The 72089-nt window shown below is 34.0% G+C and overlaps 6 protein-coding genes across 6 annotated transcripts; 3 read left to right on the top strand and 3 right to left on the bottom strand.

The window, feature by feature from the left end:
• Nucleotides 1-4551: 4551 nt before the first annotated feature.
• LOC114338068 (keratin, type I cytoskeletal 9-like) lies at nt 4552-10896 on the bottom strand. Its single transcript, XM_028288654.2, has 4 exons — nt 10649-10896; nt 9464-9648; nt 9080-9377; nt 4552-7957 (listed from the first exon to the last, which is right to left on the bottom strand). The coding sequence occupies exons 1-4, from the start codon at nt 10864-10866 to the stop codon at nt 7822-7824; spliced, it is 837 nt and encodes a 278-aa protein (XP_028144455.2). The 5' UTR covers nt 10867-10896; the 3' UTR covers nt 4552-7821.
• A 3795-nt stretch (nt 10897-14691) lies between these two features.
• Nucleotides 14692-15171, bottom strand: LOC126885604 (uncharacterized). The gene has a single exon (XM_050652207.1). It carries the CDS (start codon nt 15169-15171, stop codon nt 14692-14694), a length of 480 nt encoding a protein of 159 aa, XP_050508164.1.
• Nucleotides 15172-27043: 11872 nt separating this feature from the next.
• Nucleotides 27044-31159, top strand: LOC114338073 (uncharacterized). Its single transcript, XM_028288657.2, has 4 exons — nt 27044-27431; nt 28912-29231; nt 29352-29579; nt 30641-31159. Exons 1-4 carry the CDS (start codon nt 27064-27066, stop codon nt 30844-30846), a joined length of 1122 nt encoding a protein of 373 aa, XP_028144458.2. The 5' UTR covers nt 27044-27063; the 3' UTR covers nt 30847-31159.
• A 2495-nt stretch (nt 31160-33654) lies between these two features.
• On the top strand, nt 33655-39672 carry LOC114338078 (uncharacterized). The gene is made up of 2 exons (XM_050651107.1): nt 33655-34085; nt 39208-39672. Exons 1-2 carry the CDS (start codon nt 33680-33682, stop codon nt 39633-39635), a joined length of 834 nt encoding a protein of 277 aa, XP_050507064.1. The 5' UTR covers nt 33655-33679; the 3' UTR covers nt 39636-39672.
• Nucleotides 39673-45092: 5420 nt separating this feature from the next.
• On the top strand, nt 45093-56524 carry LOC114338074 (PE-PGRS family protein PE_PGRS16-like). The gene is made up of 4 exons (XM_028288659.2): nt 45093-45308; nt 49231-49509; nt 53318-53479; nt 56208-56524. Exons 1-4 carry the CDS (start codon nt 45149-45151, stop codon nt 56462-56464), a joined length of 858 nt encoding a protein of 285 aa, XP_028144460.2. The 5' UTR covers nt 45093-45148; the 3' UTR covers nt 56465-56524.
• A 3315-nt stretch (nt 56525-59839) lies between these two features.
• LOC114338066 (keratin, type I cytoskeletal 9-like) lies at nt 59840-71625 on the bottom strand. The gene is made up of 5 exons (XM_028288652.2): nt 71510-71625; nt 65099-65251; nt 63078-63646; nt 62815-63012; nt 59840-60874 (listed from the first exon to the last, which is right to left on the bottom strand). The coding sequence occupies exons 1-5, from the start codon at nt 71590-71592 to the stop codon at nt 60633-60635; spliced, it is 1245 nt and encodes a 414-aa protein (XP_028144453.1). The 5' UTR covers nt 71593-71625; the 3' UTR covers nt 59840-60632.
• Between the last annotated feature and the right edge of the window lie 464 nt (nt 71626-72089).

The raw sequence follows: 72089 nt of genomic DNA, 5'->3' as shown, positions 1-72089 counted from the left end.
TTATTTGTGTGAAAAATACTAAAGAGAGAATGTATTTATGATAGTGTGTTTGGGTTCAGAAATATAATAGGAATCGGATAGGCGTTATTTGTTTTTAATGTGACATCTCAAAGATACATGTATATGAATGTGGATGTGTACATATGTATACAGATGTTGAACAAGCATTTGGCAAAGTAAGAGATTCAAAATTATTCCAAATTATAAAGACAAAAAACATAGACAAACGGGACTTAAGACTCATAAACCTTTACTGGAATTAAAAAGCACAAATTGTAATAGATATCGAACCCAGTTCAAATTGAAATCAAATGAGGAGTTAGGCAGGGATGTATTATGTCTCCAATAATGTTAAATGTATATAGTGAATTATGGTCATCCAATATTTGTCCCACTATATCATATGTTTTATATATTTTTTTTACAAAATAAGATACACTATAAAATATTAGATCTACTGTTCTATTTCTTACAGGCCTTTAGATTTGTAAAGAAAACTATTGTATGAACTGTATATTTGTGTATTAAATCTGACAATTGGAAAATATATTTTAGTAAATTTCATACTTGTAGGTGTGTACCTATAGTAGTATTTATGGAAAATGTTATTAAATGTGTTAATATAGAAAAAGGCGGTAAGTCAGGAAAACTTGTGTTGTTTAGGATTATAGCCCGAAAATATAGATCTAAAATTGCTTAAATTTTTGTTTTATTTCTCTACTAATGTGCATTCAACAGTAGGGTCGGAATAAAAGACGAAATCTATACTAGACATATAGGGCTATTTGGAGAAATGAACAGAAATAACAATGGAAGGAAATTGCTAGAATTTTGCACTCTAAAACATATTGCAATACCTAATACATTTTTTAAACACAAAGAAATCCACATATATACTAGAGAAGTCAAAAGTGAAAATGAGAAAGCATGGTCAATGAGAAAGAAGAAACCATTCGGATTAATTTCTTAAGTATTGCTGGAATTTGGGGGATTTTAGGTGGAGTTTAGTAAAATTATTGTTATCTATTAAACTCCTGGACAAAATTAACGCACCACTAATATTTTTCTCAATAATCTTTATTTATTAATAATTTACTGTACGACAAGTTGCCTATGGACCTTGTTTGACAGTGACAGTTATTATGTAAGCTAATAATAGTCTTGTTTTAACTATTGTTTGTACTAAACTTCGTTTTAGACTAAAAGTGAGTTAAGCTTTTCATAAAAAGTGACGATTAAAGCAAAGTGCTTGTGAGAAACAAGCTTTTTATTGTGATATTTTTCATCACATGCATGTTTGGAAGTTCATTTGCATAAAAATTAAATAAAAAAATGAACCGCCAAAGAAATTTGTCAATGGATGAGGCAGTGCGAGCATCGACTCTCCTAGATGAAGGATATTCAATGCGATACATTGCAGGTTTGTTAGGAAGACATCATTCCAGCATCAGACGCAAGGTGAGACGATATAATGAAACAGGGTCGTACCATCGAAGACCAGGACAAGGGCGAAAACGTTGCACTAGTCAAATTGATGATCGTTTTTTGAGACAACGTGCTCTCAGAGATAGGAGAGTCAAGAGCAATTTGCTAAAAAATGAACTAGCAGATGTTCGAAATGTCGCGATATCTTCTCGAACAGTTAGAAGACGTTTACATGAAGCAGAATTGAGCAGCAGGAAACCGGCCAAAAAACCCTTGCTTACCAGAGAACACAGGGTTCAGAGATTAAATTTTGCAAGATTGCATCAAAATTGGACCATCGATGATTGGAAACGAGTTCTTTTCTCCGATGAGACTAGAGTAAGCCTAAAAGCTCCAGATGGTCGTGAGCGTGTCTGGCGAAGGCGAGGAGAAAGGTTTGCCAGCTGCAATATCTCTCCTAAAGTACCTTTTGGTGGTGGCTCTAAAATGTTTTGGGGGGAATTTGTTTTGAAGCTCGTAAGGAGTTGGTCCCTATACGTACGAGGTCTATAAATGCCCATTATTACTTAGACAACATTATTGTCGAACATGTAATGCCTTTTGCTCCGTTTCTTGGACCTAATTTTTTATTCATGCAAGACAACGCTCGTCCTCATGTGGCTTGACAGGATATTGGCTAACTAAATGATGTTGATATTCCATTATTAGAGTGGCCACCTAACAGTCCGGACATGAATCCTATAGAGCATCTATGGGATTATCTAAAAAAAAAGATTGGAACTCGTAGACCCCCTATTGCCAATCACAACCAATTCATTGAGGCCGTTACTGAAGAATGGGAGAATATTCCGCAAGCTTTTGTTGAGCATTTGATATCAAGCATGCCTCGACGTATAAATGCAGTCATAAGAAGTAGAGGAGGACCTACACGGTATTAGTGTTGACCCAGATGCATTTTATTGTGTTACTTTACTGATTTTTTTCTTTTTGCAATTTGGAGTTATGCTAGCTTATTTACGCATTTCCGGCAATAATAAATTTTTAAAGAAACAATATGGCAAATTAGGGTCATAATAAAGTCATGTTGGACTTATTTGTAGGTGTTTATTATTATTTCAATGTAACTTAGTTTTATTTTGTGTTCATAGTATAAATATTTAGATTACTTAAAGTGGTGCGTTAATTTTGTCCAGGAGTTTATAATCAGATCGCTGTGGTAAAAGAGAACAACGTCTTTTCAAATGAAATACAGATTGAGAGGGGCCTCAGGCGGGGCTGTGTCCTGTCTCTTACTTTTTTTCTATTTTTTTATTCAGAGGAAATAATCCAGGAAGCACTAGAAGAACTAATTACAGGAATAAAAGTAAATGAAGAGTGGAGATATATAACGGGCCAAGTGACAAAAATACACAATCGAGAAAAATGAGTTTTTATCAGGAAACGGAACACTATACTTAACGGCGGACGCTATCTGTTGAATTTATTTAGAGCTGTTTCCAATGCAAGTGTCACTTGGCCCATAATACAGGTTAACGGCATTGTTGTTTAGACCATTATAATGGAAAAAACAGAAATATTGATTTTTTGTCACTTAACCTATATATATGGCTATATAAATATATCCACTCTTCAAATGGTCGACCAAATGAATAATATACGGTTAGCGGAATGTCTTGATGATTTACAACAAATGGTTGACAGGGTGGTAGAAATCAGCTAAGAAAACGGACTGTTCCTAAACACAAAAAGTCACAATTTATGGTAATTACAAAAGTCAAACAGCGCGAAGAAACCATAACAATACATGGAGAACAAATTAAAAAAGATAAAAAATACAAATATGTGCGTACAATAATAATGAATATAATGAGTACACAGAAGAGATTAAAGCAAGAATACGACAGGCAACAAATGCTTTCAACAAGCTGAAAAAAATATTCTATAGCAGGGGCATTAAAATTTCTTTAAAAACTTCTGGGATGCTACGTGTTCTCCGTATTATTTGTCTCCGTATACAGAAGAATATTAAGAATAAGTTGGATGGATAGAGTCACGAAAGTCGAGATGTTGAGAAGAATAGGGAAAGAAAAAGAGGTTTTAAATACAATTAAAGTTAGAAAACTGCACTATCTGGAACATATCATGAGGGGCGAGTGTTATAACTTGCAATAAATAATAAAAGGGAGAATAGGGAGTAGAAGGAGTCGTGGAAGATGACGTCTCTCCTGGTTAAACAATTTGATAGCTTGGTTTAACTGCACTTCTGGTGATCTATTTAGAGCAGCGGTATCGAAATGCAAATTGACATGACGGTTGCCAACCTTCTTAGAGGAGATGGCATATGAGGAAGATAGTATTATAAATAATTACTAAAGAGTAAAAAAATAGATGGTATATAATTTATTTAAATTTTTTCTAAAATAGGTCCTAGTTAGACTTAAAGTGGGTACATCACTAGTACAATACAAACGTTTTCGAACTAATCAGTCCGTCATCAGGGTAAAGCTCCAGATCCAAAGTAGTTGAAACTAGCGGCATAGGTCGTATGACCTTACCAATATAAAAAATTAGCCATTTCGGCTACATCGAGTGCGACAATAAGTCGATATTACAAGAATAAAGTGTATTTAAACCATAATGGAGTCTTCATCTTGGCTTCAAACTACATGGTTATGTTGAAGACAGTAGGAAACGGACTCTACTGGAGTACTGGAGTAGAGTCCGTTTGTCCTACTGTTTTCAACATAACCCATGTAGTTTGAAGACTCCATTATGGTTTAAATACACTTTATTCTTGTAACATCGACTTATTGTCACACTCGATGTAGCCGAAATGGCTAATTTTTTATATTGGTAAGGTCATTCGACCTACATCAGTAGCTAGTTTCAACTACTTTGGATCTGGAGCTTTAACCTGATGATGGACTGATTAGTCCGAAAACGTTTGTATTGTAGGTACTAGTGATGTACCCACTTTAAGTCCAATTGGATCTATTTTAGAAAAATTTTAAATAAATTATATACCATCTACAAGGGAAGATTTTTACTTCTTTAGTAATTTTTATTATGGTATGCAGCCAATGAGAGGGATTCGTTCCTTTTTATATCATAAACAAAAATATTGAGTTATGCTTAAGAGGTATTTATTAAAATTAAAAGTATACATTAAATTGCCTTACACAATTTGACATCACTAATTAATACTAATATATAAATGATTAATGCTGTTTTAAAAGTTGCAAAAGAAGCTAATTATAACTCCATGTCCATAATGTATGTTATTGTTAGTAATTCATTCACCACATGGAAGTATCACAGGATCTAGTACCAGTTGAACCTGTTACTAAATATATATCTTTGCGGGTAAGAACAAATAAAGAAAATTTTCAAATATTTTCAAGCGTGTAAAGTTGTGTACTTCTAAGTTTATGGCAGTTAAAAGAAAAAAGTCTTTGATATTAAGAAATATAAAAAGAATAAATGATACGAACATTGAATAATAGTCTTACAATGATTCTGTCTAATTTTAAATTATTAAGAAAATATTGTGGAATTAGGGATCCATAGTTCTTAAGTTTAGTTCTACATCCTCTCTCTTTGTCTCGTGCTTTGTCCTCACTTATGTTTTGTCTCTTATTACCTTTATTATCAGATCATCATATCGTCATGGCATCTGCACTCCTAGCGGAGTGATTGCCGCCCTCTTTGGGCTCTTCCGATTCGTTTGTCGCGGTGAATCAATACGCATTAACATTTTGATTTTACAATTGGTTGTGTGACTTAGCATCTTCTGCGATTTTGCTTCATTCGTTCCTGTTTTTGCTTATGGTTACCCATTCTCTGACTCCCATCTTCTTAAGTTCCTCGACTATCTGGTTCTCCCTTCTAGTTTTGGGTCTTCCTCGTGGTTCGAGTGGTACTGGTCTCCATGTGGAGCTTTTTTTAATAACTGATTCTGGATTTTTTCTTTCTATATATCCCATCCATCTGAATCTTTGTGCCTTGATACATCTGACGATGTCTTCTCCTATCAAATGTTTTCTTACTTCGTAGTTCATCAGTTTTCTAAATTCATTATTATCTAAGTTTAGTGGGTCTGCTATTCTCCAAATAATTTTTCTATCTAGGATCCTCAATCTTTCTTCATCTTTCTGTGTCAGGCACATTACATCAGCACCATATGTGGTTACTAGTCGAGTTGCTGCTCCGTAAGATTCAGTTTAGTATTCTGAGTAAGCGTCTTACTTACTTTGAGTAAGTTGTTGTATTTCCAGTAGGTTCTGTTTCCTGCCAGAATTCTTTAATTTATTGGGTACTATGCTTCTATCATTAGTTCCATTAACTGAGACACCAACATATTTATTCCACCTTTTCAAACTTATTCGCCAATATTTAACTTTGTCACATTAACTGTATTTTTCTTGAGCATATTGGGTATTTTGTTTTATTTTGATTTATTGCCAAACCCCTCTTGGATGCTTTCTTGCACAACTTCCTAAATTTTTGCTTTAAACTGTTCAGGTTTCTGCTAATCAATGCTATGTCGTCAGAAATAAGCGTATAGGATCTACAAAAAAATGGTAAGACGGTATCTTAAACAATGATTGGCCTGCCCAAAGTCGTTTTTCAATCTTAAAGAAATTGGAGTTTACGTACCCCTGAAACATATTATATGTCCAGTATCATCATCAATTGTGCTACAGACCTATGAAAGAGCCTCGGCCTTCCCAAGTCTATTACCTATCCATTGCCAACCGTTGCCAGTTTGCTGCGCCTATTTGTCTCCCATCCTCATCTACACCATCCTTCCATCTAAGTTTTGGCCTTCCCCTATTTCTGCTTCCCACAGGTTGTGACATAAGGATTCTTCTAGGAAGGTTGTTATGCTGTGATCTTGCTACGTGTCCTGCCCATCTTAGTCTTCCTATTCTTATAAGAGATACTACGTCTTTACCACCAAATATATGTTTATATCACAATACACTAAACTGCAGAGATTACGGTGGGCAGGGCACGTGGTCCGCATGAATGAGAATAGAATCCCCAGAAAACTGCTGAATGCAAGAATGCAGGGAAAAAGACCTGTTGGAAGACCTAAAAAGAGATGGGAAGACGAAGTCGATGAGGATGCCAGGAACTTCCTGGGAACGCGTTCATGGAAGAGAACAGCGGTAAATCGAAATGATTGGAGAAGCTTGTTGAAGGAGGCCAAGGCTCGATTTGGGCTGTAGTGCCATTGGATGGATGGATATGTTTATATCTGTGGTATACCTCATAGTTGTACCTCCTCCTCCAAATACCATTTTCACAGATGCCACCGAATATTGCTCTCAGGATCCTTCGTTCAAATATAAGCAGAAGGTTTTCATCTGCCTTGGAGATGGTCCATGTCTCCGATCCATATGTCAACACTGGTTGTATAAGGGTTTTGTATATGGTTATTTTTGTTTTTTGGCTAAGTTTCTGCTTCTCATATGTCTACTCAGTCCAAAATAGCATTTGTTCGCTAGGATTATCCTTCGCTTGATTTCTTCCTTCATGATGTTCTCCTTGGTGATCAGGGATCCTAAGTATGTGAATTTGTCCACCACTTCAAAGTAAAGGTAGAGTTATCAACAGTGAATTGGTGACCGATGTTTCTGGCTCTATTGTTGGGTGTTGATGCCATCATCTTAGTTTTCTCCTCGTTTAGTTTCAGGCCCATATTTTTTGAGGCATTTGAGAAGGTGGTATACATTTCTTCTAGTTTGCGTGTTGTGCAGGATTATGTCCAGTATAGGATTTGCCAGTTGGAACTTACAAACTTTTACTGTTTTGCCAACATGGATTATAACACGAACAATTGATGAAATTGTTTCATCAATATATGTGATGGATAGATTTGAGTCCACTGTTTCATAAACAATAAACCAGTATTTATAAGGTAAAATACTGTTCAATCTCGCAAAATGTTTGAAATAAGAGTTTTTTGTCATATTAAACCTTAAATAATGGTTTTAGCACGGTCAACAAATTGAAAGAGATGATTGACGAAAATATTGCTTAGATCATCAAGAAAACAGTATATTGAAGAAGACCTCATTTAAATAAAAATATGTAAAAAATATTGATTTTTTGTTTTCTGATACATACTTTTAGTATTTTTTCAAAATTAGACAGACTCATGACTCATCTATAAAAAATGCTTTGTTCTCACATTTTTTTTATAAAAAATTAAAAGTTCTCACCTGAGTTAGTTTTTACTCTATTATATACGTAGTTCGTTTTTTTGTAAACTTATTTTCAAAATATTTGAAAATAGTTTTATTTTTTAACTTCATCTTATTAAAAAAGTCGTTGTGCCTATTTCGTCACAGTTCTTTTGCCTATTTTATGTTTTCCCAAGGTACCATCCTATTAATAATAGTACTTATAAAAAGGATGATGCTTAAAGAACTTGCTGGAATGGTGATGACCTGCCATGCTGTTAACTCCAGCTCCATTATTGAGTCCGTAAATGTTTCCACTATTTCCGTACTTGGCTTCTCCATATCTGAAATAAAAGGTTGTTTAATGTTAATGTTTCTCTTGAATACAATGTATCGAGGTCGTAAATGGGCTATACCGTTGCGGTACCACAAAAATAAAATTTCCCTAGATCTCCTGAAAAACTGGGCATTTCAAAACATATAGCAACAGCGCCTTTTATAAGAGCCCGTGTATTTGAGTGAGATAGAAAATTAACCTTCCCCAGATTCTAGGGAAATTTTGAAAAACTCTCTGAACGTTTTTTGGGGCTTTTGTAGTGGAGGTAGAACAGCTCGACTGAACGTGACATATGAGGGGTTCTTGGAAAAAGGGTAGCTCAAAAAGTAAATAATGAAGGGTTGAAATCGAATGTGACTTGAGGAAAAAATCAAAGCTAGCGTCATACCAAAGGAACCTTATTCATTTAGTAGCCAAACGATTTAACGTACAGGGACATGCAAGGTGACATAATATGATATAGAAAGAATACAATGTATCGAACTACTGGTTCGATAAACTGGCTCTACTGACCAAAGAGGCTGAAAGAAAAGTTCCCTAAATCTAAAAAACTAGGCATTTCACATCTTGCAACAGCGCCTTCCAAAACAGCCTATGTGCTAAAGCGAAATAGAAAATCAATTTTTCCACGGGTTCTAGGGGAATTTTAAAACAAATCTAAAGTCCATTCTGCTCATTTTTGGCGCTTTTTGTGGTGGAAAGTCATCTGAAACGATAAAAAAAATAAAAAAAAGCATCGGAAAAATCCAGTAAAAGAAAATATAGGCAGTTATCAGAAAGAATAGGAACATATGCAATGCTACGAGTAATAGTGGAAAGGAAATTGCCATAATGATTTCCATGCGATAGAGCGAATAACTTTAAAAAGGAGACATAAAAACTACAGATCTGTAATCTAATCTAAGCTCTAATCGACCTTAAAAAACAGTCGAGGAAAAAACCACAAATGCAGTAGGCAAGGAAACATAAAAAATGCATGCCCGAGGTGGAGGAATCCAGCAAGAATCAAAGAAGAATGGAATACATTAGGGGAGGATTATATCAAATATTAAAGCAAGAACAGCAAACAAAAGTTAAAACGACAAGAACAAACAAAAACTAAAGCACTATAAACTTATATTTGGCATACCTTCCCTGGCCTCCATTAGCCTTATCAAATAGATACTGTTGATTGAAATGCCCCTCCTTCTTCGCTTCTCCGGTAGAGAATTTGCCATCCTCTTTACCTCCTTTGTAGGCATTGCCTGCATTCTCTCCAAAGCTGCCGGCTTGGTTATTGAACATGTAGTTGCCACCTTCGTCGTGATCCTCATCATAGAATTCCTCTGTCTTTCCAGATTCTTGTTTTTGGTGAGAGTTCTTGAATCCCTTAACTTTGTGTCCCTTCTTATGACCTTTCGCCATACTTTGAGCGCCTTCATTTTTACCTAAAAATGATTTAAAATACTTTTGTTTTTTATCTTATCTTTATAAAGATTTTGTAAGTATAAAGACCGATGAAAGATCTTCTTACCTTCTTGATCATATTTCTGTGCTCCGTGGTACATTTTTCCGTCTTCATAAACATTTTTACCGCCATTGGCGCCGCTGTAGTATCCAGAATCTCCCTTCATGTCTTTTGCAGCTACTTCTCCCTGATTATAGCCCCCCTGTCCATTATTGTACTGACCGCCTTGATTACCATGAGCTTGTTCATATCTTAAATATCATAAATAGATCATAAGTCTTATATAATTCCTATAAGTCATATATTTAAAACTATAAAAAGGCTAAACCTACAACGTAGAATGAAGTAAACACTTCTGTTATATGTAGGTATATGAATTTATTAGAAATTCTTTAAAATCTATCCACAAGGTAGTGGAAAATTACAATACACAAAATGTTTTCGGCCAAAACTGACCATCATCAGTGTGAACCTGGAAATAAGTAAATCACTTAAATTTAAAAGCAAAAGGGTGAAATTTTGACAGTTAGCCTCTTCATTAGGTGTAAAAACCTCTAAATTATTGATAGATTTAACATTGTAAAGTAGTCCATGAAATACCATGTAAATATACTTCTTCCTTGCTCGAAAATTGCACGTAGTGCTTAAGTGAGAGTGAGAGGTTAACGACCAACTGACTAGACTAATATGTGCCAAAGATGTATGACAAGATGTCACAGGAAGGTGGTTTTTCATGAATTGACATGATGTCTGTGTCATCCGAAAAGTGAATAATGAAAATTGCTATTGATATTTAATAGATATATTTAATATATGAAAATCGGTCGTTAACCTCTCACTTGAGCACTACGTGCAATTTTCGAACAAGGAAACATCCACATGGTATTCAAATAATCTTAATACATCGACTTAATGTCGACTACTTTACAATGTTAAAACTATCAATAATGTTCTCTAGAGGTTTTTACACCTAATGAACTGGCTAGTTTCAAATACGTGTACACTGAACATAAGTAACCACATTTTCTATTTTTTTTTTCAAAACTGTCAAAATTTCACCTTTTTGCTTTTAAATTTAAGTGGTTTACTTATTTCCATGTTCACACTGGTGATGGTCAGTTTTGATCGAAAACGTTTTGTGCATTGTAATTTTCCACTACCTTGTGGATAAATTTTAAAGAATTTTTAATAAATTCATATACCTAGATACAACAGAAGTGTTTACTTCATTCTACGTAGTCATATATTTACCTTAAATCGTTTAAATTTTGATTTCCTTTACTGTACTGTCCTCCATCGACCTCTGAACCTCCGTATCCGTGGTGCATCCCCATACCACCACCCATCATACCACCTCCCATCATCCCACCGCCTCCCATCATTCCAGCACCAGCTCCCATCATACCAGCACCCATCATTCCAGTACCTCCCATCATTCCAGCTCCCCCCATCATCCCTCCGCCCATCATTCCAGTTCCGACACCAATGTTTGTATGGAGACCTCCTCCGCCCATTCCTGAAAACCATGTTTTTTATAGAAAATCAATTTGTCATTAACAAAAGTAATTATTGTTAAATCTAAATGTTGTGTCTCTTCATGTAGGTAACATCTTGAATTGTATGTATGTTAAACTTTCGTAACCGCTTGTTATGGAAGTTTTTGGTAAGTACCCGACAGGTACTCGTTGAGGATTGAGGTCGTATTCATTGTTGTTATAATCGTTTTTTGGTGTCTTTCCGTCAATCAGTCGATCTGTCAGTGCCATAATCATTGAATGAGAAGTCCTGATTGGAAACTTGGTACATAGGTTTCTCCTAGTGTAACGAAGAACTCTATTAAAGACCAAGAAGTCTTCTTTTGTTCTTATATTCTTCTTCCTTTTATTTTTGTGAAGAAAATGTACTAATGATAGGGGAGCCCAAGCGGGGATTTTTGGGGGAGAAACCTGGTACCCTCCAGATGTACCTCTACCATATATTGACTCTTAACACAGGGGAGTTCGTTAAGGGGGCCCGAAAAAAAAATCTATCCTTAAAGAAACTCGAAATTGTCAGATTACGATAAGGTAAGTTAATTACATGCAAGAGAGTGTATATTTCAAAAATCTGACGATTTGGGCCGGGCGCAGGAAATGGGTGAGTCCCAAAGTTTCACAAGAAAAAAGCGAATATTTCGCGAAATGAATAACAGATCGAAAAACTAAAAAATGTGTGCTCAATATTTTTTAAAAATCTATCGAATGATACCAAACACGACTTCCCACGAAGAGGGGTGGGGGAGGGGGGGAGGGGGGTAAATTTAAAATCTTAAATAGGAGCCCCCATTTTTTATTGCAGATTTGGATTCCTTACGTAAAAATAAGTAACTTTGATTCGAAACATTTTTTCGAATTATGGATAGATGGCGTTATAATCGGAAAAACGATGGTTGGAAATGGAAAATTAAATTAAAAAATGGCAAGCGCCCACTAAAATGTAAAACTTTACTTAACTTTTTTTTGGTTTTAGGACCTACTCTTCACAACCCAATAGGTCCCAATAACGCTCGAGTGACTGCACATTAAGCATACTTTGCTCCCCTACTATAATAGAAAAGGCCTAGTGTTTTCAAACTTAGTATATGGCATATGGGTTCATTTTTTTCCATTTTGTATATTACCATTAAATTTAATCTTGGTCTAATTGTCTTTCCTTTTTCTTAAAAAAATTCCTAGATTAAAGTTGGCTACATGAGCTCCTCTTAAAATAAGAAGGAACCCTATTGAATTTGGTGTCAATAGGTATTTTCATCATATTCTTCTCTTGAAGAAAAAGCTCTAGTTTTAAATCTTGGAACACAGATTCTTCTTGATGTTACGTCCAAGAATTTTGTTGTGATTTTTTATGATTTCTTATGCTTTAGCTTTAGAATAACCAAATAACCAGAAATATTTGTTCCTCTTGTGCATCTATAACTGAATGGAGAATTGCCAACGAAAATATGCGAAGAATATAATATAATGATTAAATATATATCAGCTCCAATACAGGGATCTTAGAAGAAATATTATGAAAAAAGAGGTTTTATGTATTTTTTAAATGTGTTTCATTTGGAAGTAGGCATTCATTCTCAATATTTCTTAAGACTAGATTCCTTATTTGCTCTACATATAAATTGGATATAATGTGGTTATATATGCTGGAGACAGCATACAACCCTGTCGTACACCTTTTTGTATATCTCAAATTAGTTGATCTTCTACTTTAATATTTGTAATTTGTGTATTTTGTTGAAATTTGACATGTGAATCTACCAAAGAATACCTAAAATTTCATGGACATCGCATGCCTCAAACGAAGCGTAGATGAGGCGTAGAAGCCGGAGAACAAGAAGTTTTCAACACAATGAACGTTAGAAAAACATCATACCTAGGCCACATACTGAGAAATAAGTACCAAATGCTCTACAATAAAATAACACTAGTTTACAACCAATTTGCGACTCGAATGCAAAACGCTGTTTTTTGCTAATTTTTGCCCTCTGAATACGAGTATGATGGTAAAAACTTCCTAACACGTAAGATTTTTAAGTTATGATTTTTTCAAAAAAACGAGTTATGATTTTTGAGTTTTTTACTAAAATTTTTAAAAAAGGTCATTTGTAATATATTCGAGCGTGATGTTATCAAACTAACATTTTTCCTAAAAATTGTGCATAATTTGGCAACACTGGGATATCTATAATATCTAATGTCTACGAATAACACATTAACATTTTAACAAATAATAAACCTACCCATTTAAACATATATAAGTTCTAAACCACTTTAACGACTGTTACTTCTGCATGACAAAAGTGTCTGAGTTTTCAAGGAAGAGCAAGCATAAAATTGAATATCCAGATATTACCTCAGCAATAAAACCGGTTGTTCATGGAGAAGATTTACCAGTTCCAGAACCCCCGGGAAATTGGAATGAAGATTTGGAAATGTATAATGATAAAAGTGAACCCGATGATGTATCAGAAAGGAATGATTCTTTATTTTCCCGAAAGCGACGAAAAAGCACCTCATTTCGTCCAGCAAGCCGAATTACATGATTTAATTTGAGACCTTCACTTGTCCAAAGGACATGCTTTACTCTTAGGTTCTAGATTACAATAATGGAATTTACTTGCCAGTACAACTTGTAATATTTAGGAACCGTAACCAGGAGCTATCCTCGTTTTTTATTATGCAGGAGAAAATGTGTATTTGTGTTAATTCAAATAGTATTATGGGAAAATTGGGATATGCAACAATGATGGGAGATTACTGTTGGTTCCTCATGAGAGAAAGTGATACAGAGTATAAAAGGAAATAGGCGTTTGCAAAAAGTTTGTGTACAAAAGACTTACTGTAGTTTTTGTTTCTAGTTATGAACTTACGTACATAACTATATTTCTTATATACATAAATATATAGTATGTATATAAGAATTTTTATAACAAACAGCAATATTTGATGCATTCATATTGAAGGAAAATACTATCGTGGCTAAGAAACATCCGACAATGGACAGGGCTAACTTTTGAACAGCTAATAAGAATAGTTGAAGACAGAGAAGAGTTTGCAATTGTAGTAGCCAACCTCCATTGAGAACAGGGCACTTTAAGAAGAAGATTGTATGTAATAGATGTTATTCATTATGCTAGAAAAGCTTTCTATGATCAATTAGGAGACCTAATGAAGGGTAGAGGAAATTATATAAACAGTGGCAAGAAAATAAGTTGTACGCAGATCTTTAAAACAGCCAAAAAGGAAGAGAAAGTAGCAGTGGCAAAAGCTAAAGCTTTAAAAAAAAAAAATTGAAGATCGGAGGGGACCAGATAGTAAACGACACTTATGGTTGTCTCGTATTATCGAGAGTAATAAGATGAGCACAAGAATGATCCTACGCTTAATACAACCAGCATGAATGCCTATATGCTGTACAACGTACGACAACAGAAAAAAAGATGAAGGAAAAGAAGAAAAAACAAGAATATAGCAACAACAAATAAATACAAATGAATTGGCATACACTAAGAAAAGATCAATCTAATACAGTCAGGCTGAGCAAGCTAGACTCGAGTATCAACCTGATAAACAAAAAAGAAGAATAATATGGTACCAGAGAGGGAGAGGTATGGATTAAGACTTTATTATTATATATTTTTAACACAATTAATAAACCAAGTACGCTATTTTTATCAATCTAAGTTGATGAAAGAGGTAAAATGAGCATTTTAAAACTTCACTATTTCTTATGTTCAATATTGTTTGTCTTTGTAAGTTTTATATTGTTCGTAATATAAAAGGGATGCAGAAGACTTCATTAGTAACAAAACTAACATCTGAACACTCACCAATTCCAGCACCACCCATTCCCATTCCACCTCCCATCATCGCTCCTTTAGTCATCATTCCTTCTCCTCCAGCTCCCATCATACCACCTCCTCCTCCACCCATCATTCCCGCTCCTGCACCCATCATTCCAGCTCCACCTGCACCCATCATTCCAGCTCCACCTGCTCCCATCATTCCAGCTCCACCTGCCCCCATCATAGCTCCTTCGGCGCCCATCATACCCATTTCACCACCCATCATTCCACCACCCATCATCCCGCCACCCATCATCCCTCCACCCATCATTTTACCGCCGCCTCCAACTAAATTGCCTCCGCCGCCCATGCCCATACCAACCGGATAGTAACCGCACAAAACATTTTCGAAAAATAAGACGAAAACTAATCCGAAGATACTAAACGTTGCCATCTTCTTCTGATAATGGATGGAACTCGAATGATTTGGAGACTTGCAGGAGAAAGATTTTATAATGAAGATTTTCTACGGTATTTTTCAGACCTTTGAAAGGTTATTTTTACGGTTTATTGTGATTTGGGTGGTTCTATTGTTGGAATAGTGTTTGTGGAACATTTTTGTTAAGTGAAGACAATGAGAAGGTCGGTATTCGTCGGTCAGGATGTACGGTTTGTATAGGAAATTGGGTTACGAGGATATGTTATTGGTACTCGTGTTCTTATGCTTCCTTTTAAGATAGTCTAGTGCACACACCCAGATACTACTAATTGTGTTTTTTTATATATCTATACATTATAAGTGTCTTGTTGTTTTTGATACAGTTTCAAGCAAAAATAAAGACTTTGTAACTTAACCATTTATTAATTAGAATGTTACAGTATAGAATACATACACTCATCTGCACAATTAATCGCCCACCTTGTATTTTATGAAAGATACGGTGAAAACTTATTTTACTAAAAATTATTTTACTAAAACTTATTTTACTTACATTAGTAAATTGGAAAATTATAGACCCATCAGTAGTGATGTTGATTATAGTTACTTTCGAGTATTCGTTAGAAATCGTTACTTTTGTATAAAGTAATCATTTACATTATTCGTTACTTTGATTACTATGATTACTTTTGTTACTTTTGTATTTGAGTACCGGTAATCACAAACCATACATACTCATAGACGTTTCACGTAAATTGTCAAGGTCAAGACAGCAAATTAGTTACCATTCCAATCAAGAGATGTCGCTGTCAGTCAATTCTCTTGCCATATTTAACAACTGACAGTTGACAATTAAATTAATTTTTATTTACTTTTTATTTTACAGTTTGTGGCTTAATTATTTTATTATAGTGGTGTTACGTTTTTAATTAGATTTAATCACAATTTTAATCAAGTGTATTAACCTCCTCTCCGTTTTTATGAGTAGAATTTTTAGTTTACAGTGATCATCCCGTGTTGTGTTTCTCCACATTAAAAAAACAATATGTATAATAGATCCTGAAACAGTTTATTCCAATAGACAAGTGTGTCATCAACATTTCGGACCTATATATTTTTGGAAGTTTGTAAAATATTATAAGGTAATATTTATCTAACTAAACAATCATCCTACAAGATTCTTTCAAAAATTTTCATTTAAGTCGATACACATCAGTGCTTTCACGTGACACATAGCAGTAGTGTTTAGCATTTTGAAAACAAATTGGAATATTTGAAGTTTTCAGTAAAATATGGAATAAAACATTGAATTGTCTTTCTGTTGTTTTAATTTCCTGCGAAATTTCATCAAAAATCCCGCAAAATTTATAATTTGAAATTCTCACGTAACTAAAATTTGTCATTTTAGTTCCCATTCCAATCAAGAGATGGCGTTAATTCGATCCGATCCGTTAACATGGTCGTGAAACGTCTATAAGTATGTATGGTTTGTGCCGGTAATCATATCGAAAATCGTATTTCTCACTAGGTACAGTCGGAAAAATGAAAGAATATCCCATGAACGATCACATCAATCACTTATTTTGTATTTGCTGTCTTTTTCTATAAATAACACGTTTGTTATAGAAAAAGACAGCAAATACAAAATAAGTGATTGACGTGATCGTTCATGGGTATAGGGCTTTTCATCGATTGTCATTTGTTTCGAGCTTCTGTCATGTGTCACATAATATTAATATATCTACGTCATACGTCTTCGGTTTGTATAATGGTGGATCCCAATAACGTATGACGTAGATATATTAATTTTATGTGACACATTACAGAAGCTCGAAACAAATGACTGTGAATGAAAAGCCCTATTCTTTCATTTTTCCGACTAGGTAATTTGTATAGGTATTCCGATATAACAACGACCTTCACCGATCTGTTTAAGGGATAAAAATTATTTGATTACTATAATTACCTACTTTTGTTACTTTTTTATTTGAGTACCGGTAATCATATAGAGAATCGTATTTCTCAGTAGGTAGGTATTTTGTATAGGTATTCCGATATAACAACGACCTTCACCAATCTGTTTAAGAGATAAAAATGATTTGATTACTATGATTACTTTTGTATTTGAGTACCGGTAATCATATCGAGAATCGTATTTCTCAGTAGGTTGGTATTTTGTATAGGTATTCCGATATAATAACGACCTTCACGAAGTACGAAGTAATCAGAGTAATCAAAGTAGATACAACAGTCGTTACTCGCTCTGATACGATTGGTACGAAGTAACGAAGTAATCAGAGTAATCAAAGTGACGATTTGCCTCTCTGTATAGTAATCGTTACTTTCGGTATTCCTAAGTAACGAGTACTTTGTAACGAATAGTTACTTTTTAAACATCGCTACCAATCAGCCTCTTGATTTCTTCTTCTTCTTCTTCTTCTTCTTCTTCTTCTTCTTCTTCTTCTTCAGGTGCCATCATAGCTATTTTAATTTTTGAGGCAGTAGCTCTAAATAGTTGTTTTTAGCTGCATCCAAACCATTCTCTCAGGTTCTTCAGCCATGAAATTTGTCTTCTTCCGATGCCTCTTCTGACGTCTATCTTTCCTTGCATTATGAGTCGCAGGATGCCATACTTTGCCCCCCATCACATGTCCAAGATACTGTAGCTTTCTTTCTTTAATTGTAAGTTCAACTTCCTTCTCTTTACCTATTCTTCTCAGTACTTCGTTGTTTGTAACTCTATGCATCCAGGAAACCCTCATAATTATTCTGTAGATCCACATTTCAAAGGAGTTAAGTCGTCTCATTTTCTCTACATTTACCGTCCATGATTCCACTCCATTGTATAGTACACTGTATAATGTATATATTTTGTTAGGCGTACTTTAAGAGCTAACGTTAAATCTTTGCTACATAGGACCTTTTTCATTTTCATAAAATTAGAACGTGCTTTTTCGATTCTGACTTTGATTTCTGCATCGTAGTCATTATTTTCTGTTATACCTAAATGTTCCTAGGTAAGTGTACTCTTTCGATCTGCTGAACCTCTACTATCAAGATTTCGTTAGTATTAGGTATGGTTGTTTTTACCAATTTTCATTTTCATGTATCATCTGCATATCTGATGTTGTTAACTAAGACTCCATTTACTCTTATGCCGACTGTTTCATCTTCCAGAGTTTCTCGCATTGCCTCTTCAGAATAAGCGTTAAATAATAGAGGTGATAGTATGCAGCCTTGCCTGACTCCTCTCCTTATTTCCATTTATTCAGATGTTTCTTTTTCAATTCTTACTATTACTCGTTGATTGTAATAGAGGTGTGTTATTAGTCTTAAATTTCTTTCATCTATAGGTTTTTAGTTTTTAGAATTTCCATGGGTCGATCATGTTTTATTTTATCAAACGCTTTATTGTAGTCTATAAAACAGACGTAAAGAGGACGGTTAACATCCAAGCATCTCTGTGTCAGCACGTTGAAGAAGAATAATGCCTCTATGGTACCCATACCATTGCGGAACCCATATTGAGTGTCACTAATATCCAGCTCCAGTTTAGAGTCTATTCTGGCGTGGAAAATTTTCAGCAGAATTTTCAAGGTATGTGACATTAAGCGATAATTGCGTATGTGACATTAAGCGTATGTAACATTAAGGTCGAGGAGTAAGACAAGGAGACAATATTTCACCTAAATTGTTCAGGGCAGCTCTAGAGTCAATATTTAAGAACACTTAATGACAAGATATGGGCATCAATGTAGATGGAGAGAGATTAAAAATCATCTGAGGTTTCCGGATAATGTTGTATTAATCGCTGATAAATTACGGGATATACAGGGTGAAACAAAAATACAGGTCATAAATTAAATCACATATTATGGGACCAAAAATAGATCGATTGGACCTAACTTACCTTAATACAAATGTGCACATAAAAAAAGTTATAGCCCTTTGAAGTTATAAAATGAAAATAGATTTTTTCCAATATATCAAAAACTATTCGAGATTTTTTATTGAAAATGGATGTGTGGCATATAAGGGAAGAACATCTTAAAGAAAAATTATAGTGAAATTTGTGCACCCCATAAAAATTTCATGGGGGTTTTGTTCCCTTAAACCCCCCAAACTTTTGTGTACGTTCCAATTAAATTTTTATTGTGGTACCCTTAGTTAAACTCACTATTTTTAAAACTTTTTTGCCTCTCAATATTTTTTCGATAAGGCAGTTTTTATCGAGTTGCGGCTTCTTTTTTAATATGTTTACACAAAAATTTTATGGGGGTTTTGTTCCTTTACACCCCCCAAATGTTTGTGTACGTTCCAATTAAACTATTACTGCGCACAATGTTTCTAAAACTTTTTTGTCCCTTAGTATTTTTTCGATTAGGCTCCTTTTATCAAGGTGTGGCTTCTTTTTTAATATGGTTCAAAATATGCCTAAAAATGTAAATTATTAATAAATTTTCATACGATTACCAAGTCTCCATAATCGTACTTAAACATTTAAAAATATGTGGTGGATTTGACTAATATTCAAAATATCTCAATAAAAACTGACTTTTCGAAAAAGTACTAAGAGGCAAAAACGTTTTACAAACATTGTGTTTAACTAATGGTACCACAATAATAATTTAATTGGAACGTACACAAAAGTTTGGGGGGGGGGGTTAAAGGAACAAAACCCCCATAAAATTTTTATGGGGTGTCAAAATTTTACTATATTTTTTTTGTAAGATGCGCCTGCCGTAAAAGTACCACATGTCTAGTTTCAATAAAAAATCTCCAGGAATTTTCGATATATTGGAAAAAATTGGTTTTCATTTTGTAACTTCAAAGGGCTGTAACTGTTTTTAGGTGCATATTTATACTAAGGTAAGTTAGGTTCAATCGAACTATTTTTGGTCCCAGAATATGCGATTAAATTTATGACCTTTATTTTTGTTACACCCTGTAGTTTCTCTGTCTGATAATAGGATTAAAAATTAACCTTGAGCAAACTAAACTTATGACAAATCTCGTAATGGCTGAAAATATAACTATCGACAATAATACCATACAACAAACAGACACTTACAAATATCTTTGACACGATATCAAAATAAGCAGAGACAATCAAACACATGAAATACAGAGGCGAATAGGCCTTACAAGGGAAGCATTTGGCAAACTAAGCCATATTCTAAAAAGTTCAATTTCCATGTATCTCAAGTGAAAGGTGTAGCCATAGCCAATGTGTTTTGCCTGTACAAACTTATGAAGCAAAGACTTTAACACTGACGCAAAAATCCGCAAATTAACTCAGAGTTACTCAACGAGCCATGGAACGTGCAATGCTGAACGTGAGCCTTCAAGACCACATAACAAACCAACAAATGAAAAGTTTGCACCAAAACAGTGGCTTACCGAGAAGGGGCAATAATGATTTGGGGAGGTATCTTTTACGAAGTTCGTACTGATCTTGTTGTGTTCGATACTGCCAGTATGAATGCTCAAAGATACGTAGAAGAAGTTATCACCGACCATGGTCATGCACAGTTCGCACAGTTCTTTGTTGAAAACTTTAGATTAATATAAGGCAATGTACGTTGCCATCCCGCAAGATTCATCTGTGAGTAGGTACCTTAATAAGGTCGAGCTTCAAGTTTTACCATTGCCGGCACGCAGTCCCGATCTTAACTCAATTGAATACATTTGGGACAACTTCAAAAAAATGGGCAATTGCAAGAGTACGAGTCCCTACATCATTCAGAGAGCTCAGAACGGCTGCGGTAGGGGAGTGGTATAATATCCCCTAATTTAATATGCTGGATATCATGAATGGATTGCTGAACTGGCAATTAAAGGGGATATTTTTGTGTGTGCCACCTCAAACACAGCAAAGTTATGGAGTCATAAAATGTATACCGTCACAGGTATACATAAAAATATTTACAATTAACTGGGAATATTGTCCGACAAATGTTTAAGGGTACTCCAATTGTCGGACTCCTAGTGAAGCCATTTTTGAAGAAGCATTATTATATCAAAGTGAAGGAATACTAACTAACGGAAGATCTTTTAACAACATAAGATATGCAGATGACACCGTGATTATGGCAAGTTCTGCTGACCAACTCCGATTACTACTAAACAAGACAAACAATTTCTGTGAAAAATATGGACTAACATGAACATAAAAAAGACCAAATACATGATAATAACTAAGAAAACAAACATAAAAACAAACATACTCTTGGGAAATTTACCCATAGAAAGGGTTGATAAATAATACAAATATCTAGGAACCTGGAATTCAGAGAAAAATGACCAAACAACAGAAATAAGGACCAGGATAGAAAACGTTGCTACGTTGGAGTTTTGGTACTTGTTCCAGAGGAAGTCCCATTCTGCCTCGTCGCCATGTTTTAAAACGGTACATTAAACGGCACTTCTTAGATCTTTGGGAATTCTAAAAAAATGACATTAAAAATGTTTTTTTATAAATGTACAACATTTATATATAAACAACAACATCAGCTTAAGAATAACAAGGCATGGACAATCATCTATCTATAGCACATTTATACTCGTATAACGAAAGAATAATGTCTGAAATCCTTGTGAACAAAGCTTTTGACAGGGTCAAAGTGAGAGATGTCATTCATTGATTAAACATAAGAAATATATGGAATCCAAGGAACCTGGATTTCAGACAATAATGATCAAACAACAGAAGTAAGGGCCAGGAAAGAAATAGCAAGAAATGCGTTTGTAAAAATGAAAACCATTCTCTGCAACAAAGACCTTAAATTAGAACTGAGGGTAAGAGCTTTGAGATGCTACGTGTTCTCGATACTGCAATATGACTTGAAAGCTGGACATTGAAACAAGAACACATAAATAGGCTACAGTCATTTGAAATGTGGTGTTACAGTAGGATGCTTAGAATAGCATGGGCACAGAAGAAAACGAACACGAAAGTATTGCGAGAAATGGGCAAAGAATGCGAAATAATAAACACAATAATAAAAAAGTTACAATATCTGGGACAAGTAATGAGAGGACAGCGATATGAAATGCTAAGATTGATAATATGTACATACAGGGAAAGATAAGAGGCGGAAGGAATATAGGAAGAGTGTCATGGTTGAAGAATTTAAGGGACTGGTTTAAATGCAGTTGTATAGAACTCTTCAGAGCAGCGGTAGATAGAGTAAAGATAGTGATGATGATATCCAGCCTCCGATTAGGAGACGGCACTTTAAAGAAGACGCTTTAAAGTTGACGATTTCATGCATTTTTTCTACGCCCCCTTCCAAAAATTTTCCGTATTAGAAAAGTTGTTCGACTCAACATGAATAACTGAATAAACGGGGTCTCATGAGGGAAGTAATCATGATTTTTTTAAAGTGTGGACCCAAAGCCTATTTACAGTAGTTTCATTTTCTTGGGATTGCGTGTTCAAAATTGCTCGTTTTGCGCACGCAAATGCGTGTTCTAAGTTCAACTGTAGAACATATTTTTTAATATATTTTTATGCTACTTTAAACAAGGGTATCAAAATAGGTTAATCTTACATTTGTTTTTCATTTACACCTATTTAAATTACTCTTAACCTCAACATTCCAATAAACTTATTTGTTTAAACAATATTCAGCTTTAATAAAGCGTAAAATTAGTTCTTTTTTTCCCGAAATTTTGCAATACCAAAACCGTATAGTCATCTACCTTTTTCATATCTTAACAACCTTAAAGGTCACAAGAATATATCACGATATTGGGAAGTTTAGATCACCATTAGTATACAGGGTTTTGTTTAAATCTATGAAATATAATAAACTTTGAACATGATATTTCACAAGCTTTTAAATTTGGAAATTAAACAATTCAATAATAGCAAAGAATATTAACAACCCTATAAAAATGTGCCTAGAAGGGGCAGCAACAGAAGCCATTGGACACAGCCATATTAACCCTTGCTGACCACTGACATGCGGTATGCCATACCGCGCCGAAAATGTATTTTGTTGTAAAACTTGTCTTATAAAAGGTTATAGGTGTGTACACCATGTGTGTACCTTTAAGTGCTGTGTAATTGTACCTGCTGCCAACTGATGGTTTAGTTTTTGAGCTACGGTGACGTCAAGATTTCTTGCGGTATCACGTACCGCATGCTAGTTGTTACGTTTCTATCGTTAAAAGCAGTCCATTCAGTATTCTTTCGCTATTAATATGATATGGCAGCAAGTTCATCCAGTTATTCTTCTTTCAAGTGCTTTCAACATTTTTTTACTATTTTTTAGTTATCAATGCTAGTTTTTTTGTAATTCAATTCTATGGGATTTTGTAAGAACCTCCACCATTTTTTAATATTATAGATGCGTTCATAGTTTTCTAGAAAAAATAAAGTTTATTTTATTTGGAGCAGTATTTTCTTCTACAATAGTACCTATGAAGAATCATCCGTAGTTGATGTAAAAACAAATACGGTGATATAAAGACAAATTCATATTGAAAACAAAAGAGACTAGGCAACGGTATGACATACCTCATGTCAGTGTCCACGCTCTGAAACATCCATGTCAGTAGTTAAGAACAACAGAAAAAATTAGCCAACGTTTAAGTTTCTTTTTAATAGCCTAGTACAAAAGCAAAGAATTTGAAAAAAAAATTTCGAATTGAAACTGCAAGGCAAGCATTTATAAAAATAAAGACACTGCTTACAAACAAAGACTCTGACAGTTACCTCTCAGATTGAGGGCTCTAAGATGCTACATATTTTCTATATTGCTATACGGAATGGAAGCTTGGACATTGAAGAGACAACACATAAGAAGAATAGAAGCGTTCGAAATGTGGTGTTACAGAAGAATATTGAAAATTCAGTGGGTTCCAAAGGATTACCAATGTTGAAATGCTACGACGTTTAAATAAGGAGTTAGACATTATGAAATGTATAAAAACTAGAAAACTGGAATATTTGGGTCACATTACCAGAGGAGAAAAATATGAGTTGCTGAGAATTATTATGCAAGGAAGGATCCAAGGAAGAAGAAGCATAGGAAGAAGACGCATCTCCTGGCTGAGGAACCTTAGAGAATGGTTTAACTGTAGTTCATTACAACTATTCAGAGCAGCAGCCAATAAAGTGACCATAGCCATTATGATATCCAACCTCCGATAGGAGAGGGAACTTTAAGAAGAAGACAAGAGGCAACAGGGTATAAGAAAAATGTGCGAAAGCAAAATCCAGAGTGGTGATTAACAGAAATAAAAGTGGGTAAATACTAAAAAGAAAGCCAATTAAACATAACTACAAAGCCAAAAGATAGAAGACTGGAGAACGTACACTTACTGGAATAAGGAAGTTCAGAACATTGTTAGGAAAAGAAAAAACGAAACGTGGGACAAAAAATATAAAGAAATAAGCAGATATATGGGTGGAACTCGAGTATCTCAAACGTGAAAGCTTATAGGAAAGCTCAGAAAAGATCACAAAGGAACAGGGAGATTAGGAAGCAAGATTACATTGCGAGTGTTTACGTTTCTATGGTTAAAAGCAGTCCATTCAGTATTATTTCGCTATTAATATGATATGGCAGCAAGTTCATCCAGTTATTCTTCTTTCAAGTGCTTTCAACATTCTTTTACTATTTTTTAGTTAGCAATACTTGATTTTTTGTAATTCATTAGACCATTGTACTTTAGTACTTTACTTTATACTTTACTTGTTAGAACCTCCACCATTTTTTAAATATGATACATGCGTTCATAATTTTCTTGAAAAAATAAAGTTTACTTTTTTTGGAGCAGTATTTTATTATACAGCAGTGTGAAAAATGATTCCGTAGTTGATGTAAAAAACAAATACAGTGATATAAGACAAATTCATATCGAAAACAAATGAGAATTGGCAACGGTATGACATACCGAATGTCAGGGCCTACGTCCTGAAACATCCACGTCAGTAGTTAAGGGTTAATAAAATTCTATTTAAAAAGTTGCCTTCGGCCTTTGCCTACGTTTCAATAAATGGATAGATCGATAATAGATCGAAATTTTAGAGTCCTAGAGATGGGATTATTATAGCTCAAACGGATGAGAAAGCACAACGCTGTACATCGACGAACAACTATTCGATGATGAAAGAGGTGACCTGAAACACATAGAACTTACTTCAAAAGAAATAGATCCATATATTACAAAAGAAGTAATACACGCATATCGAATTAGTAACAACTATAGGTGAGCAGCATATTGATGTTTTAGTGATACTCTTGAACCAAATTTATAGCTCAGGCGTATTAGCCAAAGGCTGATCAATGTCGATCTTTATTGGTCTCCCCAAAACTAAAAACACAAGAGAATGCGGCGATTACCGCACCATTAGCTTGATGTCCCATATACTAAAGTTGCTACTAAAAGTCATCCATAACCGAATCATAAACTGGACATTAATAATACACTATTTGGGCTTCACAAATGCTTACGAACGCGTAAAGCTTTTTCTTAATATGTATAATGATACAAAGATGCCTGGATGTCAATCAAAATATATATACGCGTGTTTTACTGACTATAATAAAGCATTCGATAAAGTACGACGTGAATAAATGAAGACGAATGTCCTGAAATCAAAGAAGGTCTCAGGATCATGTCACTCAAATGTCAAATCTCAGAATCATGTCAAACTTATACTATAAGCAGCGAGTAAAAATGTAGTTGTTAACAAACAGCTATTAGAGGAAATTGAAATTATAAGTGGAAGAGACAGGGTGTTTGTCGCCAATTATTTAGAATGCTCACTCGGAGCAGATCCTGAAAAATGCTCTTGAGGGTGAAACTGCTGGAATAAAGGTAAATGGAGTTCCCTTTAACAACATTAGATATACGGATGACGCCGTCATCTTAGCCGAAAATATTGAAGATCTTCAGAGACTGATGACCAGAATAGCAAAGTATTGAAAAGAAAACGGTCTAACAATGAACGTCAAGAAGACAAAATTTACGATAATATCGAAAATCAAACAAATAACGAGAATTTTCTAATAAACGAAACTAATGCCGAACATGTGGACAAATATGCATATCTTGGAACAATGATTAAGTTCACAAATGATTTCTTCCAGAAAATCAAAATCAGAATAGAAAAGGCTAGAACAAACTATAACAAAATGAGAAAAGTGCTCTGCACAAGAGATTTGAGGTTGGAGCTAAGAGTTAGATTGGCAAGGTGCTACGTTTTCTCGACTTTGTTTTAGCTAATGGAAGCTTGGACGTTGAAGGCGATAGCAGTAACAAAATTGGAATCATTCGAGTTGTGGGTGTATTGAAGAATTCTGAAAATATCGTGGACAGAACACGTCACAAACAAAGAGGTTTTGAGGAGGATAAATAAAAAAATGGATATCTTAAATACAATCAAAACAAGAGGATTGGAATATCTCGGACATATTAAACGTTGAGAGAGGTACAACTTGCCTAACTGAATATGCAGAAAAGAAACATGGAAAGACGTCATGAAATAAACTTTTCAGAGCAGTCTTGTCTAAAGCCCAAATAGCTATGATGATTGCCGACCTCCATCGCGGAGAGGGCACTTGGAGAAGAATATATTTTTTAATAACATTTTCGACATTATTTTTTATTTTTTTTTTAAAATCTACAGTATTTAAAAAACTATTTTTAGAAATAAACATATACATATAATGACTTTTACTATGGCAAGTGATATAATGAATAAAGAGACAGAAATAGACAGACAGCTACCTATAGAGACAAAAACACGAACAAAAAAAATTCACGTTGTATCCGCTATATTTGAGAATATCCTTGTATACCTATTTTTCCAATCCAAAAATTCATTCAAGCGCGTCTTTATTAATAATATAAATACACACTGTCGAATAATCAAAATCATTCACAATCAAAATGTTCATAGCAAAGTGTACTTTAATCTTCCTCTGCATCCTGCAATCCCAAGCCAAATTCTACGAAACAGATGTAGGTCCATATGGCTACAGCCGTTACAGCACCCACGAATACGACCCTGACGTAGGCTATCCCTATGGTCTTGGCTACAAGAAGTACCCTTACCAGGATACAATAGTTCCAAAAGTTGTTGAATATGAGGGTGAGGTTCCTGGACCAATAGGACTCAAATATGGAGGTGCAGGAGGCTTGGGCTACCCGGCTGGATATGGAAAATTGGGATATGGAGGATATGGAGGATACGGAGGATATGGATACAAACCGTTTGTTGGGGCTCCTGTTGGAATTAGCAAAGGAATAGGTTATGGGTTCGTAAAACAGTTATATCATCCTTATACATATACAATACATTAATGTATATCAGTGTTAGCCGTTGTTTACTAATTTTTATTTTTTAAAAGAAAAATGAACGTTGATACTTTGCCCGATCGTGTTCTCAGTAATACTTTATTATTTATCCTTTTTCTTCTGCTTCTTCTTCTTTCGAAGACCACTTCGTGGTCTGTTTTACTATCCAGGGTATTCGGTGCATTCTTCTATGCAACCACATCTCAAACACCTCTAAGCGATTGATCGTATCAGCCTTCACTCCAAAGATTTGCAAAGCTTTGGTTTCGTATTGCAATGAGGTAAAAATAGTTATTCATTTTTATTTCTATTAGTATTACTCCCATCTGAGTATGTAGGGTTCCATTATTGTTGGAATTTTTCCGCACTGGACAGATGGGAAGTGAATTGCAAATTATAGAATTCCCTCATCTTCCTAGCTCCAGGATCCGATTGGCTTACATTTTAGAAGCCACGGAGATGTAACCAGCAAATGGTCCCAATAAAGTTTTTGATTTAATATTATTTTATATTTTATTAAGTTGAAAAATTTGACTTCTATTTTAGACACTATATTCTTCTATTGTCTGGGTTATATGTTCACGAAATAATTTCCATGTTTTCTTAACATAAAATTCTCTTACTTTTACTGCTATTTTGTACTCTGTTGAATTTATAAAGACAGTTAAACCTTTCTTTTTAATCTTTATTGATTTAATTTTGGATATATCATCTTCCAAACCTTACAATGCTTACAATGTTATGCAATTTTTTCCCTCTACATTCTATTGACTTCTTCTTCTTCAAAGGAGCTAAAACTCTTTGTGAGTCTTGGCCTGCTTAACAATGTTCTTCCATTCTGCCCTATTGAATACTTTTCTTCGCCATTGCCTCATGTTCATGGCTTTAAGATCCTCCTTAACGTCGTCTATCCATCTCTTACGGGGCCTTCCTCTTGTTTTATTTCCTTGTGGCTTCCATCTCTGGATTACTTTTGCAGGTCGATTATCTGGCGTTCTTTCTAAGTGACCAAGCCAGTTCAGTCTTTGAGACTTTACAAATCCAACAATATCTGTACTCTGCACTAGTTCACCCAGCTCGTGGTTCATTTTAATTCTCCACGAACCATCGCTGCACTGGATTGGTGCAAATATCTTCCTTAGTATTTTGCGCTCAAATATTTTCAGTTGATGTTCAGCAGCGGTTGAGAGGGTCCAAGTTTCACATCCATATGTGACCACTGGTCTACATACTGTGTACTTTTATCCTTCGTATTATCCTGCAAACCTCTAGCCGTGTTTTAATATTCGTTTATTCAGATCTTTAGACATTTACTTTTTGTACTATGAGTCCAAATCTAAAATATTTGTAAAATTTAAAATATTTTATAGTATGACATTAGGGTAGGTATATTTTAATTTGATTGAAACATGTATTTGTGAATAATATCTCTTCATTCAGATATGGTCCAGGCATAGGCTATCCTCATATCACTCCCTACGGACCAGGAGTACTTGCTCACCATGGACCTTACGGTATTTCCCAAGTAGACAAAGGAATCTACAGTGATGGAAAACAAAACGTCGTAGGAGAACATTACAATCACGTGAATGGACATAACGGGGAATCCTTGAACCACGGAGATGCTGGATACAGCGCAGGAGAAGTAGCTCTTAAGGACGTCAAGGGAGATTCAGCCCATTTCATAGATTCTGATGGACTTAAGAGAGGACACCATGAAGGAAAGAACTTTTATGGTGCAGAACATTTTGATACTGAAGGTATTTTTACTTTTTCTTCTACTAATTTAAAACCAATAGCTAATTTTCTTTGGAAATTTGTACACTTTGCTTTATATGTTATTTTTATTACAAAAAGGTGCAAATTCTTTTATTTTTAAGGAAAACACGGCAACGAAAGAACATTAAACGCAAATCATAACAAAGGACATAACGTTAAAGGTTTTAAGAAGTCTCATCACTTAGACGAAACGGGTAAAACTGAGGAGTTCTATGATCAAGATCATGATGAAGGCGGCAATTATGCTTTCAATGGTAAATTCGGAAAATTCGGCGAAGGAGGTGGAGAAGCTTTCAAAGGAGGTTTCAATGATGGAAGATTTAAATCAGGTGGGCATGAAAAAATATCGTCTTTAGGCAAAATAGCCTGATAATAAGTTTTAATCATAATTTTCTAAGGTTTTTCTAAATGAAACATACTATAATGCATTTTTTGAACATCAGAAACTATCACGTATAAGTTCCGCAGAGTTGAAATCCCAATGCAGATTTGAAAGATTTCAAATGAGTCCTCTGTAATGGAAATAAATTGTCCCAGTCTCAGTTAGCCTCTTCTTCTTGCCGTGCCTTATCCAGTCAATATTAACTTGTGATGATGTACTGTAACAAATGCCTTTTCCTGGTCAATAAAAACTGCAACCAGCAGATTTCCGTTAATCTAAACATTTCCGTTAAACAAAACATTCAGTGCAAAGAGTTTCTAGTTTCCAATCGATCTCCAAATCCAAACTGCGCTTCATCTTGATCTTCTTCACTTCACTTGTTTCCTTATTCTACTGTGGATGATACGTAAGAATAACTTCAAAGTGTGACTTATAAGATTTAAAGGTCTATAATCGCTACAGTTTACGTGGTTTATTTGGTACAGTTATGAATTCAGACCTCAACCAGTCTTCTGGAATTTGACCAGTTGAGTACATATAAATGAAAACCTTAACCAATATTTTAATATTTTCTTCATCATCTACATAGTTTCAACATATCTGACAGGATGTTATTAGGGCAAAGTCTTATATTTCAATGCATTTTATCATTCATCCACTTTTCTTTCGTGATCTTTATCTTTTGTTTTATTAATTTCTGTTTTTTTCTTGTGTTCCTCCCTGTTCCTCCTCTGTTGTCTTCTCTGCTCCACCAATTCCCGTACTTCTTTGGTCATTCGTTGTAATTTTTTGGCTTTGATTATTTTTAGCACGTTTTTTGCATTTGTGAGATATTTTCTTTATATCTCTATATATTATTCTTAAATCTTTATATCTTTATATATTATCTTTATTTGTGAGATATTATCTGAACGTTTTCCATATTTATACAACATTGTCTTCATGCATTATTTGAACAAGCTGGTCATTTAAATCTTTTTCTACTTATTTTTTTTTTGTTATCCATAGGTGAAGCAACTAAAGAAGGCCATTACGGCAACGAGTACTTCCAAGATAAGACTCAAGGAAACCATGGAAAATTCGGTGGAAACAAATATGCCCAAAACGAACAGGCGTATGGACTTAACAAAGGATTTGGAGAACATGGCTTGACAGGACACCATGAAAATAGCAGATTCTACAAGAATTACCCGGAATATGGTGGATACTACTAGACAATTTAAAGTTTTGAAAAAAATAGTGAAGCAGTTTTTATATTTTATTTTACGAGTAAAGAGCAAAAACAGTATACTAAAGATCTCAGTATTCAATGAATACTTGCCTGTAAATAGTAAAAAAGATATAAGCCTTTTGCTCTTATATAATATAAAACTGTTTTATTACATTTGATGGTCTTTGTACGCTTACCGGTTTATGAAATGCCATGTGATACTTACACTTACCTATTATTTAACAGCACTTAATCTATTGTAATATTTTATCTTTATATATCTATATATTAAGCACGAAATAAATTATGCATTTTTATACTTGACTTCATTATTGGGCAATTCCTGTTCCATTATTTGATTATAGAAAACATAACAAACGAAATATAAGTAATACAGCGTAAGTATTTCAGCCACCGGACTATCCTGAGTTCAAGAGTTTGTTACGAAAAATTAAAATAACCAATTAGTACAAGAATAGCAATAGATTAGTAGTACCAGGATAGCAATAGATTAGTAGTACCAGGATAGCAATAGATTAGTAGTACCAGGATAGCAATAAGTGAAATGGTTATTTATTAATATTCAGTTAATATAATCCCTTTATGCTATAGAAATAATCCAAACAAGCTAGAAGCAAACAAATAAACCATAGAATTTGGAATTAAATCAAATCCTCATCACTGTCATCAATGTCTGAGCCTGAAAATACACCTACGTCATCAGAATATTCACATAAATTAATAATACATGATTCTATGGCAGAATTAAATAATGGCTCCTTTGAAATGAAATCCTTTCCACTGAAAAATGAAATTTTTTCCTCTCTTCTACAGAAAATATTTCAAAGAACTCATCCGACAGTGCTGTCCAAATATGCTCTATCAGGTTTAAATCTAAATGATATAGTGGAAGCCTTAATATACTATGTCCGTTGTTTCTAATAGTGAAATCAACAAAAAAATTTACATATTTCCGCAGAGCACATTAACAGGAAAAGGAATGGCTTTAGCCAATCCATCATTTTACTCATTGTTGATTCAGATGCTGGTGCTTTGTGCTCTTGAATATTATAATAAGGTTCCTCGTCTATTACGATGACAGTGTTGGGAGATAGATTACGTAAAAATTTTCTTCTAACCACTTTTGCAGTTGAAAAAATTCGTATCATCATGTTATCACCCGTTTTTTCTTTTCTACTTCCATCTCACATAAGATCCACCGAGAAAACCTGTTTCGTTCTCTACACCCACAATGATCAAACATTGACCTTAAATTGAATGAAGCTGTGGAAGAATTCTACATTCCCTATAAACTAATACTGCTGGTAAGGGCTACAATGCGTAACGTTGTTTCCAAAGTAGAAATACAGGGTGAACAATCAGAAGCATTTTTGAAACACATGTAGAAAAAGGCAGCCAGATATGCCAGAATAGTCAACAGAGGAAATATCTTTATCAAATCCTTACAAATGATGGCCTAAGCAGATAATCTAGATCTAATTGCTAGCACATTAGGCAGGCTAGATGAAATGTTCACTATACTTTCTCAAATGCCTACAAAATTATGGGCCTCCAAATAAATAAAAAAAAAACCAAGATGATGGCACCAATACTCAACGACAGAACCAGAAAAATCGGTTCCCAATTCACTGTTAATAATCTACCTCAAAAGTGATGGACAAAATCATATACTTAAGCTGCCCGACAGTGCCCTATGACCAATGACAACTCCATAGCGGCAGAAATCTAACAGAGAATAACTCTAGCAAAAAAGTGCTATTTTTGGATGATAACATATGAAAAGTAGAAAATTAAGCCAAAAAATAAAAATAACAATATACAAAACCCTTATACTGCCATTACTGACATACAGACCGAAAAAATGAACCACCTCCAAGACACATGAAAACATCTTGCTCGTATTTAAACGAAGAATGCTGAGAGCAATATTCGGTTGTATCTGTGAACACGATATTTTGGGAGGGAGTACAAATAGATATACTACAAATACAAACCAATATCTGGTGGTAAATATGTGATATCTCTCATAAAAATAGGAATACTACCATGGGCAGGACATCTACATAGCAAGATCGCAGCAGAATAACAGTCCTAAACAAATCCTTATGTCACAGACGGTGTAAAGTAGACGAAGAGGTAGGCCAAAATTAAGATCTAATGATGATGTAAAGGAAGATCATAGAAAAATGGGTGCAGAAAATTGGCAACGGTTGGTAACGGATAATTTTGACTGGCGAAATTGACCGGGGAAGGTCCAGGTGCTACTATAGTACTGTAGTACCAATGCTGGTGATGAGATGAAAAGCACCCCAACTTCTTTTTAAATTGAAATAAGAGTAGTAAAGACCTTCCGATCAATACAGTGTTCCAGACTAAATTTCTAGGCACAATTATGTTTCTCTCTATCTCTCTCGAATATCATATTTTGATCACATCTTTACGAAGGAAAAAAAACTTCTATATTTCCCATATAATTTGAATCTTATCATTGTATTGCTTTATTAAATTTATTATTATTAAATAATTTGCCGATAAATCAAATAATTTTTATAAAAAATTATTATATTATTAAAAAGGAAACGGTAGGTAACTTACGTAAACTAAGTATAATTTCTTTGCTGTTATGAATCATTACAATACTGAAAATCATCGCCTTTCCCTAACCTCAACCTTAACAATTTTTGAAGGTTGTCTCCACTCCAACCCGCAAAGAACCAATTATTACTAGCAATAAATCATACTTACTCAACCAAATCCATATTTCATTAATATAAATAGTATAATCCTTAAATGTCACACTCCAGTTACCAGTAAAGATGTCAACAATGACTCGAATAATAATATCTGTTACTATTATCTCAGTGGTGGCCAATTCGGTTTCCGGATTTGGTCCTTTTGATTTCGATTCACACAGCAACTACCATCCCAAGTATCTAAACGATTATCAGTTTAAAGGCCTCTTCAAACCACATTTTGGCGGTTCATCTGTTGGTGAAGACAGCTTCAGTAAGGGAAGTAAAGGTTTGAGTGGAAACCAGTTCGTTGCGCAGCATGGTGTAGCTGGAGAAGATATTAAACACGGAGATTCCGGTGTTTACAAAGGAGAAGGTGCTTTGAAGGGTTTGAAAGGTGAATCTGAGTATTATTTTGACAGCGATGGCGTAAAGAAGGAACACAACGATGGGAAAGAGTACTATGGAGGACATCATTTTGGAAATGAAGGTAAATCAAAATTTTTTATATTCAGTAAATCAATAAACAGTTGAAACTCATGACTTATTAGTGGATTATTTTTCGAATAGCGAGAATGGAGAAAAGAATTTTTCTTCTTGTTTTTAATATTTTTTTATCAAGTACCTACTATTATTGGTTTATTCTATAATCCTTTATTACTCATTCCTGTATATAGGTTCCTTCTTCTTTCTTATAAACATATTATATTTTTTTAAAAATGTTTACATATTGTTTTTTTTTCTTTATATCCCTCTTATATTATATTCTTTTCTCTGCTCTCTTTATTTAATTTATATGTTTATATCTAGTTTTTTAGCTGTCTTTGTCTAGTACGTTTTTTATTTATTTTTATGGGTTTATACATTTCATTTTCTGGTTGATTCTATCTTCTTCTTTGTGTGTTTCATTCTTTAAGGAGATTGTCGATAATCACGGCCCATTTTACTAAGTTTGCAGCTGTTCTGAAGAGTTATATTGCTGTTTTTATAGCATCAAAATACTCTAGTTCTAATTTGTATTCCCAGTTTTCCATTACATAATACTGCTTTCATCTTATTGAAAGCGCTTCAGGCCATCTTCATTCTTCGTTTTATTTCAATGCTGCGGACTCATTGTTCATTTATTATTCATTTATCTGGGTACTTTCTCTAAAACTTTTCCGTTAACGTATTTAAATCTTGTTCTACTGACAATCATGATTTTTTATTTTTGTATTCATATTCATTCCATGCCTCTCGCAGTACTGAGAGTGCTATCAATAGCCCGATCAAAGAACAATCTGACCCCAAAAAAATAAAGTAAGGATGAAAATTTGGGAATAGGTAGTTGAAATTGTCTATTATTATATAAGAAAAAGTTTACAATTCTACATCCCCTCCATTTTTCAAAAATAGATGGGAATACCCCCTCTCGAAGGTGAAAAATATACATTCAAAATGTCCGGAATTGGATAAAATTACTAATTCTAAGCAACTTTTGTTCTATAGAGTTTTTTCCCTAAGTCAATACTTTTCGAGTTATTTGTAAGTGAATATGTTCATTTTAATGTTCATAACTCAAAAAGTAAGTATTTCAGCGAAAAAAATACTCTTAGCAAAAATATAGCTTATGAAAAACTGAAGAAAATGGTGTATGCTTGAGGTCTGTAGACCCAGCAGAAGCAGATTTGTAGCTAATGAAAAGTAGGTTCTTCTTCATTAAATTCCAAATCGAATATTTCAATGTGAAATAACCCAAAAACGGAGCACTTTTCGGGGAAATTCATTTCAACTTTTTTAAAGTGTTTAAAAAAGGATTATTTTTGTTTTTTAAAAAACTTGTTACATTAAAAGTAAGTGAGTTACTTACGCTCAAAATATTGTTGGTCCCTTTTATTTTTTGGTAAAAAAATCGCGAAAATCACCCCCTAATTAGCATCACAAATAAATTTTATCATTACCACTTCACAAGTTACTTTGCTTATGTATTATTTATATGATCTGTAAGTTTCATCGGTTCAAAGTGCTTATTTTTGAAAAAGCTGTAGTTAAAATGGCTTGAACGAGTAACTAATCACGAGTTTAGGCAAATTTTGAACAGCCACAGCATATTCAATTTTAGTATAACAAGAAAACAGAAAAGGAAAAATATTCAGAAAAGCAAAATGTACATTTTATTACTCTTTAAGATTTTTCCAATTTTCCAACAATTCCATTTTTTTTCAAAATTAAAAAAAGGTTTTATTTTAAACCCTTTTTTTTCAAAACTGAGCACTTTGAACCAATGAAACTTATAGATAGTATAAACAATACATAAGTAAATTAACTTGTGAAGCGGTTACGATTAATTTTATTTAGGAAGCTAATTAGGGGGTGATTTTCGCGATTTTTGTACCAAAAAAATAAAAGGGACCAACAATGTTTTGAGCGTAACTCGCTTATTTTTAATGTTATAAATTTTTTTTTAAAACAAAAATAAATCTTTTTTTAAACACTTTAAAATAGTTGTAATGAATTTTCCCCGAAAAGTGCTCTGTTTTTTTGGTTATTTCACATTGAAATATTCGATTTGGAATTTGACGAAGAAGAAGCTACTTTTCATTAGCTACAACTCTGCTTATACTGGGTCTGCAGACCTCACGCGTACACCATTTTTTTAAATTTTTTATAAGCTATATTTTCACTAAGAATATTTTTTTCGCTAGAGTACTTACTTTTTGAGTTATCTGCGAAAAACCGTCCATAAACATGTTTTTCTTTGTTAAAAATGAACATATTCACTCGCAAATAACTCGAAAAGTATTGACTTAGTGAAAAAACTCTATAGAACAAAAGTTGCTTAGAATTAGCCATTTTATCCAATTCCGGGCCTATTTTGAACGTATATTTTTTCACTCACGAGAAAATATTTTTCACCCCGCATTTCCCAATTTTTGTAAAATGGAGGGGATGTAGAATTGTAAACTTTTTCTCATATAATAATAGACAATTTCAACTACCTATTTCCAAATTTACATCCTTCCTTTATTTTTGTGGAGGTTTTCGTAAAATTTTGTGTTCCCTGAATGGGCACAACCAAAATTTGCAGATCTTCTCTGCTTTCCGCAAGGAGTATTGTATCATCTGCATATTTGAGATTATTAACAACTAATGTTCCGTTAATTGATATGCCTGCATTGATTGTCTTCTGGTCTCTTTAAACATTTCTTCTAGGCACATATTAAAAAGTAGAGGGGATACTAAACATCCTTGTTGTACCCTTCCTATAATAGGTATTTACTTAAATTTTTGTTGGTCTACTCGTATTATGGCTTTTTGATATTATTTGATTCTATATTGAACAGTATTCAATGCAGCTCCCTATTCAACATTTCGTCGTAAATAATTTTGTATCTGTAATTTTTGCCCAGCTCTTCTCGACTCCATCACGTTGGACGATATAATATGTGTTTCTGGAATTTCCAACTATTCTTTTTTTGAGCTCAGAGCCTATTTGACAACAGGTAGACCTAGAAATAGTACTATCGGAGGATGGAGGGAGACATATTTTAATCAAAACGAAACCGTAGATTTTCTTATTTTACTAATGCCATAATCTGTATTAGAGTACACAGACTCGTTTCATACAGGTACTCTGAACTGTAAATTGGAATATTTTCCGAACGGTGCCTTTTGGTATTGTCATACCTGGGTTAAACAGAGAACTTGAATCGAGTCGAAATTCATTTCACTTATTCCCCGTTAGAGGGCGTTCTAGCCATACTGCGATCAGTGGCGTAACTAGTCTGACCTGCGCCCCAATGCAAGTATTCCTCGTGCGCCCCTATTCCCAGACTTATTCTCCACCCCCCCCCCTCCCAACCGCCAACGAAACTAACAACGACATTTCTTTTCAGAGAGAGATTATACAAAGAAATATAACAGTAATTTGACTCCCACATTTGACTTTGACTAACAATCCTGACTCACTTTGAACATTTTTTATGCTTTCAGACCGATGCCCTCTGAAAGCTAGATTACAGCTTGATATTGTTATGATAACATCAAAAATTCTCTTTATTACTTTAACCAGTTTTTCTTCTTTGTCATAAAAAAGCATTTTGATATCTCTGTTATTTTTTTCTCATTCCATAAGCGATACATGCATTAATATGGCACTTACTCAATTCGTGGTCTTTAATGTTTGTTGACAGATTTCTCCGATCATTGATCTTCCCCGTAGTCCATGCATTGTTAAAGTTTTTATCAAGTCTGTTAGCGAACAACCAACATGGTTCACAATACACTCCATTTAAAGACGGAGAGTAGCAAAGCCAAAAACGCTCAATTTTTTGACCAGTCTTTGTTTCGAATAAATAATAGTCTTTTGAAAAAGATCTATTTGTTTGAATGTCTTTAGGGAATGGCCTTGAGGTCTACATGGTTCGGAGTTCAAAATACGAGATTTCAGTTCATCTTTATTCATATCTTCTGAGAAAAAAGCTATGTCTGTATTCTCTACATTGCAGATTATACCTATGTCATCAGTATTTTCTTGTACTGTACTACTTATGCCAGTTGCTGATGTAGAAGGAGCTGTATAATACGTAATATTTAAATCAGCAGACTTACTCACGTTTTGGTGGACTTCTGAATTTTGGTTATCGGCAAGAAAATGCAATGCGACGATCTCTTCTATCGTGGATATTTTGTCCCCACGCTCACATTCACTCTCACCAACACCATCGTCACCTGATTGACTTTTAGAAGTATCAGCAAAATCCTGTTTTTTAAAACATGTCAATCTTTGGTAGTTTTTTCACTTTTTCATCTTCTTGTTTTTTCCTTTTTCGGAACTCAGCACCACTAGGTCTTTTTCTTTTATTTCCGTTCATTTTGTTCACACTAAATCCACTAAAACGCACAAATAAACGGTCCACTTATTTCAATTGTATAACAAATACACCGACAAAATTTGTTTTGTATTTTTATGTAACAAATAAAGCTACTGAACCGTACGATCTTACAACAAGGACTGACACATGACAGGGACACGTAAAATATTTTACCTGAATATCTTTGTAGCTAACAACGATAAATAAACAAAAGCAGTTGTGATGAGAAAGCCATAAACACGATAACTATAATAGTAAACAAAAGAGTCACCAACATTCTGTTGTGTCTGAACGGAAGTGAGTGAACGGAATAACATACCACGAATATTTTTTTACATTTTTTATTTTCGGGAAGCTAAACATTATATTTGCTTCAACATATTTTTTTGCTAAAATTTTTCCAGAATATCAGTTTTTTGCGCCCCCCTACGGCCTGCGCCCCAATGCACCGCATTGGTTGCATTGGCGTTAGTTACGCCACTGACTGCGATATAAATAGTTTTAATTTATATCGAGAAACTACGGTCGTGTTGGTGTAAATTTGTTTTCCTCAGAGCCTCCTTGACAACAGGTAGACCTAGAAATAGTACTATCGGAGGATGGTGGTAGACAGATTTGAATCAAAACGAAACCGTAGATTTTCTTATTTTATTCTTTTTTTGTATAAATACCTTCTTATGTTTATGATTTACTAGTTCTTTCAAAATTTTAGTTGTAAGTTTCATAATAAATTTTACTAAACTTATATACAATTTTTAGCTAAATCAGAAGACGAAAAGGCTATTAAACAAGGTCACCGAAAGGGCCATAAAGTTACAGGATTCTCGACCTCTCACCATAACGACGAAACGGGAAAAACTGAAGAATATTACGACGAAGCCCATGATGAAGCAGGCAGTGAAGCTTTCGAAGGAAAATCTGGGGGTTTCGGAGAAGCTGGAAAGTCTGCTTTCAAAGGAGAACACCACGATGGGGGATTTAAAGGGGAAGAGGTGAAGAAGGGAGTACATTTCGATAAAGGATCTGGTGTTCATGAAGTCAGTAAAGATGAAAAGCATTTTGGAGAGGCTAAGTTTGGAGGAAACGATAAGACTTTTTCTGAACATAAAGTACTTGACAATGGAGGGCTCAGTGAATATAGTGAATCTGATAAATATGTAAGACATCATCCAGAATTTTATATTTAATGTACTATAGTAAATAAATTTATTAATTACGATTGTATTATTTTTTGTTATTATTTTTTTATTCCTTCTTTCTTATCTTTCTCAATGCTCTTTGTTTACTATTTACTATTATATTTTCTTGAACTCCCAAGTGGAGCACAGAGCTTCAGTGAAAACGCGCCATCGGGTTCTATTTTGAGCTAAGGTCTTCACCTCATTCCAGGGGCGTCATTTGATAGGAGCAGGGGGGGCATTTGCCTCCCCTGACCCTGAAAATTACTGAAATTTACAAAAAATAGATCAATTTTGTATTATGTTTGCATATAAATGTATTGTATATATTATAATTCTTGCCCCCCCCCCTATCAAAATTTCAAATGACGCTCCTGCCTCATTCTAAGACTTTCCTTGACCTCTTCTCTCGTCCATGATGGATCTTCTCCAAGTTTGTGCTGGGCGACCTCTTTTTCTTTTTCCTTGGGGATTCCACTCTAGGGCAGTCTTTGCAATACTGGAACTATCTTTTCGGAGTGTGTGACCGATGCAACCCAACTTTCTGGACTTTGTTTCATTTTCTGCCCTCTTTTGTTGGGTCAGGTGTAGAATATCTTGGTTTCTGATGATGTTTGGCCAGAAAATACGGACAATTATTCGTAGACATTTGTTAACAAAGACCTGCAATTTGTATGTAAGGGTTTTTGTCACTTTCCAGGTTTTACATCCATAGAGTAGAACAGACATGACATTTGACTGGAATATTCGGATCTTACTACTACATATTTACTATTACGATTTACTAATTTAATACTGCCTAAAGATTGTGGAGTAGATATAGAGTAGCTCTGCGGTTACCACAGCCCAGGGGCGTAACAGAGGCCCCCGCAGCATGAAGCTTGCTTGGGGGCCCCAATCGGTCAAGGGCCCCAATCGATCATGGGCCCCATCTTGTCGTCTGATATTAGGTAAACATCTGTTATTGTTATATTATTTTACGTTGTGTATTTGAATTTAAGAACGTAAATTTCTCAATAGGCCTGCTCGGCAAGTGAATAATCTCACATCTATAAACTTAATCCTTTCCGGTTTTCCGAAACTTTTATGGTGACGGCAATAAACTATAGTGCTTTGTAAGTGACCATTGAAAAATTTGAGAATTGCAATTTGCCGAATTTTGGAACAATATTTCTAAATCTAGAAACGGGCTTTCTCTAGGCTAAATTTTAGTATTTCGATACAATTATTATCGGTAGTAGTCTACAGAGGCGTAACAGAGGCCCCCGCAGCATGGTCTATCAATATTGCGTCGTCTGCATAACAGAGTATTTTTACTTCTTTGTTTCCCACTCTGTATCCTCTTCCTTTGTTGATGCTGTTGGCGATTTCATTCATGATTAAATTGAAGAGAATTGGGCTCAATGAGTCCCCTGCCTTATTCAATTGCGCATGTCTATAGGTTCTGTAAGTTGTCCATGTATTCTACAGGAACTTCTCTATTACCTAATCTATTATACAGGAGATGGATTACATATTTAAGTCTTGAAGCTTGCGGGGGGGGGGGGGGCATCTTGTCGTCTAAGATATGTAAAAATTTGTCATTTTTATATTAATTTACGCATACATACGCAAAGTTTTTTTAAGCAGTGTAGTATTGAAAATAAAGTTGTCGATCAGATAGATATGTATTAATAAAATTGTAGATATATTCGCTGATAGTAGTGCACGAAGAAAGTTGTTCCTCTCATCAATAATACTCTGCAATAATGTAATAATTTATTAATTTTTGTTCTATTTTATTCTATACGCTGTGAGCTCGTACGTAGAAGGGATATTTACAAATTCGCGAGCGCCAGTAGTGGCAAGTCTGTAAACGTTTACCGGAAATTTGACATAAATGTCAAAGTGATTAATTTAAAATTAAAATTAAAAACATTAATTATAAACAATATTAGTTGGTCAAAGCTGTGGTATATATTTTTACCTTAAATATACTTACGTTTTAAATACTGAATTTAAGTTTTTTTAATGTTCCGTAATATCTAATTATAAATAATCTATTATAATCTTAGCGCCATCTACACGATTATTGTCAAAGTATCCGAAGTAAGAAATTGATATTTTATCAATAGAACGTCAAAATGATTAGAAAAATCTTAAAAAAATCGATTACAATTTAATTACTTTTTTGCGTTGTAAATATTAAGCGATAACAATTAAATAATAAATTTAAAAATTACCAGTAAAAGTTGAATTAGTAACCGCTAGGAGCGACACCAGCGAAGCTCACAGCGTATACGCTGTGAGCTCGTACGTAGAGGGGATATTTACAAATTCGCGAACGCCAGTAGTGACAAGTTTGTAAACGTTTACTGGAAATTTGACATAAATGACGAAAGTGATTAATTTAAAATTAAAATTAAAAATATTAATTATAAACAATATTAGTTGGTCAAAGCCGTGGTATATATTTTTACCTTAAATATACTTACGTTTTAAATACTGAATTTAAGTTTTTTTAATGTTCCGTAATATCTAATTATAAATAATCTATTATAATCTTAACGCCATTTACACGATTATTGTCAAAGTATCCGAAGTAAGAAATTGATATTTTATCAATAGAACGTCAAAATGATTAGAAAAATCTTAAAAAAATCGATTACAATTTAATTACTTTTTTGCGTTGTAAATATTAAGCGATAACAATTAAATAATAAATTTAAAAATTACCGGTAAAAGTTGAATTAGTAACCGCTAGGAGCGACACCAGCGAAGCTCAGAGCGTATACCAATAATGATGAAAAATGTATGTAAGTTGTCATAAATAGTACATGTATACACCGATAGCCCAGTAACAACTGTTGGACTACAACTTTTGTTCAATATTTTTCGAGTGTTTGCGAGTGAAATTGTTTATTTTTCAACAAAAAAACTCAAAAATTTTTCTCGATTAAATATTATTAAAAAATATTTTAAACAAAAATGTAGCTTATAAAAAAATGTTCTATTCATGAAGTCAATCGATACACAGTAAAAGCAATGTTAAAGCTCATGAAAAATTGTTCTTATTCGTCAAAATAACCAAGAAATAAAGCACTTTTCGGGGAAAACTCATTAAATTTTTTTAAGTGTTAAAAAAAAGCTATATTTTTATTTTTTATAAACGTTTCTAGGATCAAAATTAAGCGAGTTGCGCTCAAAATAAAGTTGGCCCGTGTTTTTGGTAAAAAAATCGTGAAAATCTCCCCTTGTTTAGCACCTCAAATAAAATTTATCGTTAGCGCTTTACCATTTACTTTGTATATAATGTATTGTTTTTATGAGTTTGACCGGTTTGCACACAAGTCGTATATTTAGTAACTTTTTAAAGGGGGTCCCATTTCCAATCCTGCGGGGGGGGGGGGGGCCGACGGAGTTTGTTACGCCACTGCCACAGCCGGTCTCAAGCTCTGATAAAATGTGGAGGGTGATCCTCAAAGTTAGCAACCTACCAATCGTAAAATCGAATACTGCTCAAAAGCTGAAAGAAACAATGTGAAGCCTCGGAACTGAATACAAATAACTACTAAACTTAACAATTTTTTATATGGCTTATATTCAATTAATAGCTGTGTTATAAATATATATGTAACCACCTCTCTGGCTCATTGGTAAGAGCGCCTACCTTTGGATCGAAAGGTCTGTATGGTGGTCATTATAGTCCAAGAGGCAGCGCTGCAAAATTGCTCTGAATTTACTAAAGCTAGTTATTTCACAGTTAATTACTGTGATTGTGTAGAGAAACATACTGCGGTTGGTCAAGTAAAACGTAGAACAGGTGGTACTGACAGCTTGTCAAAATTGCTTACCTGCGGAGGTAATTAAATCCATTTACTAAAGCTGAAAATCAGTACACACATTCTAAATTGAATATAAATAAAAGTTATTATAGTTGGTCAGCTGTATGAAGGGACACAGCCGGTCGGTCGGCCCCAATAAATGTACAGGGTTATTCACTATATTTTGACACTCCTCTAAACTGCTTTATTTACAGAATTAGAAAAAAATGTAAATTACAAAAGTTAATCTATTTTTAATTATGATTTTTTGACATATATATCGTACTGGTGACGTCATCCATCTGGGCGTGATGACGTAATCGACTATTTTTTTTAATAAGAATAGGGGTCGTGTGCTAGCTCATTTGAAAGGTTATTCAATTCCCTATTCAGTAATATAAAAATTAACATGATTGTTTATACAGGGTGTCCAAAAAAATTTTTAATTAAATTAATTGTTTAATTAATAATTCAAAAATTTTTTTTGGACACCCTGTATAAATAATGATCTTAATGTTTACATTACTGCATATACAATTGAATAACCTTTCAAATGAGCTAGCACATGACCCCTATTCTAATTTAAAAAAATAGTCGATTACGTCATCACGCCCAGATGGATGACGTCACTAGTACGATATATATGTCAAAAAATCATAATTAAAAAATAAAATAACTTTTGTATTTTACATTTTTTTCTATTTCTGGAAATAAAGCAGTTTACAAGGGGGTCAAGATATAGTGAATAACCCTGTACATTCATTGGGGCTCACCAACCGGCTCTGTCCCGTCATACAGCTGACCGACTATAATAACTTTTATTTATATTCAATTTAGAATTTGTGTACTGATTTTCGGCCGTAGTAAATGAATTTATCGATCGGATAGCTCAGTGCGACTAGCGGCTGACCCGCACTTCACTTCGCCGGGAGGTACGAGAGTTCAAGCCCAGCCCAGGCCATCGGAAAACAAAAAGGCTAACGCGTCAGTATAAAATTCTAAATATGAATCTGGCGCTTAGACCTGAATATGCGGGCATCTGATCGACCTATGAGGGAGCAGTACGGCAAGGGATAAGGGCTTGCGTCTCGGTGATACTCCCCCATAGATCCCTACCGAAGGACGCCTAAGAATGGTGTATATAGTAAATGAATTTAATTACCTCCGCAGGTAAGCAACTTTAACAAGCTGTCAGTACCACCTGTTTTACGTTTCGCATGACCGACCGCAGTATGTTTCTCTACACAATCACGGTAATCAACTGTGAAAAAACTAGCTTTAGTAAATTCAGAGAGATTTTTCGGCGGTGCCTCTCCGTCTATTAGTTGTCGAGGCATTAGCTAAATAAAAAAAATATGTACGTACTTTCAGTATTATGTAAACTTATCAAACAGTTAATATAATATGTATGATACAGATACTTCTGAAATTCATAACAATTTTTTGTATTGCCACGTATTTTTTAACAATCAAATAAATGCCAATAAACTGTTAATGTCCACGAAGGTTCAAAGATTCAGTTTCATTCTACCAATTTTCCAAAAAAATCAAATTCGATCCATCATTGTGTCTCTCTGCTCAACCAGAAAATGGTACTTTATATAAAAGTCAAATCATTTTAACGCTTATTTTCGATATAATTTCCACCAAGAGATGTTCGAATTGTCGAGGGTGTTTTTTGGGGTAATTTTGTTGTACTGTAAATATGTAAGTGGTGGAATGCCAATGGGGCTGGGTGGGTACGCGTCCGGAGGAAAAATGTTGGGGTTCGGCGGCATGGGGGGTATGAAAGGTATGGGAGGTATGGGTGGCATGGGTGGTATGGGTGGAATGGGTGGTATGGGTGGTATGGGAGGCATGGGAGGAATGGGTTATGGTGGTAAGTACATTAATAATTTGTCATGTAATTAGAAAATGTTACTTCCGATGCTCAAAATAAGTATTTGGAATATTTTCCTAATAAGTGTCAATTTGTTTTAAGCGCTTAGGTGCAAATGTCATTTCGCGCCAATGTGTTTTAAATGCATTTAGTTTTTTTGAAAACTAAAGAGTGTTTTTAAAAAAATTAAACACAGAATGAAAGATTACATTATTACCGAGGGCGGAAATTCTCTTAAAATAACCAAATAGTTTATTTTGAATTAGATATTTGAAATTAAAATCACACTAAATTTTTTCGTTTTTTCTCACTTGTAACTTACTAAAATAAACATTATAGAAGTTTTCAGGGACTTTCGGCCCTTGGTAATCTTTCATTCTGCGTTTAAATTTTTCAAAAATCTTATTAGTTTTCTCAGGATACGAAAAAAAGAAAGCAAACACATTGGTGCGAAATTTTGCGCCTACTCCCTTATAATTATACTATTATATAAACTATGCTACTACAGCAAATAAAAAACAATGATATGAGGCCTTATAGGCCTCAGGCTTCCAAAAAACTTGGTTAGTTTCATCCATTTTTTCTGGTCCCTTGGTTTTCTCTCCAATCTGACATATTCCTGACAAGTCTTGGTTTACAGCTCCGAACCATTCATTTCTTCTTTGAATGCCCTCTACTTTTTCTTTATTTCTCCCTCCTTCATACAGCCTCATTATTTCTTTATTTGTTCGTCTTCTCCGAATATTCTCTTTTCTTTTCTTTCTGCTGGTTTATAATCCACGATTCGCTGGCATACATCACTTTGGGTCTGATTACTGACTCGTACACTCATTTAGTTTAGCTATTTTTGACATAATTTTTGCTTTCAGTATTGAATTTAATGACCCTATCACTCTGCTACCCTTCGTTAATCTTTTGTCTCTTTTTCTTTGTTTTTCGTGTTCGTAATCTCAGCTGGGATACCACTTTCTCCTGGCCTTCTGTTATTTTTTAGGTCTTTTATTATTTCTTTGTCTTTAATCAAAGTTGGTACGTCGCACCACCCTTCGTCACCTTCTTGCCACTTCTCATTGACCTCTAGTTCTTCTTGTTGGGCTGCATTTATTCTTCTATTAAGTATTAAGTATTAAGCCCATCTATTCTTCTAAAAGTAAACTTTTTTGTTCCGGTAATACTTTGAATTACTCTTTTTAGTTTTTCTTGTATATCTTAAGTTCTTGGTAGGCATTTTTTACCTCTTTGTTTATGTAGGTTTCTTCTATATATTTCATTTTCTGTTCTAGCTGTTCTCTTTTCTTCTTTCTGAAAATTTCCAAAAAAAATAGTAAGTTCTCTTCTTCTAGCCACATAGTTTTCGATCGTATTTTGGGTATTTTCGATGTCTCGTTGTAGTTTTGCCCTGTTTTTTCTGGCCAAAGCATTTCTACACTTTTCATCGAACCAATCTTGACGTTTGTTTATATTCACTGTTGCAATACACGTTTCCGCCGCTTTCGACATACCTGTCAGTATGGTCGATTATTCTTCCTCTATTTCCCATTTAACTGGATTCTCTAGCCTTTTATTTATCTCTTCCTCTAGACGGTTAACTACCTGTTTCTATTTAAGTCGCTCTAATTGGTAGTTTAATCTGTCTCTAACAGGTTTTGGAATTTTTGGTTATTCTTGTTTTAATTTTGCCGTTGTTAGTATTAGTCACTGTTGGTATCTGCCCCTCTGTAACTCTTGCAATCGACTATTGCCTTATTATGTTTTTTCTATTAGGGCATGATCTATCTATTTTTTAAATTTTCCATCGGGAGAAGTCCATGTTACCTTATGAATGTATTTATGATCAAAAGTTGTGCTAGCTATTTTTATTTTGTCTTCTGTAGCAAATCTATTAATCTTTTCTCACTTTTATTTGATTCCTTATGTAAACTTCGTCCTCCTCTTCATCATAATTCTGTTTGCCTTATCCCTATGCGGGGTCGGTTTCCCTAATTGCATTTCTCCACACAATTCTATCTTGGGTCACATCAATGTCAATCCAATTTACCAACATGTCCTGCCTTATCGTCTCCCCCCAAGTCTTCTTTGGTCTTCCTCTCCTACTCCTTCCAGGAATCTGCACTTCAGCTATTCTTCGTATTGGGTGATTAACGTCTCGACGTTGAACATGACCAAACCATCTTAACCTATGCTCTTTCATTTTGGCATCAATTGGTGCCACACCTAGACTTCCCCTAATATACTCATTTCTAATTTTATCCTTCTTTGTCACTCCACTCATCCATCTAAGCATGCTCATTTCCGCCACATGCATTCGTTGTTCCTCTTTCTTCTTCACTGCCCAACATTCAGTTCCGTACATCATAGCCGGTCTTATGGCTGTTTTATAGAATTTTCCCTTCAGCTTCATTGGAATTTTTCTGTCACACAACACACCACTCGCTTCTTTCCACTTCATCTATCCAACCCTAATTCTACTGCATGCATCTCCATCTATTTCTTCATTACTCTGTAAAACCGATCCCAGGTACTTAAAACTCTTGCTTTTTACAATCAGTTCACCATCCAAAAATACCATTTTATTTGTAGTAACTCCATCTTTAAATGAACATTCCAAATACTCTGTTTTTGTCCTACTTTTTAAACCTTTTTCCTCCAGGACTTGCCTCCACTGTTCCAGTTTTTGTTCTAAGTCTCTTTCACTATTTCCTACTAACACGACATCATCAGCATACATTAAGCACCATGGAATGTTACCCTGTAGTTTCGCTGTTGTCTGGTCCAAAACTAATGAGAATAAATACGGACTAAGCACAGAGCCTTGGTGCAATCCTACTTTCACATGAAATTTATCAGTCTCTCCCACACCTGTCCTAACACTAGTCGTTACTCCCTCATACATATCCCTCACAATCTTTACATATTCACCAGGGACCCCTTTCTTATTGAGTGCCCACCACAGAATCTCTCGAGGAACTCTATCATATGCTTTCTCAAGATCAATGAATACCATATGAGCGTTTGTTTCTTTACTCCTGTATTTTTCCATCAACTGCCTTATAATGAAAATTGCATCTGTTGTTGATCTGCCCTGCATAAAGCCAAATTTATTCTCGGATATTTCGGTCTCTTCACGTATCCGTCTATCAATTACTCTTTCCCATATTTTCGTGGTGTGGCTAAGCAGTTTTATAGCCCTGTAGTTTGTACATTGTTGTACATCTCCCTTGTTTTTGTAAATAGGTACCAGTATACTGCTTCTCCATTCGTCTGGCATTTGTTCAACTTCCATAATTATATTAAATAAACCTGCTAGCCACCTTGTTCCTGTCTCTCCCAATGCTCTCCATACTTCCCCAGGAATATCATCTGGTCCTACCGCTTTTCCTTTGGTGACCATTGCTGCTACTGTCTCCGTTGACTCTACAGGCTGTCTGTCAAATTCTTCATTTAATAAGCTGTCAAAGTACTTTCTCCATCTCTTTTTGACATCCCTTTCGTGAACTAGTATTTTATTATTTTCATCTCGGATACATCTAATCTGATTAAAATCTTTTGCTTTCTTTGCTCTCTGTTTGGCTATTTTATATATCTTCGTTTCGCCTTCCCTGCTATCAAGTTGATCGTATAGGTTTGAATACGCTTCTGCTTTGGCTTTCGTCCTTCTCTTATTCTTCTCTATATTTTCTCTATTTCTACTATGACATTCATGTCTCCAATAAACATTTTTATTATTATAAAAAATGAAAAATTGAATAATATCATCTGAATAAACAAGACAATACTTGAAACTTAACTGTGTTGATTTATTGAACTATAGTAAATACATATAAACCCATGGTTATTTATCAAATGGACAATTTAACAAACTAACATACGATTAGAAAAAAAAATAGTAACATATTGCTTTTTCAATTTTTGTTATTTTTAGGACTAGGTTTTGGCGGCGGTATAAAATTATTAGGCGGCGCTGAAGAAAGCGGTAGCAATTTCGGCGAAGGCAAAAAAGCCTTTGATGACATATTCTTCAAGAAAGGCTTTGGTAGCCAAGGAGGACAATTTGGTATGGGTCAATCAGGATTTTCAAAAGGAGATGGATTAATGAAAAACATTAAGGGTGATTTGGGGTTTTACAGCGGAGCCCAAGGCGGCAAAAACATAGTTACCGACGGAAAAGGGTATTATGGAACGCATCATTTCGGATCTAATGGTAATTCATAAATCATAAATATATATTCCTACACATAGGAGTACACTATATTTATATTCTTACATATATTCCTACACTTTTGATAAATGTGTTGCGTTGTTCTGTTTTTTGGTTTGGTTGGTTTCTGTTGAACAAACCAGCAAGTGTAGGTATGTGATATAGTTATTTTTCTAACAAGTGCAGAAAGTCATACTTTTCCGCACGCGACTGCAGTTTGCCGAACGACGCGAAGCGGGAGTTCGGCAAGTAGTCGAGTGCGTAAAAGAGACTTTCTGCAAGAGTTAGGAACAATATTTTTTCTACGAGTCTTTAAAAAATGAGCAAATCTTAATCAATTAATTTAATTAATATGAAAATACATACACAAATTAATTCTTTGACAAGGTTGTCAAAACCAAACTTTTAATATACCTAATTAGTTAGCATGACGACGATCTTGGTTTCCATGACGATGATTCAAAACGACTGTTATTGTCTACCGATTTGACTTTCGAATATTATGTCAAAATAATTTTATTTCATCGAATTGTCGCGTTAATTTCATTAAAACAGGAACACAATACACAATAAGATACATTTAAAATAAAATAGTAAATAATATCTAAACATTAGTTTATTGCATGTATTATAATTATTTTAAGGCCATATTAAAATATCTAAACGCGTGCGAAAAAGTAAAACGCGTGCGGAAAAGTAAAACTTTCTAAACTAAAACGCGTGCGCGAAAGTAGAAATTTTTGCACGCTCGTAGAAAAACTGATTTACATGACCAATTAATAGATCATTTTAGGTTACAGATCTCATGTTATGCCCCTAAACAACGTCAGGTTCAAAGAGGCTCTTATTGCTTTTTTGGTGATATTGGCATGGTGGGCATTCCACGTAAGTCTCCAATCTAATATAGCTCCGAGATTCTTAAGCTCTTCCTTACTTAAGTAAGTAAGATCTCTTCCTATAATCATAGGACTCGAAGATTGAATTCTTAATTTCTTCTGATATGCAAATGCTCTAAGTTTGGTTAAATAAAGGTTTATCTAAAGAAGAAAATCATTCTTTTCAACATCAGGTATTTACTAGGTTTAAGACATCCTGCTCTCATACTTACCTAAATCAATATAGCTTCTTCGTAGATCGTCTGCACACTTCAGTGCACTACACATTCTCAAAAATCATTCTCTTTACTCTTTCGTTCAGACGTTAAGGTCACCAACGATTTTCTTTCAAGTAGAGATGATAAGACTCCTTAAGGGCAAACTTTTATTGATCTTCTAGTCTAGTCCATTTAATCATGGAAGATGGTATACCTTTTCCTGTTGTGACAACATTAATAAACCCTCATCTGTTACAATTTTTTTCGGAATACAACCCAAAATAAGATTTATTTTGAATAATTTTTGCTGTTTTGCTAGGTGAGGTAGTAAGATAATAATGCCTTATTGTAGTAGGGCTGGAAATCTACTATCATCCCCAGAAGAATTGTATACCTTAAAGGATATTCACATTTAAAGGTGTGTCTTAGTTTGTGATATGCTCTTCATCCTAAAGAGTCAAATAAAACAAAAATTAATATAAATAATAAAACCTTTGATTCATTTATTTAATATGTTCTACAGGCCTTGTAGGCCTATAGTCCAGAAAGCCACTGCGCATCCGCTAGGAAAAATATTCTGATTCGGATTTTTTGTACAATCTTATTCAAAAAGGACTCCTTTAAACAAATTTGCATGTTGCCAGGACCAAAAGGTGGTCAAAAATTTTTTAAACGTTTTTTTTTTGTTTTTTTCCTAAAATTATTTTTTTTGCATGGAAAAAAGTTTTTTTGGGTTTTTGGATCATTACAAACAGAAAAGGTCTTTAGTGACTTTTCTCTAAAAACGATAGTTTTTGACATATAAGCGATTAAAAACTGAAAATTGCGAAATCGGTCATTTTTAACCCTCAAAAACTATGTGAAAAACTGAAAATTTTAATGTTGCCAAGGTAGGTAGATATTCTTTAAACATCGATTGACGAAATCCCGGAGAATTTTTTGCAATACAATATTCAAAACTCCTTTGTTTTTTAATTGCTAATCAAGCGTGCGCGACACTATTTTCCACCGACAGTATGGTGCAAATGAAAGGAATAAATTCGTTATTTCGTAAACCGGCGACTTTAAAGAAAAATCCCGAAACAGGTCGATTTTTATTTTTAAGTTATAATATTGTGGCATATATGGTATACTAGTGACGTCATCCGTCTGGGCGTGATGACGTAATCGATGATTTTTTTAAATGAGAATAGGAGTCGCGTGGTAGCTCATTTGATAGGTTCTTCAATTCTCTATTCAGTAATGTAAACATTTACATAATTATTTATACAGGGTGTCCTTTTACTTCTTTTTTTGTCAAATAATTTAATTTAATAAAAATTTTTTGGACATCCTGTATAAATAATTATGTAAATGCTTATATTACTGAATAGAGAATTGAAGAACCTTTCAAATGAGCTAGCACACGACCCCTATTCTCATTTAAAAAATCATTGATTACGTCATCACGTCCAGATGGATGACGTCACTAGTATACCATATATCCCACAATATCATAACTTAAAAATAAAAATCGACCTGTTTCGGGATTTTTCCTTAAAGTCGCCGGTTTACGAAATAACGAATTTATTCCTTTCATTTGCACCATACTGTCGGTGGAAAATAGTGTCGCGCACGCTTGATTAGCAATTAAAAAATAAAGGAGTTTTGAATATTGTATTGCAAGAAACTCTTCGGGATTTCATCAATCGATGTTTAAAGAATATCTACCTACATTGGCAACATTCAAATATTTAGTTTTTCACATAGTTTTTGAGGGTTAAAAATGGCCGATTTCGCAATTTTTCAATATTTAATCGCTTATATGTCAAAAACTATCATTTTTAGAGAAAAGTCACTAAAGACCTTTTCTGTTTGGAATAATCCAAAAAACCTAAAAAACTTTTTTCATGCAAAAAAATAATTTTAGGAAAAAACAAAAAAAACGTTTAAAAATTTTTGACCACCTTTTGGTGCTGGCAACATGCAAATTTGTTAAAAGGAGTCCTTTTTGAGTAAGATTGTGCAGAAAATCCGAATCAGAATATTTTTCCTAGCGGATGCGCAGTGGCTTTCTGGACTACTAGGGCTTTACAATTTTACATAATACACATGATAGTAGGTATATACTAATGTCTTATTATAAAATTTTATTTAATGTCTTCATGAAAATTGCTGCTCTATGGTTCTCCACTGTATCCTATTTTTCGCCTTCTCTTTTCAGTCTGTAATTTCAATCGATCTTATATCTTCCTGAAACTTTTCTTGTCACCTTTTTCTTGGTCTACCTTGCCTCCTTGTCCCAACTGCTCTTCTTAGCAGTACCATCTTTGGCATTCTTGCTCTCGACACAACCTGCCCACCTGATTCTTTGTGCTTTTGGGTTTCTTGTTATACTTGGTTCGTTGTGGAGCATCCTTAATCCTTAAACTGTCAGTATTATTTATATACTTTATATTAAACCGGTTTTATAGCGTTCCACGTCTTTTGTGTTCCTAATCGCCACTCCTTTCCATTATATCAGTATCCTTCTCTTAGATTTCTTTACATCACCTTGAGGATGCCCTTTATCCATGTGGTTGCTGGTCCGTCGTTTTTGTTTTTCTTTGAGGGTTCATTCTAAAACTGACTTATTCTTCTTTCCTTTCCTTATTTATATACTCAATTATATTGTATTCTATGTGTACTTTTACCATCTGTTCGCAATAAAGTCACTTCAGTTGTAACATTTCTTATTAGGAAATAATGCCGGTGAAGCTAAAGCTAAAAAAGGACACAAAAACGGAAGAACTGTGAAGGGATTCCATACCCAACATGAATCCAACGAAGCCAGTAACACTGAAGAGGTATATGATGAGGAACACGATGAAGCCGATAAAAAAGCGATTAAAAATACTGAAGGTAATGTAAAAATTTAATTTTTTAGTAGCTTACATAGTTTGGAAAAGATATCAATTTAATTATTGCAAAAAGATATACAGGGTGGTTCATCTTATTCGCCTCGGTCTCTGTACGGAAAACCACTTGATATTTGAAAAAAATTTCTTCACAGAAATATACAGGGCCTTTAATACTACAACCTAAAAGTAATGTGAATTATACAGGGTGTTCCAAGAAAGAGTGGTATATCAAAGTTATATTTTTTCTTATGGAATGCCCTATATCTGATGACATTATTGAATTGACCTTAAAAAATAAACTATACTTTCATAAGGGTTCCCTATACCTAAATACAGGGTGTTTTGATTTATTTCGATTTTTATAAAAATGTAAGGTTTTAGAAAAAAACTAATATCTACGAATCTAAGAAGCAGTAACAAATTCTTTGTTGGATCTTAATAATAGACTATTTAGCATACTTAAACAGATGCTTATTGCAGCAAAATTTCTTACAGGGTGGTCAAAATATGAGATTGTTCTATTAACAAATTCAAGCTGTAATAACTTACTTATTTTAAATGGAACACCCTATATCTTACTAGTCTATCGAGTAGAAAATTTACTTGGCTTTCAATTCTTATTAGGGTTTCCTATACCTATCTCCCTTCATTTTTTAAATATTTAAAGATTTCCTAATTTGTAAGCTTTAAAAATTAGAATTACATAAGTACCTATGTCGTGTTTATGTACAACACATCACCAACACCAGCAAGATACATAGACAAGATACTGTCATTAATAAAATTTTCATTGTTATCATGTAATCACACAGAGTTCTGTATTATTTTAGTTGATTTTGGCCTACATGTGAAATTGAATAATATTTTTATTTTAAACTGCATACCCTATTAGGTGCCGTATTCTGGAAGATATTTAAATTATATTTCATTCAGTATAAGTATTTTCCGTATCTTAACCCAACAGTTATTAAGTAAATTTAAGAACGCCACTTTTTCTTTGAATCTTTAAATCGCAATTACAAACAATTAAATGCAATGGCTACTTTGACGAAAACGAGCCTATTGTACAAAAATATGTAAAAATGGGTATTTACAGAATAACATGGGAATTTATATTTACAGAATAACATGTGTATTGAGAATGTTAACATGGAATTGAAGAGATTTTAAATATCTTCCATTATAAAGAATAGAATATCGAGTATGTCATTTAAAATAAGAACACTCTGTGTGATTAAATGATAAAAATGTGAATTTTATTAATGAAACTATCTTGACTAAGATATTTAAGTATATTGCCGGTATTGGTGATGTGTTGTACATAACCACGACATAGGTACTTATGTAATTCTAATTTTTAAAGCTTACAAATTAGGAAATCTTTAAATATTTCAAAAATGAAGGGAGTTAGGTATATGAAACCCTAATAAGAATTGAAAGCTAAGTAAATTTTCTACTCGATAGACTAGTAAGATACAGGGTGTTCTATTTAAAATAAGTAAGTTATTAGGTACAGCTTGAATTTGTTAATAGAAAAATCTAATATTTTGACCACCCTGTAAAAAGATAGGTATAGGAAACCCTAGTACAAATTGAAAGCTAAGTAAATTTTCTACGCGATAGACTAGTAAGATACAGGGTGTTCCATTTAAAATAAGTAAGTTATTACAGCTTGAATTTGTTAATAGAACAATCTCATATTTTGACCACCCTGTAAGAAATTTTGTTGCAATAAGCATCTGTTTAAGTATGCTCAATAGTCTACTATTAAGATCCAAGAAAGAATTTGTTACTGCTTCTTAGATTCGTAGATATTTATTTTTCTCTAAAACCTTACATTTTTATAAAAATCGAAATAAATCAAAACACCCTGTATTTAGGTATAGGGAACCCTTATAAAAGTATAGCTTATTTTTTAAGGTCAATTCAATAATGTCATCAGATATAGGGCATTCCATAAGAAAAAATATAACATTGATATACCACTCGTTTTTGGAACACCCTGTATAATTCACATTATTTTTAGGTTGTAGTATTAAAAGCCCTGTATATTTCTGTGAATAAATTTTTTTAAAATATCAAGTGGTTTTCCGTACAGAGACCGAGGCGAATAAGATGAACCACCCTGTATATTCTGGGCAAGCCGTCCATTAGTATGAGCACTTTGATCCATTTTTCACGGGATCACTTTGCCTTTTCTTTGGTTTCTTGTTTTCTGCTGTTGCTGTCTTCTTTCACACGTTGTTGTGTGATTTCGCCCGACTGGTGATTATGCTCCATTCATTTATATTTTCTACTTTTGTTCTTCAGTTATGTATCTTTATTTTGTTGATATCTTGTCTGGCTTGATCTTCCCATCTGCACTTTGGTATTCCTCTAGGTCTTGTATTTGTAGGTTTTCACTATAAAATTTAACTTTATTAATGTATCTTCGTCTTGTCTTAGTACATCCTCGAGCCATTTCAACAGTTGAACCTTTATATACCTGAAAGTATATCTTCTCTATTTATCTTATTATTAATCTCTTTGTTAAATAATCCTAAACTCTTCGTCTTGGATTTTTTGGTCCAAGAATTCTTCTAAGGATCTTCCTTTCTATTATTCTTAGCTTCTCTTCATTTCTATTAGTCAGACATATTGTCTAATTGCTGTTGTAGGTGTATATTTTATTTTGGTGTATTTGCTAATATGTCTGTTTCTTATACCTCTTAACTTCTTTGCATTTTTAGGTGAATTTGGCAAGAAAGCTGAAGAATCATACAAAGGAGAAAAGGGAGATTCCAAATTTGAAGCAGAAGAAGGCAAAAAGGAGGGCAAATTTACGGATAAGATAGAAGAAGCCAAAACAAGCGGAACTAGTGGAAAATTTGATGAAGGCAAATTTGGATCCGATGGATCACAGTTTAACATTAACAAAGGAGGAGATATAAACGGAAATTCTGGGCATCATTCTGCTAATAAAATGTTTAAAGCTTTTAAAGTGTAATCTGTAAAATATAATAATAAATTATGTAGAATATTTTTTTATTAAAATGTGTAATCTATTTTCCGTTGTTATTTTTCTTTTTATTTCTCTATTTCTTTAGTCACGTTTTCGTCAATATTTTTTTCCAATTCTTAGTTATTTTACTCTTCTTCTCCTCCTTCTGCTTCTTCTTCTTTTTCTTCTTCTTCTTCTTCTTCTTCTTCTTCTTCTTCTTCTTCTTCTTCTTCTTCTTCTTCTTCCTCTTTATAGTAATTCTGCTTGTTCATTGTAGGATTGATGCCTCTATGGAAGGTTGTTACTCTACCTTTTACTCTACTTCTTCTGTCGATTGGTGATTTATCTCTTGTTATTTTGACCACATGAGTCTCCTTCATTCTGTTTATGTGTTTATTCCATTATTTTTTTTATTGACTATGAATTTAGGACATTGAAGAACCACCTATTAAATATTTTTTGTACATTTCTTATTCGAATAATTGTTTTATGTCTTCTTTGCAGCCAAAACAACGTATCTGCCTCTCATCTACTCTCTCCCATGTTTTCACGGTGTGACTAAGCAGTTTTATTGTCCTGTAATTTGTACATTGTTGTATACAGGGTGTCCAGAAACTCTACCGACAAACGAAGACAGGAGATTATTCAGATAATTTTAAGATATTTTAACCTAATTCACCTAGTCTGAAAATGCTTCCTAAAGGAGCTAGAGCTCTTTGAAGATGACGTCGTGTAAGTAGTTTTTCTTAAATAACTCCAGAACGCTTATATTGAGAAAAACGAAAATTGGTACACATATTTATCTTCCAGAGATAAATCGACTTCATGCATTGCGAATTTCTATTACCGATCATAGGCGTCCGTTTTGGGTAGGGCAACAATTATTTTATCGCATAACTTTTTTATCTTTAAGTTTTGAGCATTTTTGACTTTGGATTATTAAATTGTGAGATACTCTACAACTAAAAGGTACTCTTGTTTTAGGTCGATAGGATACACCGTTTTCTAGAAAAATCGATTTGAAAATTTTTCTTTTGAATTTCCAAAAAAAAAAAATTAAAAAAAAAACTATTTAGAAATCTGAAAACTGGTACGTTTATTTATATTTCAGAGATGAATCGATTTCATTAACTGCGAATTTCTGGTACGGGTCATATGCGTCCGTTTTGGGTAGGTCAACGGTTATTTTATCGCATAATATTTTTGTCCTTAATTTTTAAGCATTTTTGACTCTAGATTATTAAGTTATGAGGTATTCTAATACTAAAAGTTACTCTTGCTTTAAGTTGATAAAATACACCGTTTTTTTTGAAAATTTTTTTCAATTTTTATTCAAATTTTAAAAACGAAAAATTTTCTATTCGATTTTTCTAGAAAACCGTGTGTCCTACGGACTTAAACCAAGACTACCTTTTAGTACTAGAATACCTCACAATTTAATAATACAGTGTCAAAAATGCTTAAAAGTTAAAGACAAAAAAGTTATGTGATAAAATAACCGTTGCCCTACCCAAAACGGACGCCTATGATCGGTACTAGAAATTGGCAATGGATGGAATCGATTTATCTCTGAAAGATAAATATACGTACCGATTTTCGTTTTTCTAAATTGAAGCGTTCTGGAGGTATTTAAGAAAAACTAATTACAAGAAGCCATCATCAAAGAGCTCTAGCTCCTTTAGGAAGCATTTTCGGACTAGGCGAATTGAGCTAAATTGTCTTAAAATTATCTGAAGAATCTCCTGTCTTCATTTGTCGGTAGAGTTTCTGGACACCCTGTATATGTCCCTTGTTTTTGTATAGGTATTAATATACTGGTATTCGTATCCAAGTTCGATGATTCTTCTACTAAATAATAAACCTGTTAGCTAACTTGTTCCTGTCTCTCCTAATGCTCTACACACTTCCCCAGAAATATCAACTGTCCCAACTGTTTCTTCTTTTTTTATTTTTTGAACCACTTCTGCGTTTGTTATTTTGGTGACCATTACTGTTACTCCCTTCGTTAACTCAACTGGTTTTTGTCAAATTTAGTATTTTATTATTTTCATGTCGGATACGTAATACATAATCTGATTAAAATATTTTGCTTTCTTTGCTCTATGTTTGGCTATTTTATATATCTTTGTTTCTCCTTCCCTGGTAGGTATCAGTTTGATGGTTTATATTTTTGTAAACGCTTCTGCTTTAGTTTTTGCTACTTTCGCTTCCTATTTGGGTATCGTACGGTTTTGAAGATCTGTATCCGACCTATTTTTTTGACAGTCGGTATTGATATAATTTTCTCTTCTCTTTTTTTTTTCTTGAACTTCGTTTGACCACTACCAAACCTCTTTATTCTCAAACTTCTTTTCTGACGTTTTGCCAAGTATGTCAATAGCATCCCTAATGATACTGAACATCTTCCACCAAATTATACTATGAAGAAAGTTTCATATTATTGTTCTGAAGCTATTTCTTTGTGACATCTTATGCAATTTACTATTTTATTGAGAAATAAACTACAATTTAAGTTGGACGTCGAAACGTCAATAAATTTCATTTCCAACTTAAATTGTGGCTTATTTCCTAATAAAATAGTAAAGAACCTTTCACGTTTCAACACATTTTTCTAATATTTAGGCTCTGAATAGAAAGACGTACAAAGATACAACTATATAAAACAATCATACGACCTAGTGATGTATGGCAGCGAAACATGGACAATAACAAAGATAAACGAAGAGAGAGTACGTGTTTGGGAAACGAAAATCTTAAGGAAGATCTTTTAGCCTGTGCTTGATGAAGCAGAAGGACAATATAGGAAAAGAACTAACAAAGAGCTCAAAGAACATATCCAGACGCCAACATAATAATAAGAAGTAAAGTCCAGCAGACTCCAATGAGCAGGACACCTCAGAAGACATTCTGACAAAAGAGCAGTAAGCTTGGTATGGATGGAAGTCCCAACTGGAAGAAGACCACGTGAAGGTCTTCTACTCTGGTGGCGAGATAATATAGCAGGTGACCTAAAAGCTATGGGCGTGGAGAACTCGGTGGAGGTTGCTTAAGTCAGAGAAGAATACGGGCATGTTGTCGAGTGGGATAAAACCCACGAAGGGTTGTAACTCCACGGAGTAAGTTAGTAAATAAGGACTCTTTAGCGAGACTGGATTATAGCAGGCACCTTCGGCGCAATCGTCTCCTGCCCCTTCAGTTATGAAAAGGTCTGAATTTTCCTGTTCACCGATTCTTCTTCTTTTTCAACCTTCAGTAATCCAACTTGGACATAGGCATCCCCCAATTCAATCCAGTGTTTTATATTCTGCGCCACTTGTTTCCAGTTGTGTCCTCCAATTGTGTTCACTGATGTATGTTATTATTATCTAATAAAAACTCGCATTTTAACGCAACAGCATTTATTACAAAAACATAAAAACAAACAGAATATACCATATACAAGCTCAATCGTCAACAAATTTTATCGGCAGTCATTCTAAAAGATATCTTAAATAACTAAAAAATAAATTATTAAATATTAGAAAACAATTCAAAACACAAAATGGCAAAATGTAAACATTCACAATAAAGGATATATTAGAAATTGATGTTTTAAGTTTCCATAAAAAATTCGAAAATGTTACACAAAACGTTTTGAACCTAACGATTTAACATAAAGGCTATAGCGGGATAAGATGACAAAACTGCCCCCGCACCGATCAGCCCAGCGACTAATAATATAATGCTTTCAATAAAGCATATAAAAACATACCTTCATACAATTTTTTAGCTTTCCAGAGGCCATAGAACTTTTTGAATCGAGAAAAAAGCTTTTTGCGATTATATTTTTGTTGCTGTTATTTTGCTTTAAAAAATCTGAAAAACTTTCAAGCAGATGTATCTTTTGAATACAAAATAACTGATTTTTTCATATTTTTTAAAGGAAAATTAAGTCGCAAAAACTCCTTTTCACGATTCACGATGTTCTATAACCTTTGGGATGCTAAAAACTTGTATGAAGCCATGTTATTGTATGCTTTATCGAAAGCATTAGTGGGCTAAATGGTGCAGGGACAGTTTTAAACATTTTATTCCACGATAGCCTTAGCAGGATAAACGTGTATAATATAACTCCATATTTCAGGTCAGCAATTTTCCCAATTTCCCTCTATATCCCCACAACCTTTTCTGCCATTTAAGGCTCATAAAATGGAACAATAAAAGGATGAGCCTTGTACAGTTTGCTAGATTCTTGGTGACCAAGAAGACTTTGTTCATCAGCTCCATTTTTGTACCCGAATATGGCTTCGTTTCCGGCGAATTTGTTTTGGCCGTATTTTCCTTGGTCTCCTTCAACTTTGTCCACGGAATGTTTATTTTCGAAGTGGCCTTCTTTTTTAGCCTCGGCCGAGTTGTATTTTGAATCTTGGTTGCCACCTAAGAAAAAAAAAAAAACAAAATGGCATTTAATAGACCGATACAACGAAATATCGAAGATGAAAATAACCAAGAGCAAAATAACGAATGGAAGTAAGTGGCTTAACTGACAAAATACTAGCTGTTAACTGACAGAATTTGGTTTCAATATACACCTAAAGACCAGTTTCTCTATTTTCCCAATACCCTGATCTGACACCTGCATAGCGATGAAAGGTTTTAGCCTGTCCTTAAAATATCTTTATTTCTTTTGAATAAGTAACTGTAAGTCATAAAGCACACACCTGTACTTTTTCATCGTTCCATTTTCACTAAAAGGTCGGTTATAAAAAAACGTTTTATTGCTTGAATATACAAAATAGAAAACAGTAAAAATTCCAAACAGAAAGAACTAACAGACAACTTGACCAATTTCTATCATACATTAATTCACTTCATAGTAATATTGAGTTTACAATAGAAACAGAACAGAATAACTCCATAAACTTTCTAGATGTAACGATTACCAGACTACACAACAAACATGAGTTCTCCGTATATCATAAACCTACCCATACTGACACAACTATACACAATTAATCATCCCATCCTACACAACACAAATTAGCAGCCTACCATAGCTTGATACATAGACTGACAGAAATTCCCATGACAGAAAATAACTTCGAGATAGAACTAAACATCATTAAACAAATATCAATAAACAACGGCTATAACGAACAAAATTTTAAACCAAAAACTCCATAAGAAAGCCCTGAAATTAGTGGATCCACCACCACAGAAAGAACCCAGTACCTTCTGCTCTCTCACATATACTGGCAAGATAACAACAAAAATAGCCAGATACATAAAAAAGAAAGGAATAACACCAGCTTTTAGAACTAACAACAACTTAAGCAAATATATTAAGAACAATAAAAGCCGAAAGAGAAAGCAACTACAGAGTGGTGTGTACAAACTAACTTGTGGTGACTGTCCGAAAACGTACATCGGTCAAACTGGCAGAACTTTTGACAAACGGATAGCAGAACACAAAAGGGCTTTCAACAATAGAAAATCAGACACTTCTACATACGCACTTCACCTTCTAGATCATAATCATTCTTTCAATGAAGAGTTTAAAATTCTGCATATCCAAAATAAAGACCTTAAGCTATCTTTTTTAGAATCTATGGAAATTAATAAACTGAAAAATACAGATATAATTCTGAGTGACCAACTCGAGACAAACAGCTCCCCACTCCTCAACCTCTTCAGTTAAAGACTTAAAAAGGCAAACACATTGTAAACTATATCACTTGACAAAGGCACTCTGCCGAAACAGCTGTAGTCACATAGTTGTAATAAATTTTGTGGAAGTATAGAAAACAAACGTTTTCAGGGTTTTATTGTTAGATAAAATGAACTTCCATCAAGTAACGGTCGAATCCATCAATTAGTAAAAATTCCGTTTAAAAGATTCGTTTAAACCTTTCAAAAGACATTACAGTTAGTTACAACTACAGTTCCCTATAAATTGCCACTTCTGAGCTTATCAGAAAAATTGAAAGTGATAGAAAATAAGTATAACATCAAACCAAGACACTGAGCTTTGTACTGTCCAAGATTAAGTTTAGCAACACACAAGAAAGATCAAAGGACTGCACCTATGAAATACCTTTTGAATACAACAATTTCTATGTGGGAGAAACCGCGAGACCACTAAATGTCAGGATAAACGAGCATGAAACATACATCAAGAATAGAGAATCTCAGATATGCAAATATGCCTGGGACAAGGAGCACAGACCACAATGGAAAGATGCATAATTAATCATGAAAGAAAGAAGCAGCTTTCATCCTACTTAATGGTGAAATATAGTAAATTCATCAGTAGATTGTAGCAGGTTAAACACTTTTGGGATATATCTATTATATATAAACTAAAGCTTAAAATTTACCTTTAAACTCTGATGCTGCTTTTTCTCCAAAACTACCAGTTTGACCATTGAAAGCATAATTACCACCTTCATCATGGGCTTCATCATAATACTCTTCCGATTTTCCAGATTCGTCCTTGTGATGTGAGTTCTTAAAACTTTTGATTTTATGACCTTTTTTGTGACCTTGTTTAGCTGTTTTTTCTTCACCACTTTTACCTACAAAATATGTACAAAATCTTTCTTACTATATAGATACACAACCATAACCACTTAAACATTACCTTCTTTATTGTAATGCTGTCCTCCTTGATATTCTTTTCCATCTTCATACACTTTTTTCTCACCATCAACGTTAGTATAAAATCCAGAGTCGCCTTTAACATCTTTAGCTGCAACTTCTCCTTTAACGTACCCTGATTTTCCATGATTAGCTTCCTCGCCTTGTTTACCTTCACTCTTTTCGTATTTCTCGCCATTTTCGCTCTTTTTTCCACCACTAAATTCTTCTTTGGCTAGTTGCTGACCTCCTATGTGGTGGGGAATGTGATGGTGAAGACCAAGACCTCCTTGCAAACCACCTTGTAATCCACTTCCTTGTAATCCTCCTTGTAATCCTCCTTGTAATCCTCCTTGTAACCCACTTTGCAATCCTCCTTGTAATCCTCCCTGATATCCTCCTTGTAGTCCTCCCTGGTATCCTGCTTGTAATCCTCCGTTAAGACCTCCAAAACCTGTTCCGGCACCTAGAAAGCCAGTTTGAGTGTATTTCGGAATTAGTTGTCCCCCAAATGTTGCTCCTATTGGGACTACCTGGCTGGCAGCTAACTTTGGACTTAAGAATTCATGTCCACTGAAAAAAAATAACTTAAATAAAAATTCAAATATGTTCAGATATACATACAAACAAAGAAAAGCCAAAGTAGGAATTATATTTTACAAAGCTTTTTATGTGAGCTGTATAACATTAATTAATTTTCTGTAATAAAAACTGGTTATAATAATAAAACGATAAAATTTGCATCATTCATTATGAAGTTTCTTTGTTGCCATAGGTTAGAACTATGCCTATGGATGCTTCAATGCGTGACCAGACATCTCGTAACGCGACAGTTCGTAACGGCGACAGTTTGTAACTATACAAATTCGTGTCGGACAATTCGTAACGTCCAAATTGAATTATTCTGTTTATTTTTGTTAACGTGGAAACTAACTGTTATTATAGTTATAATTAAAATTATGTTTATTAATTTAACGAATCAGTACCGGAATAAACATGTTTAACACATTTTATGTTTCGTGTTTTAGAATACCTATATTAAATGTCTTTAAAAACAAACAAATATTTAAATACATACAAACTTTTAACAATATTTTTACAAGTTTATCCCTCTTATTGTTCCTTAAATTTGCATATACCTAGACAAAGGAATAATGAAGTAATTCGTGAAATATTTAAGCCAACAACCGTCTTTAGACATTCACAATTTTCTAGTAAACATTTTGTAAAGGAAAGATTATAATTACCTGTTATTATAATAAACCTTGTGATTGGTTATAGCGTTGGGGTATTCAATCAACGGTTATAGTTGATACGAGAGATGGCCTTTAATACTTTAATACTTGGTTTAAATACTTTTATTATATGTATTCTGAAACACGAAATATGAAATGCCTTAAAAATGTTTATCCTGATACTGATTCGTTAAATTGATAAACCTAATTTCATTTATAATTGTAATAACATTTAGTTTCCACGTTAACAAAAATAAACAGAATAATTCAATTTGCACGTTACGAATTGTCCGTTACGAATTTGTATAGTTACGAAGTGTCGCCGTTACAAACTGTCGCTGCTACGAATTGTCCGTTACCAGTTGTCCGGTTACGAACTGTCGCGTTACGAGATGTCATGAAACCGCTTCTATTCCTCTTAATGGGATGGAAGCGTAAACACTAAAACAAGTGCATCTGATAAGTCGGTCATCTTTGAATTTTGATGTTACAGAAGAATCCTACGAATATCATGGATTAATAGAATGTCAAACGTGGAAGTAACTAGAAGGATAGTAAATGAGGCGGAAATAATATTAGCTATCAAAAAACGAACGAATTAGCAATTAGGACTTATTATGTATCAATATCCTTGCTTAAGAACTTGAGGAAAAGATTTGAATGCAGTAGTGCAGCATTATTTAGAGAGCAGTCAATGGGGTCTGCAGAGCCATGATGATTTCCAACCTTCGACAGAAGATGGAATTTGAAGATGAAGATAAAATAAGCTATATTATAAATTTAGACTTACCCATATCCTGCTGGACCTGCACCAAATCCTGCTCCTCCAAATCCAAAACCACCAACTTCAGGCTCAGAAGGGTAATAGCCTCCTTCCACCACGTGATAGCCTCTTACAGGTACCGTGGAAGCAGCTGTCTTCATTACATCTTCTGTTTCATACCTAGTAGTTGAATAAGATAAAATAAAAATAATTAATGACAATTAATAATGCAGCTCGAGTATGATTTTTTTATTAAAGGAGGTATAATAAATGATCTGACGTCTGAATGTGATTCGTGAACATGTTGACATTTGGATGGTACTGGGAATTCGACAAAAAGTTTTTGGTGTCACAATAATATAGTCCTGTCGCCAGGGGGGGTACAACGGCCTCGTTAATTCAGATGGACTTACTCAAGTTTTTTTTATGTATTTTTACCCGTAGAACACGAATTTTTTGGGTAACAGTTGATCCGGATGTCGATAAGATTGTTATAGACCAAGAACTTGAGGAATCAAATAACAGCGATTTTTGGCAAAACAAAACAATATTTTGTATTTTTTGGGCCATTTTAAGTAAAAAATATTTCTACAAGTTTTTTCGTAGGATGCACAGTTTTCGAGATAAACGCGGTTGAACTTTAAAAAAATCGAAAAATTGCAATTTTTGAACCCGAATAACTTTTGATTAAAAAATAAAATAGCAAGTCTGCTTACCGCATTTGAAAGTTTAAGTCAAATTATATCGGTTTTGATTATTTGCATTGGTAAAAATTTATTTTTTTATTGTTTAACAAAGCTATAAACACGTAGGGTTTCCCGTGCTTTTACATGCGTTTTAACGCATGTAACGTAGAAATAGTCTTGATTGCACTAGTACCTATTCTACCTACTCGTTCGATTTTAAATGAGAAATCATAGAAACATCACTCACGCACTAGTTGTTTGTAGCTTTGTTTAGCAATAACACAATAAATTTTTAGCAATGCAAATAATCAAAACCGACATAATTTGACTTGAACTTTCAAAGGCGCTAAGCAGAATTGCTATTTTATTTTTTAATCAAAAGTTATTCGGGTTTAAAAATTGCAGTTTTTCGATTTTTTGAAAGTTCAACCGCGTTTATCTCGAAAACTGTGCATCCTACTAAAAAACTTGTAGAAATATTTTTTGCTTAAAATGACCCAAAAAATACAAAATATTGTTTTGTTTTGCCAAAAATCGCTGTTATTTGATTCCTCAAGTTCTTGGTCTATAACAATCTTATCGACATCCGGATCAACTGTTACCCAAAAAATTCGTGTTCTACGGGTCAAAATACATAAAAAAAATTTGGGTAAGTCCATCTGAATTAACGAGGCCGTTGTACCCCCCCTGGCGACAGGACTAATACTTCTAAGTGAAATTGTCTTGTGATATCTTAATATTTTTTCTTGTGAAATCTTAATTTTTATTGGGAATAAGTTACAATTTTACTTAAAAATAAGTTTATTTTGGCATTTAGATTTCCTTTAGGATTCAGATATATTCAAAATACAAAAATTATTTTCAATATTTTTCCATATTGTCTTAAGAGTGAATTTATGAGACTTGTCCCCTGTAGTTTAAACAATGCTCTCTTTCTCTTTTTTTTTTGTAGATATTAATATGTGCTTTGTCTACACCGGTGGTAAGTCAAGTACCTAATTCTCAAAATACTTGTGGACTGTGTTTTAGTAAATCGTTCGGTATACCTTGTGGTCTGCAGGCTTTTCGATTTTTTAGTAAACTTCGACTTCCTTCACTGTTTTTTCATCGTCTTCATCGTATTTCACTTCATATGCTGTCAGTGCCGGATTAACCATTAGGCAAAGTAGGCAGTTGCCTTGGGGCCTCGGCACCAAAGGCCCAAAGGGGGCCTCGCAGGGCCCAAAACGAAAAAATAATAATAAAAATTAAATAAAAACTTTAAATCATATTATGTTAAAAAATTAAAATATCGCCCAATACCATAAAGGTGATGGTGGGCGTATAAAACTACATTACAATACATACTTTTGTTCACGTAGAAAGTCTACGTTGTGAGAATAAATCGCTAATGAATGCCCTTTGGTAGAAGGAACAGTAGGTACTACAGATGGAAATAAGAAAAGAAGATCCGAGAATGGAGCAGAAAAACACAAGAAAAAGCAAGAGAAAGAAAAGATCCTTAAGCAAGATCTAAAACAGAAGCAAAACTTATTTAAACTCAGTTTCACACCGAAATCCATAGTACTCTGGGCTAATTAGCAAAATAAAAGGAAAAGTTATTTACCAGCAATTTTATTGCTGGAATCGAATCTAATTATTGGGTGTATTAATAATATAGATATGCAAAGTCCGCAGATAGTGTGCTACTTTTTTTATAAACAAAATGGCGCCCAAAAATCGTGTTTTTTTCCATTTTTGCTCTATAACTCCAAATATTTTAACTTTAGACCAAAAACACCCAAATAAAAGTTCACCGCAATTAAATTCTGCATAGAGACTTGTTTTTTCCGATTTACTTCGACGAAAACTTTCCCCGGAGAAAGCGGGTTTTTCCAACAAAATCTTTAATTTTCAACTAAACTTAGAGATATAAAAATTGGTGTGGAGAAAGAGGACAAAAATAAAAAGGTGATGGTTTGAAAATTATGATCCTATTGTTTAGATCTTTGCCGTAAATTTCGGTCAACTTTGACCGGTTGTATCTCAGGAACCACTCGTCATAAGTAAACTTTTTTTCTTTTAAAAGAAGTGTCCTGCCGCTGTCTTTCGAATACCGTTTTCACAATTTAATTTAGTTTAATATTTCCCGAGATATTCTATTTGATTTTAAGTCAAAAAATTGTTTATAACTTTAAAATATTCCTGAGGCCGCTTAAATAGTCCAATTTCAATTCTGTAAAGTACACTAGATAGGTATAGTATCTTTTTACGAAAAAATCATAGTTATTCTTATGCATCATAATTATTGTCGTTATTATAGCGATCGTAAATTTTTAATTAACATTTCAATTGTTGCTAAACTGTTCATTCAGTTTCCATCGGCTTCTGGAATTTCAATATATACGGAAAGTGCTTTTACGTTACCAAGTTATTTAATTATTGATTAACAACTACTTATTTAAAAGTTTAGTTGAAAATTAAAGATTTTGTTGGAAAAACCCGCTTTTCCGGGGAAAGTTTACGTCGAAGTAAATCGGAAAAAACACGTCTCTATGCAGAATTTAATTGCGGTGAATTTTTATTTGAGTGTTTTTGGTCTAAACTTAAAATCTTTGGAGTTATAGAGCAAAAATTGAAAAAAAAACACGATTTTCGGGCGCCATTTTGTTTATAAAAAAAGTAGCACACTATCTGCGGACTTTGCATATCTATATTATTAATATATACAATCATAAGATTCGATTCCAGCAATAAAATTGCTGGTAAATAACTTTTCCCAAAAATGGCCTATTCTCCGATAACCAGCCCAGACTATAGCTAGTGAAGCTGCAACCAATGAAAATGCACATGATAAAACAGAAATAACTGAGGGAAATATAGCTTCCGTAGCTGAAAAAGATGAAAAAACATGTAACGACAGTTCTATTCCAGTTCAAGAAGTTAAAGAACCAGAAACCGAAACTTAGTTAGAAGTTGAAGGTAAAGATAAATTGGGTCCTAAATTCGGAAAACGACATAGAGTTACGGAATATAATAACTGAAGAAGTAAGAAAATTTTGGATTGAGAAAGGTCTTCAGAATGTAAAAACCTTGATGGACGTGTTTCAGCATCAAAAAGAAATTTTGAAAGCATTACAAGATTTTTGCACAATCTATGGTTTTTCGAAAACTTATCAGTGGAACAAAAATTAAAAGAGATTGGCTGACGTATTCTCCCTCAAATGGAATATCGTATTTTGGGTTTGTTCAGTCCATGTACAACTTTTTTTCAGACTCTACCCACCGTTGGGAAGTTATGATCAAATGCTTAAATGCAACTCCACTAAGCGATCTCATTCGCCACGATCTAGTCCTTAAAAGAACAAGAGCACAATATGGACTGCAAGGGCACATGCAGCAAGACCTTTGTCTAAAGATTGCAACACGCTTTCAAATCTGCTCTTCATACTCTTGCTGAAGACACTAATCAGAAAGCTGAAGCAGTCCATGAGGCTAAGTGTTTGTTGAAAGAAATGTCAAAATAAGAAACATTCACCATGAATGAGTTTTGAGCAACAATTTTAGAACGCACCAACGCTGTCAGTAAATCATTACAGAGAGAAGAGATTGAACTTAAAACTGCAGTTCAGCCTCTAAATTCATTTTTGGAGTTCTTAAAATTCCAAATAGATAATATTGCTTACTACGAGCAGAAGACCTGTGATCTACAATACTCTACATATTCCGACGCGAGTAAACGAAAGCGAGCAAGAAAAGTACATTTCGATGATACTAATTCCAATGAAGTTTTTCTACAGGGTGGACCAAAGTTAAAAGTTGAAACGTGTCTACCAATGTTCGATAAGCTAATTACTGAGCTGAGTCGTCGGTTGACAGTGTACGGGTCAGTGAACTCAGTATTTGGTCTTTTGTGTAGTTTTCCGAAATTGAGTGATACTAAAATAAAGGAGTGTGCTTAAAAACTACATTAAAACTATCCTGATGATATTGAATCTGAACTTGAAGATGAACTAGAGGAGTTCAAATATTTTATAGCCCAGCTTCAATACTTGCAGGGAAAACAATTTATTCCTGCTTCAGTCATTCCTTCCTAGGAGAAATCCTAGCTTTCTTAAGGGGCCTCATAGCTTGAGCTGCCTAAGGGCCTCAAGATTCTTAATCCGGGACTGTATGCTGTTGTATATGTAATGGTGTTCATGAATTGCGGTCTTGTTTCAGTCAGAAGTTGTGAGTATTGTTCGACCCAAAATATTTCTTCTATTAAATCTATTCTACTCGCGTATTTTCTGTTTGTTCTCAACGTTTTTACTGTTTTCCATGCTTCTCTTGTTCTTAAAAAGCTTGTCAGTGCACAGGACTTAATAGACAGAAATTAAGAAATAAGACAACAATTGAATACCGATCGATTAGAAAATAAAATAAAAAGTGCCACATAGGTCCATCTTGCTTTATGGCAAATGTGGACTTTGAAAGGAACATCAATCAACAAACTTGAAGTATTTGAAATGTGGTCATTGAGAAGAATGATGCGCATAGCGTGGGTGGATAGAGTTCGAAACGATGACGTTCTTAAGAGAGCCGGCATGGAAAGAGAACTCTTTGGATTAATTAAGAAACGTAAGATTGAAACCTTGGGCACATATTAAGAGGAGCAAAATATGAAATACCACAGTTAATCCTACAAGGGAAGATCGAAGGTACGAGAGGGGTGGGCCGCAAACAACTATCCTGTTTAAGGAATATTAAGGAATGGACAGAACCTTAGTAATGAATGAGATAGTCGCCTACGCACTTTGGTATATGGCATGTTAAGAAGAAGAAGAGAAAATAAAAAATACTGAACAAATTGGCAATATTATAAACAGAATGAATGAAAATATACCAACTAAACAAATGCTAAACTGCAATGGGATAGAAAGAAGAAGTTATTGAAAAGATTGTTAATGTCAGAACAGGTAGGTAACAAATTAATGCCAAAACCGTGGAATGAAGATTAAAATTAGACTACTGTATTTTGAGCTCAAATGTGCAGGAGAAAATTTAGTATTTACTTGCATATTAGAATGCTTCCGTAGAACATGATTCTTCTTTTGAATATATTGCGATACATTAAGAAATGCGATAAAGCTAAACTTTAAGTATAGAAAAAGACCTGTACCTGTACATTAAACAGACAGTCATTCGAAATACATCTTAAGTCTAAAATCTTCAACCAGTGTGTCACCTGTAATCACGTATGGACCGCAAACTTGGGCACTAACAAAAAATAATATAGTTAAACTTATAAAACACAGAGAGCAATGGAAATACATACGGTGCATAATATACGCTTGAAGGACAACAAATGAAACGAGTGGATTCGAAATATTACAAAGTTGAAGAATATGAGAGAAAAAGTAGCCGAATTTAAATGGAAATTTGCGGGGCACAATATCAGACACAGAGACGATAGGTGGAAAGAACAAGGAAATACTACACTGGAGTCCATACAAATAAAAAAGAAGTAGAGGAAGATCACAAATGATATGGGTTGATGACTTGAAGAGGCAAGCCGGTCCCAGATGGATGAAGTTAGCCCAAGACAGACACAAATGGAGACAAAAAGGGGAGGCCTACGTTCTAAAATGGATAACAAGAGCTACATAGATAGATAGAGATTTGAAATACGTGAGACACTGTTAGAAAATTTTTTCTTCCATTTTGTTTCAATATTGTAAATCCAATAAATCTAATGAAAATAATCTATTAATTTTTTATATTGTACACATACCTGTATTTATACATCGGCTGCCTAGATGCATCCTCGCAGAGGACCAGAGGAAGTAAAAAAAGCGCAGACAACTTTTTGACCATGTTTGTTGTGATCACCGAGAGGAACTAAGAACTAAGGTATAATAGGTCTTAATTAGATATTTATAGTTAATGATTTTGTAAAGTAACGCTTCGCTTGAATGGTTCAGCTTGAAGAATGAATGGCTCGGTACAGGGTTAATCATTTGACAAATCACTGGTTTACTTTCTTGTTTTTTTTATTTGTGGTAAGCAAATGAAGTGTAACCAGATGTATCATAAAAAGATACCTGGAAGAATATGTTAAATTCTTGATGTCCTTTATCTTCTTCTCGTATCTTTTGTAAACATTGTTGTTCATAATTTTTTTATGAGTTTATTTTTATAATTTCCTATTGACATAGAAATGTGCAAATAACATAGGTCGACAAAATTTGAAGAATATTCGGATCTAGAGATCAGAATATAGTTTTTAGAAGGTTTTTTGTGCGCTGAATTCTAAGCTGTGCTCCAAATTGGCAAACTGGTTCTGGTTTCTGCTGAGATAATCTAAGCTAAAT

Source organism: Diabrotica virgifera, chromosome 5, assembly GCF_917563875.1.
Source record: "Diabrotica virgifera virgifera chromosome 5, PGI_DIABVI_V3a".
NCBI classification, from domain to species: domain Eukaryota; kingdom Metazoa; phylum Arthropoda; class Insecta; order Coleoptera; family Chrysomelidae; genus Diabrotica; species Diabrotica virgifera.
This window is presented reverse-complemented; position numbering and strand designations above follow the sequence as displayed.

Bases quoted from the DNA above. Each gene is read 5' to 3' on its own strand.
- LOC114338073 (XM_028288657.2), top strand. From the start codon at position 27,064: ATGTTCATAGCAAAGTGTACTTTAATCTTCCTCTGCATCCTGCAATCC. The intron at 29,232-29,351 runs GTATTTTTACTT...TTTATTTTTAAG, and splicing joins AGAACATTTTGATACTGAAG to GAAAACACGGCAACGAAAGA. The intron at 29,580-30,640 runs GTGGGCATGAAA...TGTTATCCATAG, and splicing joins TGATGGAAGATTTAAATCAG to GTGAAGCAACTAAAGAAGGC.
- LOC126885604 (XM_050652207.1), bottom strand. From the start codon at position 15,171: ATGGCAACGTTTAGTATCTTCGGATTAGTTTTCGTCTTATTTTTCGAA.
- LOC114338078 (XM_050651107.1), top strand. From the start codon at position 33,680: ATGTCAACAATGACTCGAATAATAATATCTGTTACTATTATCTCAGTG. The intron at 34,086-39,207 runs GTAAATCAAAAT...TACAATTTTTAG, and splicing joins ACATCATTTTGGAAATGAAG to CTAAATCAGAAGACGAAAAG.
- LOC114338066 (XM_028288652.2), bottom strand. From the start codon at position 71,592: ATGGTCAAAAAGTTGTCTGCGCTTTTTTTACTTCCTCTGGTCCTCTGC. The intron at 65,252-71,509 runs GTATGTGTACAA...TTCAACTACTAG, and splicing joins CAGCCGATGTATAAATACAG to GTATGAAACAGAAGATGTAA. The intron at 63,013-63,077 runs GTAATGTTTAAG...CATATTTTGTAG, and splicing joins ACAGCATTACAATAAAGAAG to GTAAAAGTGGTGAAGAAAAA.
- LOC114338068 (XM_028288654.2), bottom strand. From the start codon at position 10,866: ATGATGGGCGGAGGGATGATGGGGGGAGCTGGAATGATGGGAGGTACT. The intron at 9,649-10,648 runs GTAAATATATGA...ATGATATTTAAG, and splicing joins CAAAATTTAAACGATTTAAG to ATATGAACAAGCTCATGGTA. The intron at 7,958-9,079 runs GTATGCCAAATA...CTTTTATTTCAG, and splicing joins GCTAATGGAGGCCAGGGAAG to ATATGGAGAAGCCAAGTACG.
- LOC114338074 (XM_028288659.2), top strand. From the start codon at position 45,149: ATGCCAATGGGGCTGGGTGGGTACGCGTCCGGAGGAAAAATGTTGGGG. The intron at 45,309-49,230 runs GTAAGTACATTA...TGTTATTTTTAG, and splicing joins GGGAGGAATGGGTTATGGTG to GACTAGGTTTTGGCGGCGGT. The intron at 49,510-53,317 runs GTAATTCATAAA...ATTTCTTATTAG, and splicing joins GCATCATTTCGGATCTAATG to GAAATAATGCCGGTGAAGCT.